Source organism: Larimichthys crocea, chromosome XV, assembly GCF_000972845.2.
Source record: "Larimichthys crocea isolate SSNF chromosome XV, L_crocea_2.0, whole genome shotgun sequence".
Classification (NCBI taxonomy): Eukaryota; Metazoa; Chordata; class Actinopteri; family Sciaenidae; genus Larimichthys; species Larimichthys crocea.
This window is the reverse complement of record NC_040025.1, coordinates 1-70,632: the sequence shown is the minus strand read 5'-3', so window position 1 is coordinate 70,632 and position 70,632 is coordinate 1. Positions and strand designations below refer to the sequence as shown.

General features: G+C 41.1%; 4 protein-coding genes, 1 long non-coding RNA gene and 2 other non-coding genes across 12 annotated transcripts in view; 3 read left to right on the top strand and 4 right to left on the bottom strand.

The window, feature by feature from the left end:
* celsr3 (cadherin, EGF LAG seven-pass G-type receptor 3) overlaps positions 1-22,219 on the top strand; it is a 96,644-nt gene extending 74,425 nt beyond the window's left edge. For both annotated transcript variants that reach the window (XM_019266029.2, XM_019266028.2), the window contains 16 exons: positions 1,617-1,805; positions 1,895-2,081; positions 2,642-2,809; positions 3,686-3,812; positions 5,000-5,206; positions 8,098-8,272; positions 9,315-9,427; positions 10,155-10,234; positions 11,160-11,286; positions 11,516-11,632; positions 13,120-13,217; positions 13,779-13,870; positions 14,171-14,344; positions 15,914-16,108; positions 17,502-18,558; positions 19,006-22,219. In XM_019266029.2, coding sequence (XP_019121574.2) covers positions 1,617-1,805; positions 1,895-2,081; positions 2,642-2,809; positions 3,686-3,812; positions 5,000-5,206; positions 8,098-8,272; positions 9,315-9,427; positions 10,155-10,234; positions 11,160-11,286; positions 11,516-11,632; positions 13,120-13,217; positions 13,779-13,870; positions 14,171-14,344; positions 15,914-16,108; positions 17,502-18,558; positions 19,006-19,033 — 3,134 coding nt within the window. In that variant the 3' untranslated portion in view covers positions 19,034-22,219. The remainder of the gene's footprint in view (positions 1-1,616; positions 1,806-1,894; positions 2,082-2,641; positions 2,810-3,685; positions 3,813-4,999; positions 5,207-8,097; positions 8,273-9,314; positions 9,428-10,154; positions 10,235-11,159; positions 11,287-11,515; positions 11,633-13,119; positions 13,218-13,778; positions 13,871-14,170; positions 14,345-15,913; positions 16,109-17,501; positions 18,559-19,005) is intronic.
* Positions 22,220-22,887: 668 nt separating this feature from the next.
* Positions 22,888-29,236, bottom strand: fsbp (fibrinogen silencer binding protein). 4 transcript variants are annotated; one of them, XM_027288349.1, is made up of 4 exons: positions 29,164-29,236; positions 25,375-25,430; positions 25,039-25,210; positions 22,888-24,435 (listed from the first exon to the last, which is right to left on the bottom strand). In XM_027288349.1, the coding sequence occupies exons 2-4, from the start codon at positions 25,417-25,419 to the stop codon at positions 24,077-24,079; spliced, it is 576 nt and encodes a 191-aa protein (XP_027144150.1). In that variant the 5' UTR covers positions 25,420-25,430; positions 29,164-29,236; the 3' UTR covers positions 22,888-24,076. The 4 variants fall into 4 exon arrangements, with proteins under 4 accessions (XP_027144150.1, XP_019112219.1, XP_019121575.1 ...); XM_019256674.2 differs by lacking the exon at positions 29,164-29,236 and adding an exon at positions 28,137-28,241; XM_019266030.2 differs by lacking the exon at positions 29,164-29,236 and adding an exon at positions 27,811-28,176.
* On the top strand, positions 28,565-34,450 carry wdr6 (WD repeat domain 6). Of its 2 annotated transcripts, none has more exons than XM_019266027.2 (7): positions 28,565-28,645; positions 28,878-28,988; positions 29,171-29,332; positions 29,754-32,499; positions 32,665-32,745; positions 32,928-33,044; positions 33,281-34,450. In XM_019266027.2, exons 2-7 carry the CDS (start codon positions 28,919-28,921, stop codon positions 34,266-34,268), a joined length of 4,164 nt encoding a protein of 1,387 aa, XP_019121572.2. In that variant the 5' UTR covers positions 28,565-28,645; positions 28,878-28,918; the 3' UTR covers positions 34,269-34,450. The 2 variants fall into 2 exon arrangements, with proteins under 2 accessions (XP_019121572.2, XP_027144148.1); XM_027288347.1 differs by having other exon boundaries at positions 28,572-28,731.
* Positions 34,451-42,447: 7,997 nt separating this feature from the next.
* LOC113747697 (uncharacterized) lies at positions 42,448-45,011 on the bottom strand. Its single transcript, XR_003463800.1, has 3 exons — positions 44,921-45,011; positions 43,323-43,546; positions 42,448-42,598 (listed from the first exon to the last, which is right to left on the bottom strand). It is a non-coding gene; the product is annotated as an uncharacterized LOC113747697 (long non-coding RNA).
* On the top strand, positions 44,636-55,953 carry slc26a6.1 (solute carrier family 26 member 6, tandem duplicate 1). Its single transcript, XM_027288348.1, has 15 exons — positions 44,636-44,699; positions 44,909-45,073; positions 46,243-46,395; positions 47,099-47,181; positions 47,549-47,696; positions 48,463-48,576; positions 48,747-48,824; positions 49,156-49,251; positions 49,378-49,484; positions 50,508-50,577; positions 52,409-52,498; positions 53,292-53,453; positions 54,652-54,706; positions 55,108-55,232; positions 55,730-55,953. Exons 1-15 carry the CDS (start codon positions 44,676-44,678, stop codon positions 55,757-55,759), a joined length of 1,500 nt encoding a protein of 499 aa, XP_027144149.1. The 5' UTR covers positions 44,636-44,675; the 3' UTR covers positions 55,760-55,953.
* A 4,693-nt stretch (positions 55,954-60,646) lies between these two features.
* Positions 60,647-60,718, bottom strand: trnam-cau (transfer RNA methionine (anticodon CAU)). The gene has a single exon. It is a non-coding gene; the product is annotated as a tRNA-Met (tRNA).
* A 7,430-nt stretch (positions 60,719-68,148) lies between these two features.
* On the bottom strand, positions 68,149-68,221 carry trnar-ccu (transfer RNA arginine (anticodon CCU)). Its single transcript has one exon. It is a non-coding gene; the product is annotated as a tRNA-Arg (tRNA).
* Between the last annotated feature and the right edge of the window lie 2,411 nt (positions 68,222-70,632).

Below are 70,632 nucleotides of genomic sequence, written 5' to 3'. Positions count from 1 at the left end.
AACTCATAAAAGTTACCAGCTACTCACCAACTTATTCCAGCGTAGATTTGTAACACAGTTAATCCCAGATTGTCTGTCCAACATGAATTGGCTGCTTTAATTACTTTTCCATATAAGTCTCATCTCTCTCCTACTGTACATCACTATACTGTATGCTTCCCAGTGGAAACCCAAAATGCTATTATATAACCTTAAACTGAGCCTAATGCAGATTTCCCGATGAAGAGCACAGAAGTAGAAGAAGGAATGAGGAATACAGAATACTAAGTTTCACAGTCCTAAACACATGCACGCACAGTTAATGTTCTCAGCCAAATGGGATGTGAATAACCAGGGAAAGGCTATGTTTAGACCTGACACACATCTGTTAGTGTACATTATATAGTTCATTTTAGGCTTTGTTGTTATTGTTTTATTGTCTGTTATTTGAACGGCAAATCTTAATTTTCACATTACTAATAAACCCCTTGTTTCTTCATCAAAATGGACTTTTAAAATCAGAAAAACAGACTCTTTCTCCCCACACCAACAGGTGTGCCTCCACACACACGCACACACACTATACTGCTCTGTCTGTATTGAGTGCTGTTCCACTTCTGTGATCACTCGTGAAGTGTTCACTCGTTATTGAACACTTCACATTGACTATGCACTTCCTGTTTGCCACCTAATTTCCTATAATATGACAAAGCCTGTGCTCTTGTGTTTGTGAGTGTGTGTGTGTGTTTATGGATTTTGTATCGGCTCTTCACACACCCAAATCCACAGAGAATAAATTGGTTTATTGGCACAGGTGGTTCAGGTTTCCTCTTAAATTGGATTTCTGAAACTACCCTACACCTAATAACCAGAATCTGAGTAACATTGGCAAATCAAGTGTTACAATGTTGTCGTGATTTTCAGCTATCAGAAAGCCAAAAGGCCGCTCTCTAGCTTGTGTAGCTTTGGACTTATTAAAAAAAGCAGTGGATATTATATAGTGATCTAATTTTTCATCAGCCATTGATTTAGGAGGTTTTCAAATGTGCTGATGGAGCAAGAGGTTTAATAACAATAAATAATTACCACTTTAATTTTTTAGATATTTATGTTATTAGAATAAACAAAGGGGACAATTGATTAATGTTAGTTACTTGTGTGCCCTGAGGTCATGAAACAGGATGAGGGTGTTGTTCCTCCATGGAAATGGAGTGAAATGTTTCACAGTGTGTCACATTCAGTCAGATCAGTAGCGAAAGGCTCATCCTGTATTCAGCAAAGAAACCAACTGTGAATAATAACTCTGACTCTAAGACTGATGTAGTGAATTTTCTGGACTTTATTCAAAACATTCTCCAGCAGGCATTCAGGTGTGTTTTAAATGATTTTCCAGTTAGTCTGTTAGCACTTCCGAGTGATTTCCCACATTTGGTTCTTGTTACTTAAGAGACAGGATGTGTAGTAATGCTATTCTAGAGCCATTGCTATGCAATGCAATGAATGTGTTGAGAAATACTGCTAGCACTGTCTGTGGTGTGAAATCTAATCTTATTTCAATCAGTCACTTTATGGTAATTATATCAAGGTTATAAGAATTTGGTCAGTAACATGTTCCTGTTTATGCCTGTCATCATCAGTCATGAACCTTGATCGTGTGGAGAACCAAACCCATGTGCGGCGACGTTTCCCGCGTTACCACACAACCCTGTTTCGTGGGCAGGTTTTGTGGGATCCCCATACCCACGTGATACTGCCCCCTGCTGCCCTGGTGCCACAACGACAGCAGCAACACAACTGGAAAGAGAAGGAGCGGACAGAGAAAGAACGTAAGAACAGACATACATATACAGTTAAAGGCTTCAGAGTGAATGGCTGAAACTAAAACAATATACTAACACAGACTCATCCATTTCAGCCACGACCCCTCAGAATGCTGCCACCGCCCCCGTCAGTATCTCAGCCAACCAGACAGGAGAATACACTGCAGCCAGGCGCACAGTTTCGATGCCTGAGCAGCCCATCACCATTGTCATCTTGTTGATCCATCGCAGTCTGGGCGCTGCCCTCCCTCCCAAGTATCACACAGACAGACGAGGAGTGAGGTGAGAATCAATCACACTCAGAACAATAAAAATCTGATCACAGCAGCTCTGAACCCTCTAAGGAAGGAATTGTGCTGGATATATACGTATCTAGATTAACAATCTCTTTTATTCAGTTATAAAACCAAAATGGCAGACGTTATATCACATCATTAGAAACAGAATATCTCAGAATATCATTTTAATCAGTAACTTGACAGTTTTATAAAAAATTCAAAAATTATAATAAATCCCATTAATCATTTTGTCTTTAAAATGTGTAAAATGCTATAGTGACATCTTTCTCTCACTGTATTTTCTCTATCCTCTATGCTATCTTTTTTTATCCCATTCTACTCTCTGCTCTTCTTCACCTCACCTCTGGGCTTAATGTCAAAGTAACAGACTGTCCAGTTTTCAATAGGTACCAATCTTGGTCCTCTGGGACGGTGAGAAAAGGATATGGCAAGATAAGCACCATCTTGCCATATCCTTTTCCCACCGTCCTAAGCAGGACATCAAACTCTGCTTTCTGTCTGCGGCAGTAGACGTAAAGTAACGCTGCACTTTCTCTCCCCCAGGCTTCCTCGACACCCGGTAATGAACTCCCCAGTGGTCAGTATCTCTGTCTACAACAACCAGACATTTGTGGGTGGACACTTGGACCAGCCCATCCTGCTTGAGTTCAAACTGCTGGAGACAGCCAATCGCAGCAAGCCACTGTGTGTGCAGTGGAACCACAGCAGTCCGTGAGTACAGACGCTTGTGATAATTCATGATGCTTCACACTGTATTGATACTATTAATACAACTGAAATTCATTTACATTATTTATTTATTTTGATATATGCCTGTAAGTGACATTTAAATGCATTATTAATCTAGTGTTCTGTGTATTCTGTGTAATGAATCTACATACATGTATTGTAGGTCTGTAATTTGGAGAATTTAACACAAAAATACTCACACTACAATTCATGTTTATTGTGGTGTTGGGATGAATATAATATATATTCAGCATCTGCCTTTAGACTTCATGGCATCATCATACACTTTTTTATGCAGATCTGTCATAGCAGAAGAACCAGACGTCCAACTAATAATATTAATGATGACTTAGCTCCATTAAGTGTTCAAAAAAATCGCCAGTTTCAGGGTTGATATAAAAACATGGAGTGCAGACCTTAATGTAATCAATCACACATGTTATTACTCGTAAAATGTCTTGTGTGAAAAAAGGTTTATTTACTGAAGCAGTGCTGTGACGTGAACGTTAAGCTTTAAGTGAAATGATAGTTAAGGGACACCTGCTGTCTTTACCACAGTAACAAATAAATCTGATTAACAGAGCAGGGACCATTGTTCATAATGAAGATCTGCAGGTGTCCCACAAAATATTACAATGTATTAATGTGTTCATTTTCTGCTCATCAGTGCTAGTGCTATGCACACTGAGAAAACATGAATTTCTAGATGGATGAACTCACATACACACAACAGTAGGCTGTTTTTACTAGCCCTGTTAATGTTGATGGATCATAAACACACATAATATAAAAACATGTTTTTGCACATAGGATACAGTTAGTCTTTTCATCATTAACTCGCTCTCTCCCTCTCTGCAGGTATGAGATTGGAGGTTGTTGGACAGTCAGGGATTGTATGGTGGTGTACAGGAACGCCTCTCATGTTCGCTGTCAGTGCCAGAGACTTGGCACCTTCGGCGTGCTGATGGACAGTTCGCAGAGAGAGGTTGGTGGAGAACTACTCACATATACACGAACCACATATTTAATTTAATTCTTATGCCTCTTTATCAAAATGAGGGATGTAGCTTAAATTATAGTGGTCCTGTTGTGTAGACCTACATGCCTTTTTTTTTTCATTTTAGCGTTTTAGCTGGTAATTGCTGGATTTAGTCGGTGTGAACGTTTGAAATCCAGGAGAATTAAACCCTGACTAACATCCTGAATGCGAAAGGAATCCTTGTTACTGCTGTAGAAGATTTTCAAGGTTTAATACAAAACCCCTGCCCATCACAGCCCAGCATACTAAGTGATACTGTAGTAGATCTTGATGTACAGAGGTAGAGAGACAGAAAACTAGGAATCCAAAACCTCATTTTTTGTGATGTACATTTCTCCAAACGTATGTGATTTACATTAAATTAAGCCCTTAATCAAGATGTTTATTCATCACTATTAGTCCAGTGCAATGAGAAGAGCAGTATTCCATTCATATGACATTTTATAGATGTGCCCAATTTTCCCAAATAAAATTCTGGCAGTGTCTGGTGTGTTTACTGGCAGAAAAAACTTTGTTTTCTCCTGACAGATTGAAGGGGTCTGCTAGTTTGCTTGGTCTGTTTGTCATCTAGAAAGCTTGAATAGTTTTTTTGTATATCTTCTTTTCTTGTCCTTCTGGCTTAAATTGCAGTTTAAATAGTGTAAATACAGATTTTTTTTGGCTCTCTCAGTCTTTGGAAGCCTTTAATATTTAGAAATATATTTCATGATTTGTGGGTATTGATATATTTTTTTCATGTGGTTGTTTCTTCAATTAATTTCCTTGCTTTCCAAATAATTTAACATCTCTGATAATTGCCAGTCAGAGGAGGGCAGACAGTGACCTGGACTAAAGCAGCAGGATTTATTATGTTAAAATTATTGGGGTTTTTTTGTCTCTTTGCTTTATTTCACCATGTGATTCTTCAGCTTTTGTGCAAAATATTACTCTAATATTACATCTAAGACTTTCACCTGTGTCTGCCTTGCTGTACCTTCCCATTCTTCATTTCATTCATTTTTCTTTCTCTTCTACTACTCCCCTCATTTCTTCTGACCTCCCTTTTCACCATCTTCCATCCACAAATGTTATAAATCCAATAATACCCTCTCTCTATCATCTCTCCACCCTTCCTCCCTTCTCTCTATGAGCAGCAGTTGGAAGGAGATCTGGAGACGCTGGCCCTGGTCACATACTCCTCTCTGTGTGTCTCCATGCTGGCCCTCCTCCTCACAGTCCTGGTGCTCTCCTGTCTCCGAGGATTGAAGTCCAACACCAGGAGCATCCATTCAAACACAGCAGCAGCCATGTTTTTGTCGGAGCTGGTATTTTTGCTTGGCGTCAATCAGACTGAACAGCAGGTAGACACTGGTGGGGGGTTGAGTGTTTCTGTCACCTTCTTTGTTTGTGATTCCTTTAGCTTATTTGTCTTCCTCTTTGCAGCTTTGTGAATGAGAAAAACATTTGCTTTTGTTCTCAGCATGTCGTTCTTAGCCACATTTTGCACATTTGGATGTGTACCTGCCAAGAGTAGTGAAAAAATACCTTGCCTTCCCCTATAGTGTAGTTCATTACATTCTCTGGTGCAGCACTAAAGGTCATACCAAGATATTTCCCAAAGCAATATCATAAATTGTTCTCATTTACAGTTTTATCTTTATATTTCTCCTACTTCTCACCCTCTATATCACTCCTTCCTGCTAATTTTGTGCATCTGCACATCACATTGGTGTGTGTTTTTTTTGCCTATTTCTTTTACTGTAAATGATTTTCCTATTCCACTCAGTGTTTTCCACTTTCCCCCTCCTCTCCCTTTTTTCTTGGTTTGGTTACATCACATATGCGTATGTGTGTGTATTTAAAGAGCAGCAAGTCTTGTAGAGAGGGTACTGAAAATATGTGCTCACTCAGCATGAAATCCAATTAATTAAGCTGTATCCCCCACACAGTCTACTGTACGGCTCTTACAGTGCGACTGGTTGCTTCTAGCTGAACAATATGTTCTCTAATTCATGTACATCATGCTTGGGAGAGCATGTTAGTGCTCACAGCTATCGTGTGTGCACACCAGTTTTTACATGCATAGTTTTTCTATCTTATCGAGTGTAACTTGAAGTGTTTGTATTTTTGTGTGGGAGTGTAAAATTCATCGTCTGGCTGTATTCCTGCCAAGCCTCCTGCTATTTCCGTGTCGACTCTGGCCGTGTCATTAGGAATTTGTACTGAGCTTCTTTTAACCTTCAAATCTGGGACTTCCAAATCTGCGTGCCTTAACTTAACGCAGAGCATTCAGTATATCTAGAGTGATGTATTTCTCTGTCTTAAGAGTTATGAAGATTGATAGAGTGGCATGTTTACATTTTAGGTGTTCACCTGCACCTCTGTAAATTATGAGCGTAGTTTGTTTTCTCTTGAATAAACTGAAGTGGAAATGTTTAATTTGATTCATCTCTATAGGACACACATACATGACCTTTTTGGTGACAGTTATGAATATCTAGGTGTTTAAACAGAGTATTTATTCAACTGCTAACCTTTTGACAGAGAGTTAAATCTGATTTCAGTTCAGTGTAGTTGCAACCGCTTCACCTCACTCTTTCCTGCCTAGCGTGAAGGAGAAACCACAGTGGCTAGTGCAAACAGCCCTGTCTGGAGCCAGTGTTTAGTTTCTCCATTCTGGGCTACTGTAGACATGGCAGTCTGGGTAAATGATGGCCCTAAATTTTCAAAACTCTTGATTTGTATGCATTGTTTAAGCCTCGTAATATCCTTATATTCTCAGTTTGAATCATACAAATTTGTTGTTTTAAAAGGCAACAAATTGCTAAGTTTGTCAAAGACTTTAGGAAGTCAGGTGACGTATTATAAATAGATCAGAATTCCCATCCTATGTGAAATCAAAATTAAACTGAGTTGTTGAGACTTTGTTTATACTTTAGATTTGGTATTCATGGTATGTCTTTGAAAGCTGTCAGTTGCCAACAAACATATATTTTCGCTCAAAAACCTTTTTTGAATTGTTTTCTATGTTTGCTTTAGATTTTGCTTTTACTTTTGACACACAGCAGATCTCTTAGAAGACAATGACATGTGCAGGTCCTGTAATTCACTTCCACTTGAGTTTGAATGGCTTCATTCCCATCTGTCCCAACAAACAAAGCAGACTAAAGGCTCCAGAGTTCAAATATACCACTCCAGACATGATTGAATGCAGCCTGCAGGGTAATTTCTCAGAAAGCTTAAATGCAAATATTCTGCATTATTCATGCGGATGTTCAGCATCACAGCCAAACCAAACTGCAGCACTTAACTGACTGAAGTGATTTGGAAGTTTATCTCTGCCCTGACAAAAAGTATTCATCATCATTCCTGATAACTTGCAGTCTAAACCATGGTTTTTAGTAGACCCTTAGACGTCGATGTTAGAACAGATTACACTGATTTCACATACTCTCAGCATTTATGCTGGATCCCATCGATAAAGATAAAGTTCTCTGCCTACATTGATACTCTTTCATGGATATTTCAAAAGATAAAGATAAATAATCAACCATGGTCTTAGCTGACATTTTATAAATTTGGTGGTGGTGGTATGGTGTAAATCCAAATACGTATTATCAATGCTGTTTGTAGCTGTTCCCCTTAAACCAGGAATTAAGTTAGTCTCTTTAAAATAAATGTATATATATTGTTACATGAATGCTTACTTTTACACACATAACCTACATTACCTGCAGGGGCATTCTTTACAATGTGTACTTTGCTTACTTATGGTGCTTACTATAACTTTGATTGCAGTTAAGAACACACTCCTGGGTGTTATTACTATAATTCAGCAAATTAGCAGCACTCATTTACATACATATCAGTATGGTGCGCTTCCTGGAGATATTCTGTAACACGTCGCCATAAACCCTGTTCATTAGTTGCGTTTATAATTAAATCATGAATGCCACTTACTTCATCGCTGCACCTGCTGTGTGGTAATAAAGACTTTTTCATCGCGTGCCAAGATGTCTGCTCTGCAACTGTCACAAAATCAATACAAAGGATTAGATTTTTTCTCTCAGCTCCTTTTCTCCACGTTATTGTTGTGCTCTTCCTCCCCGTCCCTTCTTTTATCTCTGCCTCTCCTCTCCCTTTTCCGTCTGTACTTTCCTTTTTCCTTCTCTTTTACATCTCTCCATCTTTCTCATGCTTCTCCTACTTCCTACGTCCTTCCTTTAATTATTCTTTTTCTCCTTCTCTTCAGTTCCTGTGTACAGTCGTGGCCATCCTCCTGCATTACTTCTTCATGTCCACCTTTGCCTGGATGTTTGTGGAGGGCCTTCATATCTACCGCATGCAGACAGAGCAACGCAACATCAACTATGGTGCCATGAGATTCTACTACGCCATCGGCTGGGGCGTGCCCGCCATTATCACAGGTAACACACACACACATGCAGACACCTTAGATCTCTGTGATGTGTGTCGGAAACGTGTCCATCCATCCACGTATACACACAGTCAACCATGTCGTTGCCACATTTATACACACTCACACGTGCACAGACGTACATCACACACATTCAGAATTAGTCTGGCTGTGTAGATAAGGTGTCCTATTGGCACGTGTATTAAACAGGTTTCAGAGACTTTTTAATATAGAGATAGTAAAGCACAGATACACACACACAAGCAATTACTTCCTCGACACATACAGTAATAATATCATCTGCTTTCTTCTCTCTCTCTCCTTCTTTTACACACACACATTTGCAGTTTCCATGCTGTCAACACCCCTCTATCTGTAGCTGTTTCCGTCACTGTCTCTCTCTCTCACACACACACGCACACATACACACCGACCGCTGTCTCACCTTGCCTCAAGAATGGATCTGTCTCATACCACATACACACATAAACACCCACACTTGCTGCAAATCTCTTTCCTCAGGGGCAGAGGTGTGTTTGTCTGTCCATCTTTATTTAGACTTTTCCTTTTCCTTATTGTCTTTATTCCCATGACTGTCAAAACTTTGACAGCGTTGTCCAAACAATGATACACAAGGAATAGAGAACTCACAGCTCTCAGCTGAGTCACAAATCTTCTTGTGTCCCCGTCTAGCACGATCAGGGAGGTATGGTCATGAAGTGGCTGTGCACAAAGTATGGATGAATAATAAATGACCTGCCATGATAAAACAGATGCCTGAATACTGTCTGTAGTCAGTTCAGTAATGTGTCCTGTAAAATGTATTTAAAAACAAAACCCACAAATGATGAATTTCACGGTTTTTACTCTTAATCTAATCATTAAAAAGACCTAACATTAATTGGGACATGTTCTGTTATGTCTTCGACCTTTCCTGCCACTGTCATTCAGATAATTACATGCTGTCACATCCTGCACTGCCTGTCTCTGTCGCCTAGAGATTGTAACGTAGATGTTGCTGTCTTATCTGACTGCCTGTCTCTTTGCTTCAGGCCTTGCAGTGGGCTTGGACCCAGAGGGTTACGGGAACCCAGACTTCTGTTGGATCTCCATCTATGACAAACTCATCTGGAGCTTTGCTGGTCCTATAGGCATCGTCATACTGGTAACTGTCTCCTTGTCTGATATACTGTAGTCAATGCTATATGCACACAAACCTGAATGGAAATAAAGTGTAAACAGTGATAGAGGGAGGAAGGAAGAGTAGACTGTTGATAAGTGTAAACTGTTTTTTTAGAGAAACATTGACATTGGTTTTGTTACCCCTTAAAATTGTATAATCATAAAATCTTGCACAGGTAAGCTTAACTCTGCATACTTGGCTTGATATGAGCCTGAGGTAATCTCTCCTTAGATCCGTCTGACTGTAAATCCCCAGCTGGGAGCTCTCCTAAAATGAGCAGAATCATATTGTTAGTCATAAGTGGCAGCACTCCCAGCGAGACGACCCATTTGAACTCTGCTAGACCACAATTTTAGGCGCCTTCCACATCAAATTAGCACCTTTCACTTTACAATTTCACTTTAACATCTTAGACATGAAACTGTGCCAAATATATAATGGTTATGAATAATGGAATGATTACATTGCAGTCAGTAATCAGTGCTATATTTTTCCTTCACCTCTATATTTATTCATTTATTCAGTGATTTTCAGTGATTTTCTTTCTTTCATTCAATAATTGCCCATTTTCTCTCATAGATGATGACGTGATATTTTATAAGCATTGATTTTGTTTGCTCTGTTTATCCCAGAGGTTGCTAACGGCAGTATTTGATTGAATGAAATGTTTTAAAAATGTTGGCTGACGTATTGATCTCCCTCTATCCAGATGAATGGAGGGATTTTCATGATTGTAGCCAAGATGTCCTGCAATCCCTCTCAGAAGGAGACCAAGAAGCTCCCTGTCATGTGAGTACCTACCCACCATGGTTAAATGACTTTTCTTACTTTCAAAAAGTGTGCCCATGTAAGCCTGCAGACTTTGGTGACAGACTGGCTTGTGGACATTTGTGCACAATGGTTGCATCACCTTAAGAGATGATAAACTTTATTAATGACAACTGAATTGTCATAGCCTCAAAAAAAATGCTGTCTATACCATAGATGATTAACTTAAAACCAGTGCTATTGTAAAACACAGTACTGTTGATATTATGAGCATCTGTTATATACAGTGTTTATCTGTACTATGTTTAGCAAGTAGATGCTACAACTGCATGTCATTGTGCAATCCTGTATTGTGTCACGTCATATTGAAAAACGCTTTGTGACTAGTGAACTAACAGGGAACAGAGGGGAATATGTTTGTCTCAATCGATCAATGTTGATTTGATAGACAATGATCATATCAGCGCTTGTTATTGATCAAATCATATGTGCACAAGTGACATGGAAATCACTTACGCCTCTCTCAGTATTCATCATGTGGTTTCTCTACTGTTACTTCTTGTCACTCTTGTGTTGTCTGTCTCTACATTTGTTCATTACTCTAATCATCACATTGTTATGACATCATAAGTAAAAGCATATATTGTTATGTGGCACAAGTGAATTTGTTTTCCAGTGTTACATTCACTTAAGAGCAGGTTAACTAGCCAGCAGGGTAATTAAAGTAATCAGTGTTATTGCTGTTTCCAATCAAAGCTTAACCACAGTATTATCATCAGACATCCAAGTCGAACATGTAGAGATGCAGCATGTGGATGTTGTCTGTTTCCAAAGAACTGCAGATGTCCACTACAGCTGCCTGGGTGTGTGTTATGTCACAGAATCATCTTGGTAAATCGAAATCTGACCTTTTCTCCCACACTGCTCTCTGTGTTTGTCTCTGCAGTGCAACTATTCGTAATGCCTTCCTGTTGTTGCTGGTGGCCACCTCCACCTGGCTGTGTGGTCTGATGGCTGTGAACAACAGCATCCTGGCTTTCTACTACATATTCGATGTCCTCTGCCTAGTGCAGGTATGAACATAGTGTATGTTTTTTGTAGCTGTGGACTTGTTTTTAAGGAATTCGCTTAGTTATTTTTCTTATTACTGGAATGAACAGAGGAAGAACCAAGTATTGTGTGCCTTAAGGAGAAGCCACCATAAAACAAATGCAAGGATTTTAAAGATTGGTACAGAATATGTAGGTGCTTACTTGCTATTTATGGTCTCTGTCTTTCTTTCTTCACCCCTCTCTGTCACAGGGTCTGTCGGTGATGCTGGTCTTTACTGTGTTCAACTCGGAAGTTAAGGAGGCCTGGAGAGTTTGTTTGGGTAAGAAGAGCCCTGGAGAAGACCCACCAAGACCACCACAGAACACTGTGAGTTACACACATACAGTCTCCGACTGGGCAATTACACTCCTGTAGCTTGTCTAAACCTAAAATGGTTTTATGTTGTTTGATATTTTGATCTGACATTACGATGAAATCATTTATAAAAATAAAATTGAAACTATTTTATTAATCCACTTAATCTATATCACATGTGTGTGATGGACAGGAACAACTTGTAGGGTGAATCCAAAACCCCCCGTAGCTGTAAATCGCCTCGCTGCATCATCTTAATGCGTTTTCTTCTGTTCTCCAGTATTTTCTTTTCTATGTACACATTCTTACTGTGTCCATTATTAGAAAAGCACAAAAGCCCTCCTGCCCTCCATTCCTCCTTCCCTCTATCCATCCATCCATCTCTCCTGTCCTCCATCTCTGCTCTCCCCTCCCTCTGCCTTCAGGGTTTGTCGCTGACCCAGATAAAACAGTATACTGACCGGTAGAGCTCTGCCAGCTCTTTAACTCGCTTCTCTAAAAGCACTGTGGAGTGCTTATTTAGAGAGAGAGTGTGTGTTTGTCTGTGTAACTCTATTCTGCCTTCACATCTTTTCTTCACTCTCTCTTCTATCTTGTATGTGTGTTTATCAGTTCACTGCTCACTGCACTGCAACCCCTGTTTTCTTCAGCCTGTCTTTATCTTTCCCCTGTGCCAGTGCCTGCATGCATGTGCGAATGTGTGTCTGTATGTCCAATATCTCCTTTTAATCCCCTCTTCTATCAAGTGAACTTCATATGTAGCCTCGATGTATGGGTGAATGATACATTGTGTTGCAGTATGTATGCAGGTGTATGCATTATTATTTCATGCATAGTTCATTTCACCCTTTTAACCCCCATTTCCTCTCAAGGTCTTCCTATCCATCACTGAGTCATCTGGGACAAAATGACTTCCTGACCAAAACTATTAATAGATATACACACTCTGCTGTTTTTACCTCTGATGGACTGTGTTTACAAATGGCCGCATCCTTTCGCCTATCTGACTCATACAGTGTGATGCGTTATTTATGACTACAGTGGCCTAATACAGTATAGAAAGCTGAAGTTGTGCCCCATTTCCAGGTTAGCTTCTGCTCTACGAGCCTAGCCCCCATTCTGTTCTTTTTTCCAGGTCACCTTTCAGCAGCTGTTATAGCCCCACAAGTCTTGGGAAGCTAGAGTAAAATATGGTGGGGGTTGTAGTTTTTGAACCCTACAAATAAAATTATGTAAATGTTAAAATGAAAAAAAATGCCCATTTTTTAAAAATAATTTTTTATTTCAACTCCTGATACAGTGCAATTCATGGCTTAAGTACAGCCACGTTCCAAAAGCATCAACAGAGGAAATTAGTTTTATTTTTAATTAAAAAATATAAAGGGTTATGTTTTGTACTATTTATTTGTTCGTGAATGTTTTCTGAATAATGTTGCTTCCTCTCAGTTTTCTGAATTTAACCTTACTCTCTAACCCTTCTCATGTGTGTGTGTGTTCAGGCTCAGAATCCCTATCACAACGCATCACTGTTGGAGCAGAGCGGGCTTCACCGCATCACACTGGGAACCTCCACCATCTCCTCTGTCAGCTCCGCCAGGTATCAATTTGGATGTAGAACCTCTATAAAAGACTATCAGCATTTCTCCTGTAGTTCAAGAGCAAATGGTTTCATGCCAGCAATCTATAAATGATAGATTAGCATGCAAACAGGAATCTGTCAGGTTTTAAATGATAGATTAGCATGCAAACAGGAATCTGTCAGGTTTGATTCATTTTCTGAGCCTCTGGTTCGGGACAAAGTTTCTTCAGGGAGGACATTTCCTGGCTAATAAAAACCATGTTGTGTATTTTGTGGGTCAATGGGACAAAGATGAAGAAGATTGGATGGAACAATGTACTGTAGTGTATGTGGAGCAACACTAATGTACTGAGACTGGCTGTTGGTGTCTTTATGGCTCAGTGATTGTCTTGTCTGTCCTTGTGTGTGTTTGTACTGTATGCACAGTAACACTGTATGTGTGCATGGATGCTCTCTATTGTAAATCTGTTTTGGTTTTGGTATGTGTGTGTGTGTGTGTGTGTGTGTGTGTGTGTGTGCGTGTGCGTGTGTGTGTGTGTGTGTGTGTGTAATCACTTCTCTGCTCTCTCTCTTTGTCAGAGAAAATCTTTTGGCTCGTCAGACTCTGGAACAAAACATCGTCCACACTGGAGCGACAGACCTGGATGTAGCCATGTTCCACAGAGACGGAGGTAAACACACAGACACAAACTTACTAAGAGCAAATGACCATGGGCACAAACAAATTTAACGAGCAGCAGTGTGACATAACACATTTTATCACCTGTGCTTCACTTCCTTTCCCTTCTCATCACTATTATTGAATGAATTTTGTTAAAGATTAAACTTTGCCAACAAAGAAGAATAACAACCTGTCAACCATTTTTTTCTTTCCCCCTTATTCTTTTTCTCCTTTCCTCCTCTCACGTGTTTTCACTCTTCCTCATTTCTCTCTTTCCCTCTCTGTCTTTCTTCTCCCTCTCTTCTCTCAGGTGAGGACTCAGACTCTGACTCAGACCTCTCCATGGAGGAGGAGCGCAGTCTCTCCATCCCTTCTTCTGAGAGTGAGGACAACGTCCGACTCCGTGGGCGCATTCAGCGGAGATTTAAACGCTCTAATCACAGCGAGCGCCTGCTCACCGAGCCCACCCACAACGGCACCAAAGGTAGTGACTATCAAAGGATTTCTTCTCATAGTTAAAAAGCCAGTAATGATTAAGTGTCTTAGTCACTTTAACACGAATGATGATTGAACTTATAACTTTTAAGTTAATGGGATGGTTTCATCAAAAACACACGTTAGCAGAAGAAGTCCAACAAAGTCAAACAACCAAGGTTCCCACTGTAGAAAAGTCCACTCCTTTATCTCAGCTATGTAAAAAATTACAACACGAAAATGCTCACACGTACAACAAGAGAAAATGTCAGTGGCAGTAGCCACTAATCAATACCTTCCCTCCCCTGATACCCATGAAAAGATATGATGCATAATATATGAGTTTATGCACTTCACTAAGTATGTGATATAAATGTCATGCATGTACAGTGTTCTGTGAAAGGTTTCACTGTGAGAAAAGGCCAGACGTACAAATCCATAAACCCGTATGAGTAATCAATTCTTAACTCAATAAGCCATCTGGATCACATGAACTCTATTCAGGATACAACATGGACCAGAGCTGTCAGTTGAACAGAGGAGGACAGGATCCAGATGGCCAGTACGGTCCAATCAGTTCATCAGTGCAGTCATAGTGAAGGGCCAGAGCAGCACTGACGGATGCAGGCTTTTTACTCAGAGGTCACAGTTTGAAGCTGACCGTCTATTTGTTGCATTAAACACCATCGATTCAGGAGAACCGCTGACTGGACTGTGTTGTTGCATTAGTTAAGTAGTAGGTATGTTACAGAAGAAAGAAAGGCTTAATGAACTGAACAAAACAGCCATAACAGCCAATATGAAGACGTCACATTGGACTTACTTAACTATGGAAGGAATCTTTAAATTTGATGATTTTGTGACTGAATGGTGACCATGATCATTTTATCCGGAACAAGATTACAGTGCCTGATAAAATACATGAGAATAGAACAAATACAAAAGATAAGTAACTATACCCAAAATAGTTACATAACATTTTGTGGTGGGATTTTCCAAGTAACACAAACTAACATGTTGAATGGACACAAAGAGGAAGACATGTATTCTTTGATAAAAAAAAAATGTGGTTCTGCTTGTTTGTAAATAATTTGCACTAGACTAGTCTGATACATCCTCTACCAATATGACACATTTAATTCATCCTAGCTGTTATTTCATAATGAACATGTGCTATTTGTTTGCTGAGACCTGATATTTGATACAGACATCTGTTTTGTGTTTGTTAGGATACACATGTAGCAACAAAGTGTAGCACAATGCCTGATGTCAAATTAAAAAGATGGATGTGAGGCTGAAGAACACATCAGCAGCTTTTCATAACTGCTGTTTACTGGCTTTTATCATAAATTATGTTCAGTGATGACAGCAGTAATAGTGATCTTGTCCACTTTTCTAAAATGTCTCCTTTCGGATTTCTTAATCACTACTTAATTAGATTTTTTTTTTTGCCTTGTCATAAGTGATTGCTTGATAAAGATAAAGTGACTGGTGATGACATGCATGTTGGTAAGGGTTTTTATGAATGTCACTGAAACTGATGAGTGACCAGAAAGTGTGTTCTTCCTGTGTGTGACAGATCTGGACGGCAATGACCTTCTGTCCTACTGGCCAGCTTTGGAGGAGTGTGAAACACACACCCTGCAGAAATGGGGCTCAGAGCGCCCCCTGGGGGGAGATTACAGCAAGGACGCTGCCAACAACAACCAGACCGATGCAGCCCTGACCAGTGGGGATGAGAACGGCCTCACGCAGCCGCACAGGCACCGCAAGGGTGAGAGAAACACACACACACACATACACAAATACACACACACTGACATTTAGGATTTGCATTTTATATTATTCCTGTCTTTGTTTTGTTCTTCCCATATGTATAGTGGGGCAGCAGGTCATAGATGTTTTTAATGGTGGTGTTGTTGCCATGGCATTGCTCTTGAATTAAATTTGAATTAAGACAATGTCACAGGTAAACTGAATATGAAACAACCCTTTTAGAAAATTAGATAACAAATGTACAAAATAATGATTATAAAGTCTGAACAATGTAGTGAATAGACTGATATTAACAGACTTGTACCTATAGAGAATACATTTTTGTTCTTCTTTCTTGTTGCTATGTTACATTTGCAACTGCAAGGTCAAAAATCAAGTGTATTCTGGTTTTGCCCCATCAGTCTGGCCTGAATACTATCAATATATGATTTGTGTTTAACGAAAACCTCCAGACTTCCTGTCTGACAGGTCATCAGAACATCACATGGGGCATTTTGCCAAGAGGAAGATGGAGGAGATGTCAGCTGTGTGAGCTGAATCAGCAAAGCGTAATCTAAAACACGGCTCAATAAGACTTATCTGCTGTATGTGCAGTCTGTCTGTCATACATTTTAATTATTTCAATGCACTCTTCATGTGACCTCACAATGCCCTCTCTTGTAAGGATGTCCACAAATATCACTTCATCTTTTCTAGTTTTCTTCTTGAATATTTTGTGTACCCCAACATGAAACTCCAGCCGGGTGGCCCCTGTGCATAAAGTAAGACTTAAACAACATAGTGTGGTGCTTCAGTCAAGGTCTAAATCTGCCCCTAAAAGCATGGGTGACAGTTTAATACATACATTATGTATACTCAGAATACATGCATATAAAATTGGCCTTTGCACGCATACACACCGAGGCACACTGAGAGTGAGTGAATAAAAATTGCTGGCAAAGTTGCTCATGTTGCCTCAAAACATGAGTGACATTTTAGGGAATGTATAAATACACAAAACACATTTACATGCAGTAAATGCATGTGTATTTTAGTTTCGAGACTCATTTTGAAGTCTCCCTCAGGATTTCCAGGTTACTCAGATGGTGTTTTGATTCATGAAATGTTAACAGTGAGCGTATAAAAGACCTGAAAATGTCATTATTAAGTCCAAAACACGTCTCTCTCCTGCTTTTATCCAGTTTTCTTCATCCTTTGATTTATTTTCGTCTTATCTCCTTCCCTCATTAAACTTCTTCTGCTTACTGACTCCACCCTCACATTCAAACCCTGTTCTTCTCATTGTTCTCCTGTGACTTCCTCTCATGTATTCCTATGTCTTCTATAACTTTTTTCCTTTTCTGATGCTCGTGCCTTACTCTCCTTCTCATGGTCTTATTTTCTCCTCCCAGGTATCCTGAAGAATCGTCTCGGCTGTCCCCCAGCACTGCAGGGTCTTTCCAGCATGGGCCGTGTCCCCAGTGAGCTCAACTGGTACCGAACCTCTACTTTAGGCCACCGGGGTGTTCCTGCTGCCTCCTATGGTCGCATGTATTCTGCCACGGCTGGTGCTGGTGGAGGTTCTGGCTCACTCTCCCAACCAGCTTCCCGCTACTCTTCCAGGGAGCACCTGGACTCGTTGACCCGGAGGCAGTTGTCCAGGGATCCACTAGGGAGGCAGACGATAGGGGGGTCGAGGGACCGGCTGGACTCCCGTGGTTCTAGGGATAACCTGGATCTTTTACCCAGGAGGAGAGAGCTGGGGCTGGGGCAGGGAGCAGGGCTTGGTGGGCTGGGGCTGGATCACCAGCGGGTCTCATCATCCAGGGAGAACTTGACAGGATCCAGGGACAGACTGGACAACCACCACACAGGCACCATCCACGCCTCGAGGGAGGACTTGAGTGGAAATGGAGGAGCAGGAATGGAGGGATACCTCAGTGGCTCGAGGTCACAGCTGAACACGCTAACTCGGCGGCAGGCCTCATCCCGAGAACACCTCGGGGGGGCAATTGTGAGCAGCAGGTCGAGAGACCAGCTGGAGACCAACGGAGTCGGTGCCCAGGCTCAACCGTGTCGGGAGTGGCTCCGCACTCTGCCTCCCCGCCAGCCCTCGCATCCCGATCAACCTCCGTCCTCCTCCCCTCCTCCCCCGATCTCTGAGGAGCCCCAGCAAGAGCAGCTCCCTGCGTCGGCTCATGTCAGAGGACGACTGGACTCTGCACCTCCATGTAGGTACCCCGTTCAGACTGTCCCCCAGGTCGCAGGTTCAAATCCAAATCCTCTGGGTCGACAACCGTCCAGCGAACACCTGGATATTCTGTCCTCCATCCTGGCATCCTTCAGTTCCACTGTCCTCACTCCTCCACCTGCTGCCTCTAACCCTGGGCCTAATGGCTCCGCCCATGGACCCTCTCCCTCCCCGTCTGCCACCTCCCATAGCATATCTGAAGTCTCTCCAGACTCCGAGTAAGTCCCTCTGTGTGAATTAATCTGCCTCGACTAACCCTCTCCTCCCGTGCCTCTGTTTTACATCTCCTTCTATCTTCTCGTCATCATCTGTAAACACGCTTTTTGCCTTTTTTTTGTCCTCCACTCTCAGACTGATTTCCTCTTCCTCAGCAGCTCCATGTCCACACTTTAACTTGTTTCTTTTCTAATTGTTCTTTTTCCATCTTTTTATCTCGGCCTTACACGGCTCCTTCAGTTCCACTTCCTACTTTTCAACTTCTTTATCTTGCCATCATCATCTCATCTCAGTCTGTTGTGTTCTGTTTTACAGCTTCCTCTCTCTTTGTCCTTGTGCCTCTAACCGTTCATTTCCATTTTGCTCCTGTATTTATATTGTCCTCATTATGTTTCAGTGAATTTACAATCAGTGCAGAGCTGACTCAATTTTCCTTCTCTTTACCTCAGAGCCAACAGAAGTGAAGGACAGTCTTGATGACAGCCTGCATATCCTCCTTTATGCATTACAACAGTGGAAAACAAGGGACAAGTTCTGAACCACTGGGACACCCTGAGGAACACCTGAGGACTAGAAACAAACTTAGGACAGAGGACACACAGAGTTGAAAAGAAAGTGGGAGAGGGAGTGTCCACTGAGGAGAAAAGCTGTTGTTTGTGGGCAGTTTGTACTGTAAAATTAAGTTTTTCTAGTCCCACCGCCTACAACAATGATCAGTGACGTTTCTTTGGATGATGAGTCAACCACCTCTACTACCTAAAAACTGACAAACACAAACTCCTCAGATTTCAAACACAAAAGTCATCTTGATCCAGACGAGATCCGCCTATGGAAAAAAAGAAGACTGTAAATAACATTTTTTATACATTTTGTATCTTTTTCATTGGAGATGAAGAAGAAATCTCTTGTGATGTTCCTTTTTTCTTTTTTTCTTTTTTATGATAGTGTCCGTGTGAGGTTGTGAGTGAGGTCGGTGCGAGTGCAGTCTTGTTCGTTGCTAAGGGAGAGATTTCCCCGTACAGAGAAAAAAAAAAAGATCCCCAAAATGTCTCCCAGAAAACAGTTTTCCTCAGAAACTTTTCCTCACACCCATCAACTTTGTGTATAGCGACAGGGGTCCGGCAATAGTATCTGATGAGATTATTGAAACCGCAAGATGTGGTTGAAGGAACGTAGCGAGAAAAAAAGTGATTGTAAATAGAGGAAGGGATTATTATAAGAGAATAGATTTGATGGATCAAGATGATTGTGCAGAGAAAGATGGCCAACGTTAAGCTAAAACACCACACAAAGGTTCAGAGTCCAACTATTAAAGCTCAGTCACGAGTGTCAAAGTATCGGCTCTTTGGGGAGATTGTGCTGTTTTGTGATCCGCTGTATATGAATGTGACCTTGTCATCTGTCTGTGTATCTCTGTGCCTGATGCTGTCTGAACCAGACCATATCAGTCGACTGCTATTGCAAGACCATATCTTTAGTGTTCCCCGAGACCTGCTGGGTGAGGTTAGATATCAGTCTGCCTCTCTGTATGAAGTTGTATCACGTAACAACCATTTAAAGCCCCTCAAGGTATCTTGCACTTTGATGCATCACGACTCAACCCGCCTCAAGAGACGCCGCAGGAGCAGCCGCATCTTTCCGGCAGCATCCTCGAAACTCATTTTTTAAAAGCTTCTCATGCAAATCCAAGCCAAAGGGACAACTGCTTCAAATCAGTACGATACATCAATGTTTCTGTGATAAAAAATGATGCTATAGATGTGATTCACAGTTTTGTTTTAATTGTGATTTCTTCTTCAAATAATTGTGACATGAAAACAGTTCTTTTTTTTAGTAATACAACCTGAGATCTGTGCTATAACAGGACATAAAACTGTGGCTGATATTTTATTTGGCTCCATACTGTATAAGCAAGTTTTGATTCAGCATGTAGGAGGAGAGCGGATCAGAAGGAAGGCATTTATGAGTCACATCTTTGTGCACTCAGATATTTGTTTGAAGACCTGAAAGCAGACATGCAGCACATATCCAGCATGATATCCGCCTTAATATAGTAGCTCATATCTGTAACACATAACTCCCATGCCAGAAGTTTTTACTTGGTTGGCTGAACACAGAAATAACTTCAGAATATCCATCATATTTTATAGAAAAGAGACATTAACTCTAAATCTGTCAAGTCCTGACTTAGCTTGCGAGCTGTCACTAATGAAGAGTTCACACCAGAACATATTAATACAGATTCGTCCTCATTGCTAAGGCTGCTGTACAAAGATGAGGTCTCCTGAAAGATAGACTGTAATCTTTTGCTGCACTGTACCATTGCTCAGGAGAAGAGATGTCAGTTGTGTCAGAGGTAAAAGCCTCTAAGTGGTTTTGAGATGCAGGTCTTTCCATCAGCAGCTGCTCCTTTCTCACAGCTGTTAGAGCGAGCACCGAGTACAGGCCTTGAGGTAAGCCTGGGAGACAGACGGGCATTCTCCAGCAGCCTTCACAGGGATTAAGGGATTGTAGGTAACAGTTTTGTTTTGTGATGAAGAAAGTGCAGTGGGTCAGAAAAACTGAAGACAGCCCAAAATATTAACCAGCAAGAGAGGGAGCGCATAAAAAAACAAAAAAACAAAAACAAACAAGAAGACTGCTAAAGTAGAGCAGAATGAGCATAAGAATAAATCATGAGTTACAAAACCTGGGAGGAGGCTGGGAGGAGAACGAATTGGGTCAGAAACTATGACTGTGTACAAAATGTAACTGCAGGGAGGAGGATGTGGTGTTACTCATCGCAGAGAGAAAGAAAAAACAACACAGAGGAACAGACGGAAACACCGACAGTGGAAATACACACACTCGTTTCATAAATGCTTATCTCCCTGCTCTGACCACTGCTCTGTCATTCCAACATCCCCGGGATGTGACAAGTGAACGTATTCGTGACAGTAGTATTGCCAAAAAATGTTACTGCGGGGGAACGCTACCCACCTATAAAACCTGACTGATTCCTTGTCATTCTTTTTGTCAATTTATTATTTTTTTCTGTATGTTATCATCAACGGACAGTACCTTTAACTTGTACAGACATGAGATTTATTTTATTTATTGATAATTTATTCACATTGTATTGATTATTTATGTTGATATTTTGTATGAGAGGCTGTTGTTTCTTTGTCCAATGTTTACTGTTTTTCACATGTAATGTTCCTTATGATCTGAGTGTCTCATTAAAACAAATTCACAGATGGAGGGCAAGGAAAAGAGAGCAATGGAAAGATAGAAAAGTCTATTTACACCTAGGATTACAACTGATGCAGGACACTTTTCAGCATTTAAATTGGTTTGAATCTGGGAAAACAAACTTAGAACTCATTCCTGTATAGTTACAATTTATCCACTTCAGACAGAAGGCAAACACATATCCAAATTAAAATGTGAATACTGGGTGTAAATAGGGCAGATATGTCCCAAATTAAACCTTTTCTCCTCCATGTTCACTGTTATAGATCCAACACTTCACAAGCACAAAGTCTAATCATTAACTGGTTATACAACTGATGTACACATAACAGTCAGCTGTCCAGCTTCAGGTTCATCTGGTTGGGAGCATTAGCAGCTACAAAAGTGAGGGGAGACAAAAAGATGAGTTGAAATTAGAGGCTCTGAAAAAAAGAAAAAAAGGAAGGACATGATAGGAGGAAAGGAACTGAATGAGAGATAGTTGGGAGGAGGAAGAGAAAGAGGAGGAGGGATGGGAGATTCGTTAGATTTGTGTGTTCATTATGGGATGCCTTGTATCCCGCCGTTGGCAAGGGGACGGTGGCATGGAAACAGCTGTTCCCCTGTTACCGCGGAAACAAGAGAAATGTTGGACATTAAAAAAAATGACTTATTCCTACATGGCTGTGATTATATTTATTCTGTATGTGTGTGTGTGTGACAGAGCGAGGTTTGCTGTTTCATATTCATGAGAACAGACATTTCCAGGTGTGAGCAGAGATAACATCCTGACACTCTCTCTCTCTCTCTCTAACTTGTTTTGACTGTCAAAGTATTCTGTCACATGCAGAGAAGTCAGAGACTGCCATCTTGCCATTCTCAGCAGCTCAGACAGAAGCACCCCGCTGAGACGGTATAATCAGTTCTTAAATAAATCGTACATTAAAACCTGCAGAGGCTGAAACAAAAACTGATCAATGTTCCTGTTCGATTATTATTGACTGTGTCCAAAGTTCAGATATATGCCTACCAGTACAAACTAGCAATAATAACGGTTTAAAATTAATAACTAGCAAAAAAATAATGAGTGTTGTTCTTCTAAATAAAGAAAATCACTTTCAAACCATAATTCATGTGCACACATAAAACAAGATATACAGTGTTAATAAGTTTTAGAGGTGCTGGTAATGTATATTCCTTTAACCACTGAGATAACCAGGCTCTTACTACATTATGCAACAGCTTTCTGACTTTATACTTGACGCACAGACATGAGAGTGGTATAAATCTTCTTAATTCTCAGCAGGAAAATAAAGAATTATTTCCCAAAATGTCAAACTGTTGAAAAGAAAAAAAGTTTCTTGATTTGGTAATAACGAATCATACTTCCTAAACATATTAGGCATTAAACTGGGTTTCAAAATGCCATGATGCCTGTATAAAGGACATGGACACTGACACACATTGATTGTGTACTTTTAGTCTGGGTCTGTTTTCCATGTTGAACTAGGACCCTCCTAGTAATGTTAATGTTATGACAAACAATGATAACTTAGTGTGCTTCCAACTTTGTGGTCCAGTTTTGTGTGGAAAAACTTGCAGAGAGCCCTGACCTCAACCCCATCTAACACCTTTGGCCTTTAATGTTCAACATCGGTGGTTGACCTCACTTTAAAGCTCTCGTGTGTCATCCTTTGATTTCTCTGATTTCTAAAGTCACCACCGACTTTGTATCAAATGCTAATTTATTTACAAAGCCAACAAAAGCGTACATACTCATGTTACCATGCACTGCAAAAGAATCTTTGTATTTACAATCATATTAAAAGATTGTCAGTTTAGGAATGTCATACATCTGTAGTGTTTAGATGTAATCTCATTACATTCTTTAAAGTAACATTCTTCATAGAACTGACAATGACCTTTACAGACCTTAAACATCAATGAACATCTTATTTTCAATACTGAAGTCACACTGTGATGGAAAATGGCAGATAAAACAAGATCATTGTCGTTTTGATCTCAACCCTTTCACACAGTTCATAGATTGGTTGGTTGTCCTTGTCACCATACGGAGTCTTCAAAGGAATGTGAAGACAAGTGATCTAACTTCTGCTTTCAAGTAACAGTCGTCATGCTTTTTACAACTTCAGTCTTTCTCAAAAAAACAAGAAGAACCAAAGAAGAACAGCTGATTAAAGTACAAATCAGTGAATAAAAATAGTAACCATAGTTCCATAGCATAAAAACAAACAAAAAAAAAATACAAGAATGAAACAGCACTAATAAAAATACAACTATTAAAACAGTTCATCCTGTCAGATCAGGCGTCTTCTCTTCATCGCAGCTGCTGGGAGAAGAGGGCGGCATGTCCTCACCCATCCTCTTTAGCTTGGCTTTGTAGTAAGCCGTCTTCATCCTGAAGGCCTTCTCCTTCTGCCGCGCTGCTTTCCTCTTCTCCCTCACCAGCTCCATCTCCCACGCGAGCACCTTCATCCTGTTCTCCCACTCCAGGATCTTCATCTGCTGCTGCTGCTCCAGAGCTTCTGTCCTCTGCTGATACTCCAGTCTCGACAGGTCGCTGGAGTCGTGCTGAGTCGAGGGGTGACCCACTTCCTCCGTCTCGATGTCTGGCGGGTGGAGGCGCTGGCTGATGAGCCTGGAGGTGCCTGTGAGATTAAAAAAAGAAAAGTCAGAGAACTCAAACTATTTCTCTACCTGCAAAGGTGTTAAACATTTTCCTCATGCAACCCGAAGCTAAACTGAGCAAAACATACAATTTCATCCATTTTAATCTGCTCATAGATTTGGTCTGAAATCCAGAAACTATGACAGTCATAGCAGATGATTCACATCCATCACACTAACTCCTGGTGACCCATATGAACGTTTCACCACTTATTTATTTAAGTGTTTGTCACCTATCTGCATCATTCATGATACAGGTTTAAAAGATACTACAGAGATTAGTAGGATTCTTTAGAGTTGACCCAGACATCTATTTATAATTCATTCAGCTCCTCTTTGTCCACACCAGAGGCCCTCTGACATTATCACCAGAGATGGTGTCACATCCCCTGCACCTACTATATGCAGATGTTTCAAACTATATACCACTGGGATGATATTGGGCGGCCACAGGAGAAATCTAGACCTGTGTTTAGACCAGATGAACCTGGGACTGGTATTATATGTAGTATTTCCAATGGTTCAGGAACTTTAGAGATGGAGTGCAGAGCTTCTATTTGTATCTGCTTCCTATCTGTAGGTACCTGGTGCTGTGAAGAAGGCAGCAGGAAACATATCCTGTAGCTCTGCATTGTGGGATGTGGAGTTCGTAGTGGGGCTGTGGTGCAGATCTGACACTTCACTGCCTGTTATTCTGTCCAAGGAGTCACGCTGGAGGCAGATGGCCACTTGATCCTTGTTGTCTACAGTCTGAGACTGAGAGTGTTTGAAGTTATTATTTTACACTGATGGAACATTTCTCGCATGAATGTTAGTCAATAAATCTGAATGAAGCCGTCCATTAATACGAGCCGCTGCAGATTTATCTTTTTTGCCTCTAAAACAAACGTCAAGCAAAACAAACACTTCAGAATATTTACCTGATTCCTGCTGCCGTTCATCTCCCCACTGGAATTTGTCATCATCAATTTTCCTGCTAATAAGAAAAGAGAAAAGGAGACAGTCAGGAGACAGCAGGTTAGGGTGTTTCAGGCAAATGAGCAGAGAGCGCCTCCCTCTGGTGGAAGCAGGTACGACACGCCCTTCACACTAAGACACTCCAGTTCTAGTATAGATGGTGCAGTGTTTGCAACTCACACAACAAAACACCAAGAAACAGTTCAGACTTTGTGAATAATGAAGCACGGCTGTGAATTGATGTACAAGAAACAATTCTGAAATGTAAAACTTAATAAAACAACGAACAAGTCAATTAAATGGTCAGTAAAGTGATTTCAGGTTAAGTTCTGTTATGACAATTTCAAGAAGTTCGAAATCCAAAACTTAAATACGTAAACACTGAAACCAGAAACCATAAGTTAAACTGACAAACTGAACATGCTTTGGTGCAGCAGGGTGATAAAGCAAGAATGGAGACAGTCTGTAAAATGGAGGTTTTCTGTTCTAGCTCTCCTGGCAGCGTAGAGTGAAGTGTACGCCCCGCTGAAGTGTCCTTGTGCAGAATTACTTCCGTATAAAAACATTCCTAGCACTGCAATTTTGTAATTTATTCTGATCTCACTGCTGTAAAGGCACCAAGAGAAAAAAAGGAACTCTAATATAGCTCCAAACATTGGACTATAAATAAAATGAATCAATTCCAGATAATGACTGTCAGTCTTAAGACTCTGGAAACACTTGAGCAGCTGTTAAAGGCTCAGTTCACCTTATTTCAATGTTGCAAGGAGCACAAACAAAATCCCTTTTGGCTTCAATTACTGCTACTAATACTGCTGAAGTGGCTATCTCAAAACCATAAGGAATAAAAACAAACCCATCTGTTTGCATAGAGGTGAGTGAGAATTACTTTTTGTAATTTCCAATAAACTGACTCTTTATTATGACGAAACCAAGCTTGGTACTTTCTCAGCATCATGCTCTCAGATCATAAAGAAAAGATTTGAATTAACCAAATACTGTGAAAGGCACACCTTAAAAAAATTAAGATACTTATTCACTGATGCTTTATGTGTTTATTAATTATGGATTCTGATACATTAAGGAGTTATTACTGGGGTTTGCACATGAACTCACAGGTTTGTGGTTAAATATTTATATATATATATATTATTACCACAGTAAAAAATTAAGCTACAGCCTTTTGAGGTACAAGTTAATGGATGGCTCTCAAGGCTGCTCTGAACTGTGCAGAAAATCCATTAATATACCTGAATATTTTACAATCCATTTATTATTCTCCTGAAATACTGTCACACACACACCGTAATTATGTCATTATTACACGGTAGATAAATTACATTTTAAGTTTAATAATGGATGTTGAATTACAGCTGCAGGGAAGTGTTGGCTGATTTTTAAAACTCTTATATTATGGCATATAAAAAAGATTGTGAATGAATACCATTAAACCGTGGTGGATAAAATATTCAGATTATTTTAAGTGAAAGTACTAATTCTGGGATTATTAGGCAGGAAAATGAACTCATATGAGTAGCAGTTTATTATTAGTATTAAAAGTAAAGGCATTCATACTGCACCAGTTTATTATTAGTATTAAAAGTAAAGGCATTCATACTGCACCAATATCGCGTGCCCCTGGCTGTGCTGCACTTTATTTTTTTCCTCCCATTTCTGTTATCTCTATTTAGTCATGGGTTTGTGCTTCCATGTGTGTACCACTGACTTTGCCTTTGTGTTTTGGCCTCTCTTTACATTTGATCATTTCATGTAATAGACTTTTGTATCTTGTTCATCATGACCTATGTTTGTTTTTTTTTGTCACTGTGACTGTTATACCATTATATATTATATCATTAGATTTTTAATACTCTTTAATGTAATGTAAAAGCAGTTTTGCTGTTGTAGCTGGTTGAGGTGGAGTTCAACTGATTGGACTGTAACTGATTATTATATCTGCTGATTATGAATCCATTAATAAATTGATCGGTTTATACGTTTGTAATAAAAAGGACAACACTTCTCTCTGAGATGTAGCAGACCATGTGTATAAATAAAGTAGCATTAAAAGATAAGGCTTACTTAAAGTACCAGTACAAGGACAATACTTGAGTAAATGTACTCAACTACATTCCAGCACTGAGCATCTCACTATCTCACTCCAACATTAGACACACAGCAGTAGCTACGAGGTGTATTAGTTGATATGAAACGTGCACATAAAGAATAACACGGAGGCGAACAGCTGTGGTGGGACAGATGTTTACACACACACACACACATCTGGACTGTTGCCAAACACACACACACACACACACCCACACCACTAACTGCTACAACACAACACACATTCATATCAGCTAAACAAACAGCGAGGCTGGCGGCATGCACGGACAGACCCTTGTTGACATGCTTTTATCTTTTCAGGCTGTTTTCTCGGAGGCTGAAGCTAAGCTACCTTCCACTAGCTTGCGGACCGCTGCTTTGTGGCCAGCTCCCCCTGCGTGGCTGGTGAGTGCTGCCTCGCCCATGGTCATAAGTTTGATTGATTTACAACAGGCTCTACATCGGGCGAAGTGAATGTCCTGGACGTCCTTTACCAGCCAGTCCTTGTAAATTCCCTTTGAGAGCCAGGAGTCTTTGAATTTACATTTCCCGGGCATAGTTAGCCGTGAAGTATTGCTACTTTCCATTTAGCTGGACGGCTACCGGCCAAGCAACCTACCGTCTACTGCCATGACGCGTTCACGGTCTTCTTGGAAGATGCGGTTTTAAATGGGACTATTCTGCATATTGATGATGTTACTCCAATTTAGGACAATATCTACATAGAGGCAACACTGACTTTCATTTGCCGAATATTATTTTAATGATATTTCAAAAAAATTAAAATAAAAACTCATCTCAAACTCAGCATTAGAAAATAAATTGTATCCGCCGCTGTAGTAAAGGAACAAAAACATACATTTACATGTCCAAGTAAGTTGTAAAGTTAGGAAAAAAAGGAACCAAGAAACAGAAGAACCAGCGTACTTCTCGTTTTAAAAATCTAAGCTGATGCTAAACAAACTCTTTTTTTTTCCAGAAAACACTTAAAGGCAGCACAACAGTCACGTGTGTCGCTCCCTTCAATACAAATACGACTAACCTATTTTCTAACCAATCAGCGGTCACGAGGCCTGCAGTGTATCCTGATTGGTTAGAACATGCGGAAGACAGAAGAGAAACACATGGGTACAGTCCTGCAGATCGTGGATAGAAATAAAAAGACATTTTAAAGCAGATTTTAAACATAAATCATGTGGCGTTTGAGACATCTTGTGAGTTAAGAATGTAGCCGCCTTGTTATGGGTCTAGAAAAACTACTTCTCTTTGTTTGTACCCACCAAATAACACGAGAAGTGCTCTTGCTCTTAGCTTTCTTTTGCTATTTTTCTGCCTTTACAATCTTTGACAAGTGTTTCAGGCACCAATGATTCTTCAGTGAAAGCAATTTAATCTGAAGAGATGGAGACAGCCGCCCTGGTAGCTCCAGTCACAGCTCTGGAGTTCCTTCAGGATGCATTTCTGCTGACAGGTAGGCAACAATGTTGGAAATCAATAAAGAACAACAAACAAATACAGTTTGAGCCTTAAATGTGGTTTGTAATATGTCTTTGTAAAGGGGAGTGTGTCTGCTCTTTCTTATTTTGAAAGAAAACTGGATGCTGTAAATCACTCAACACACCTAACTAAATGTTTGTCACAATTACCTGGCAGGTGAGGGTCCAGTCTTGACGGTGTACAGTCTCAGACCTCGCCCTAAAGCCTGTGCCTCACTGAGCGTGCTCCACCACTACAGGATCCATGGGATAAGACCTAGAAGTCTGACGGCTGTCCGACCGCAGAGTTCTGCCACAGGAACGTATGGGAAAGAGAAAGGTTTGTTTTCACTCTTCTTGTTTCTAATGTCAATAAGATTCATTGATTAATACATTTTTTTTCTGTTATATTAATTAGAGCCTGATTTTCAATGACTCGTGGCAACAGATGTAGTGACTTTTAGAGCTGGAATGAAATGTGGATTGTGCACTGATATGACTATGCAGGTACTCAGAAGGCCGCTGTCTTAAAACAAATAAGTTTATCAAAAAATATTTAAGTTGGTAAGAGATCTGCTGAAATTTCACCATTAATTATTAAATAATTCAATGTAGAATCTTGATTCTAAATATTTTCTCTGGCCTGTAGGATAACTGTGTAGTGTTGGTGAAGAGTTTGCACTCACCAGCCATCTTATTCAAATTTTTTGTTTACATATATTGTTTTGCGTTTATTCCACTTTTATCTTCTCAATTCTCAGAACTGAGGTCCACCTCAGAGCCCAACTTCTATGACCTAGCAGTGTTTGGAGGCAAGGCTGTGAGGCTGGTGAGGCTCCATGTGGATCTCCGTGATGGGGAGCATCTGTACTTGGAGATTCTGGGTCCCCTCATGGAGCTCCAGGACTGGGCCCTGGATGTCCGCTGGCTCTCAGGAGACAAACACTCACTGCTTTGTGTGGCGGTAGCCCATAACAGTGCTCTCCTCCTAGATGTCATTACAGGAAATGCCCTGATTCAGCGCTCCTGTCTGGAGGGGTGTCTGCTGTACTCTGCCCTCCTTCTGGTGCATGAATCCTGGGCAGATACTGTCGTAGTAGGAGGGACTGTTTTCAACCAGCTGGTTCTCTGGAAGCCTGGAGGAGGAGACAAAAGTAACAACTCTGAGTGCAAAGCTCCAGTTGAGAGACGCCTGCTTGGCCACAGCGGTGTCATTTTCAACATCTCTTACCTTCAGGAGAAAGGATGGCTGGCTTCAGCCTCTGATGACCGCAGCATAAGGGTGTGGGGTGTTGGTCCTTTAGGGGGTCCTGGAGGTAAATGTGGGCACTTGGATCCTGTTTGTTTAAGGGTTCTATATGGACACCAGGCCAGGGTGTTCTCAGTGCGTCTCTCTCCGGGGAATGTTTTCAGTGCTGGGGAGGATGGGGCCTGTTTAGTCTGGGACTGGGCTGGAGGTGGTAAGGTGGTGCGTACATTGAAGGGACACAAAGCAGGGGGCGTTCGTGCACTTGCAGTCAGTGAGGGGACAGAAGATGAAGAGAGATGGGTGGCTACAGGAGGGGCAGATGGAGGAGTCAGGTTGTGGAGGGTGGAAGGTAGAGAGGAGAAGACAGACAAATCAGAGGAAGCAGTGACAGAGAAGCTAAATGACCTGAAATTTCCTGGTCAAGGCTTACCTAAAGTGGTTTGTATAGCAGGGGAAGAGAATGACAATGCAAGCTGCAGTCAGAGTAAGCTTGTGGTTTGCACTGACCAAGGAATAGTTTACCAATATAGTGATGGGCAGTGGGAGATTGTCTGGCATGGATCTCCTGAGTTTCAGTCTTATTGTGTGATGGAAACAATAACTGTCAGTGTGAAGGACGCAACAGCAAAAGTTCATCTGTGTGCTGTGGGAAACCTCAGTGGGTCCATACAGGTCTTTCCCATCTCTCATCCTCAGTGTGGGATTCTTCTCACAGGTGGACCTAGGAAGATTCATAGTCTTATTTGGCAAGTGGCAAAAGAGAGGTTATTTTTACTAGCATCAGGTGCTGAAGGACTTGTCTATCGCTGGTGTATAGATGTAAAATTAGATGAAAAGCGTTCCTTAGCTCTCAATATAAATCCTCTTCCTTCTTTCCTCCTTCCTTCCTGTGCCAAACGCTGGCTGACAGCTGCAGTGTGCCTCCACTCCGCATCTGAAAAGTTGTTGTGGGTGTGTGGGGACAGGAGAGGCTCCCTGCTTTTGTTTCAGGAAGGAGGAAAACTGGAGCAAAAGATGGGAGATGACAAAAGCGTAGTTGAAAGCTTGCTGACAGGCAAGGAACAAACTGACCTAACGCTGCATCCACTGAGCTGCTTGTTTGGAGTGCATGGAAAACAGGGTGTAACTTCAGTGTGTGAGTACCAGGGACTGCTGTACAGCGCTGGCAGGGACGGCTGTGTGAGAGTCTTCAGAGTGCATCCAGCTCCACCAAAAAAACTTGAAGAAAAGAGTGTAGAGAACAAAGGAGGGCTTCAGCTGGAGGTTCTCAGAGTCCAGCGGGCCTGTAAAGGTATGGAGTGGCTGGAGAGGGTTTTGATCCTTGAACCTGAAATTCCAGGGGAAGAGGACAAGGAGGAATGTGAGAACCACGACAACACAAAGAAACACAACATGACAGAAAAACTGGAGGTTACAGAGGAGGGAAAAGATGAGGGGAGCTTTGGTAAAGAAGAAAAGACAAAAGAGAACAAAGGAAGAGAAGCCAGATTTGTCATCGTTGGCTTTCATGCCATCCACTTTGTGGTTTGGGACCCAGTGAAGCAGGAGAGGCTGCTTGCAGTACCTTGTGGTGGGGGGCATCGCTCCTGGGGTCTCTGGCCATCCCACAAAGGGATTTGGCCTGGATATGGAACTCTGGTCTTCATCAAGCAGGGGGCTGTCATGGCTTCACAACCCCCTGGAGAGACAATGAGTTGGGCTGGGAAAGCAGGAAGGGCTGGAGGATGGGGCCTGAGAGAGGGCGTCCATGGGAGGGGGATTGGGTGTGTTTGCAGGCTGGGGAGGATCAGGGGACTCGGGAATGGGACTGAAACAACAAGTACAGGACATGTGACTGAAACTGAGGGAAGGAGTAGACTCAAAGATGAAGTAAAGGAGGTGCAAAGAGAGGAAGGGCACTGGGAGATAGTGGTGACTGGAGGAGAGGACACTAGCTTAACCATCCTCGCAGTACATCCTAACTCGGGCAGAATCAAAGTCCTCTCTGTTATCACTGATCACATCTCAAGTGTTCGGACGGTGACGGCAGTCACGCATCCGGAGGGAGGGAGTGAAAACCAGACTCAGTCTCTGTCTGCTCTGCTCGTGTCAGCTGGCGGGCGAGCTCAGATACAGTGTTACCGGCTGTTGATCAGTTGGGACAGGCAGAGACTAATTCCCTCCTGCCAGGTGATCCAGGTGGCCCATCACCGATTGGACGAGCAGTGGGAGAGGAGGCGGAACCGACACAAGATGGTGAAAATGGATCCAGAAACAAGGCAAGTTAATAGTTGTAATGGAGGAGGCACGAACAGGAATTGATATAAGAGGCTATGTCATCCAGTCACCCATAAAGAGATGGACTTTTTCCAACTCTTTGTCTTCCTTACTTTGTTCCTTCATTCTAGCATCTAGTCTTACCTCTTGTGTCTGCGTGTTCTCAGGTACATGTCTGTGGTGGTGGTGGTGGATGAAAAGACAGACTGTCGTCTTCTGGCTCTGGCCTGCAGTGATGGAGCTCTCAGGTTGGTGTCCGTCACGCATCCGAAAACCAACACAAAAATGCTTTCCCTTTAAATGCTGGCTCCTCAATCAAGTTGTGTACTTGATTACTTGTACTTGATTTGAATTTATAATATACTGTCTTGTAGTTGTTCTGGCTCCCTTCCTCGTTTTGTCTTCTCACCTGCATAACTGTCTTTTTCAGACTTTTCTCAGTCAGTGAAGTTAAACGTCAGATTGATTTGTTGTGGGAGACGTTTCACCATCAGCGCTGTGTGCTCAGTGTTGCCACCTGCAGCCTGGAGGATGGAAAAGGCAACAGGTGATCCCATGATTAATTACACTTCATTACAACGTTATAGTTATCCATCAGAACCAGACCACTAATTGTTTTCTGATATATATTTCTTTTGAAGGAAAGGGTAGTGATTAGCAGATGAGAGAAATACAATATTAAGAGCTTAGTGGAATTAGGCTAACCTTCAATTTCCAACATTTTGTTTTGTGAAAATATGAAAGTCTCACATCTGTGTGTTTGTATTAATGTCTCTTTCTCAGGTATAAGCTGCTGTTTAGTGCTGCGACAGATGGCAAAATTGCAGTGTGGGACCTGACTGAAGTGTCTTTCTTATCGCCTGGTACTACTCCGCCAATCCCCTGCCTCGACATTCCTGCCCACCAGAGCGGCGTCAACGCATTGGCTGTTTGGGCAAATAAACTGGGACAACAAGGGGGCGGTTGCCTGGTAACTGTTGCTAGCGGAGGGGATGATGGGCAGCTAACAGTGTCCATGATAATGGTGCAATACCCAGAAGATGGAAAGGTCCAACCCTCAAACAGGCTTCATCTTCATCTTCACTCTCAGTCTCACATCCCACTGGCTCACGCTGCCCCTCTGACTGCCTTGAAGTTCCTGAGCCCAGGCCTTGTGGTCTCCACTTCTTCAGATCAAAGGGTTTGCATGTGGAGGGTTGGCAGTACCGGCATCAGCCACATCAAGGCGCTGTGCTCCCACGTCGCAGATGCTGCAGGACTCGCAGTTTGGGAGGGGGAATCAACAGAGGAGGAGGAAAAGAGGAAAACAAGGCTCGAGTCTGAGCAGGGAATTGCAATTTGGAGAGGGAAGGGGAGTCCAACTGGATTAAAACCAACTCCGGGTGAGACAGGTGGGAGAGTGAGTAAGGATAAAGAAACAGCTGATGAGGTCAAGGGTGAAGAAACTGTTGAAGCTGACTGCAAGACAGGTGGCCCAGTTTGTACAAGCAGTGATAAGACGGGAGGTGAGACAGCTAGTGAACATAGAAATCAAACAGAGATAGACGGTACAACTGAGAGTGAGGTGAACAGCGAGACAGATTTAAAGGCTTCCTTTGAGAGCAAGAAGAGAGAAAAGAGCGGATGGTTGCTGGTCTGCGGTCAGGGCTTCCAGCTACTACAAGTCAGAAATCCAGAGATGGATGCAGAGAAGTGGACTACAAAAAGAGAAAGAGAAAAGGAGGAGGTGGACCACAGAGTTAAAGTGACTCTACAAGAAAAGTCAACATAAGCGGAATCAAAAGATGGCAGCGTTCCAAACAGTCACTTTCTCAATGGACACGTTTTAAATATTATTTATTGATTATCTGTGCAATTTCTTGATTGCAGCTGTATGATTTGATATCAGGTTAATTTCACTTTTAATCACTCAATTTTAAAAATTCATTTTTAATAAAGTTTATTTATTCTCCATTTCTTGTCATTCTTACTGTAGTTATCAAGCTAAATATTGTTTATGCAGTTCAGTTAAGTTTTAATGAAAAGCAAATTACAAAATATTAACTATATTCCTCAAAGAGAGACAACAGCTTTTTCTCTTAAGGAGTTGACTGATTAAAGTTTGTTGTGACTTCTCTGAAGCTAAAGCATATCCTTCTTTTCTGCTTGCCTGAGCAGCATTTGGTGTTCATGAAGGAAACATTAAAATCTTCATGGCTATTTCAAGCGAACATTAAAACCAGCTCTGATGTGTTTGGGCCATCTGTGGTCTCCTTCAGGGAATAGCACCACACTGCACAGAGATGGCTGAAATGACGAGTTATTTTTAATACAGCATGTTACAGCCAGGAAATAAAGCTGTGTACTTGAAAGACAGCCCTGGGACTCCCATTTTCTTAAAGACCAAGGCAAGCTAGACAATGTGATGAAATACATTTAAAATGCCACAATCATTGCAGGGGTTGTTTAGAGATTGATTAAGCAGTGCAGAGTGCAGAGGATCCCTGAGTAGACCAGACAAGTCCCATGGAGCTGTAGTTCGTGAGAAACCCCTGAGGTGTTGCCTGATAAGTCGGGAATTTCTTATTTATGGCATCCTCAGACCTCTAAAGTTTATTTCATATGACAATCTAGGAAAAATCACTCTGGTTGAACTACTCACAACCCCTATATCCTGTGAGGATGGGCCATTAGTTTGTTTCAAGTGATCACAACCTAAAAAGGTTTGGGTCTACACTGTAAAAAATATCTGTAGATTTTACAGTGTTAAACTGCCAAATAATGACAGTAAAAGGTTGTAAAATATGCCATGAAGTATGACTGTGTTTTCTTGCATTGTCATATTTCAAAACCTTTATTTTTACATAATTTTCAGGGATTTTATGCAAAATAAATCAGTATTTTATATCTGAGACTGTTTGTTGTACAGTAAAACGCTGTAATATTTAATGACATGTTTTACAGCCTTTTACTGTCATTTGTCATCCTAAAATCTACAGACATTTTAAAATATGGAATAAAAGGCCAACCTTAAATGTGAAATCAACAATACTAATATCCTTTTATCGTAATATTAGAAAAGGTTGTACTGTATTTATTACGGTAAAATTCTGGCAACCAAACTCAGTTTCTTTTTACCGTAAAAACTGTTTCCTGGTCCTAACTTCTTCATTTGGTCTGGGGGTTTAAACTTTGTACTAGGCTCAGGGTTACAATTCATTTAGATAAAGGACAAGCTAAGGGCTGGTTGGACGTGCCATTGTGACGGTTAGGGTTACACTTAGCCAGTGAGGATCCTCACATGTATTGAAGTGTGTATGTCAGTGCCTAAAACAGAGCTGTTTATTATTACACACAGTAGAAAAAGACAGTGTGTGTATTTGTGCATGCACAGTTTTGTCTATCCAGTTACAGAGAAGTAGTTTCTAAATTGTTTTGGGATTATTTAAGTTTCTATTTTCATACACACTAAGTGAAGAGTGTGGACTTGGAGTGTGTGTTTGGTCAAAGGTGGGTGTTTGTATAAGCCTGCCCACTCGTACTGTGATTATATTGTGCATGTGTTCTGAAATTCTAATTTTGCACTGTTGAAGCAGAATGTGTTGTGATATGAAATGCTAATACTGCTTAAGTGGCAGGTTGATATGGGACTGTGTGCATAATTATTAGCATATTTGCTGTGTATGTGTGTGTTGTGTGTGTCTGCCTGGTATGCAAATGTAGCTGTGTCAGATGAAGTGTGGGGCTGCTAACAGCGTGTTTACCTGCACCATGTTGTATGTCATACATTGCAGACAGGATATGTGTCTGTCTGTGTGTTTGTGTGTGTGTGTGTGTGTGTGTGTGTGTTGTGACTCACAGTTACCTGCTTGGAAAATGTAGATATTAGATGAAGTGTGCACCTCTCTCTCTGTCTCTCTCTCTCTCTCTCTCTCTGATGGTTTGAAATGCTGATGTTCCCATTGGATAAATGAAATCTGTGTATACCTGCCTGCCCGATGCACTTTTGTCAATATCTGTGTGTGTGTGTGTGTGTGTGTGTGTGTGGAGGGCTAGACGGGGGTAAGAGCCCATGAAGGGGCAGACTGCAGGTATCCATGAATATTTTAATATTTTAGCCTCGTCTCACATTGCCTTTTGTCAAGCACCGATCTCACCACCTGCCACTCACAACAGTAGGAAAGAAGGATGAGGATAGAGGAAAAAGGACTAATGTCACCCTGAAAATGAAGAGAGAGACAGAGAGGGGAGAGGGGAAAGGATGAAAAAGGGAAGGATATGGCCTGAATAAAGCTTTCATGTTCATTACCTCTGACACTTACAAAAAGAGAAGAATATGCATCTCTTGTTGTTGTGCAAGAGCCAAAAGTACCTCTGTAACCACCACTATCACTTACAAGTGGAAGAAAGGGTGAGAAAAAAGAGAGGTGGAAGAGTGAAAGCACCAGTACTGATAAAGTAAAGGTGAGGCTGGCAAGGAGGGAGTAAAGGGGGGAGACAGAAATGGAGAAGGCACCTGCTGCACTGGGCGTCACAGCTGGTGTTTGTTGGGTTGCAGAAGAGCAAGACAGACCAACAGAGAGGAGTGAGGAAATTACAGGAAGGACGAGTCAGGAAAATGAAGGAAAGGACTGATTGATGTGTGAAGATGAGACACAGAGAGGAAAACGCTTTCCAAGACCGGGATGTGCGATTTATACTTTAACGGAAGAGTCTTTTTTTAAATTTAATATTTGATCTGAGTTAGTGATCTTCAGTCCTCAAACAACATGCGGAGAGACAGGAAGTGACTTCTGTTCTGCTGCCAACGTACAGAAGGAGTGACAATTTACACCCATCACTGAGGTATATACACATTCTCTCACACACACACAGAGCTTTTCATCAGTACTTCTGATGATGTGCCATTTATCTCCTGCCTTTAAACCTAATCTACAACTCTGAAATGCTTTTTTTATATAGAAACTTAAGAAGATGTCCTTCATTTTAGAGGATTTTTCTTATCTTTCTTTCTTTATCAGAAAGGACAGAGCACTGACTTTTTTCACATCCCTTTTCAAATTGTCACTCATACATTTGATCCTGAACTTAAAAAAAGCTCTACATCAAGTGCACCAGCTTTTTAACACACCATGAGTTTAACCTCCCTTTGAATGTGTATATCTACAATACAATGTGTTCTGTGTGTTAATGTGTTAAAAATGTCATTCTCACATTTTTTAAAGTTCATCAGTATTTAGTGGACTGATAGGTCATGGGTCAAGGAACAAGTGATTAGAGTTCTGAAAGAGGATATTATTTAATATTAAAGTAGAGGATAAAGTAACAAGATTAAAGGTCTACAGTAATGCTCCTCGGGCTGTACTTACAGGCACAGTGGTGCATATATCTAAATGCTAATGTCTTTACATGTTTGTGTCAATCTGTTTAGTAAATGAATGAGTAGAAACTATTTAGTAGAGAATATTTAACTTTATAAAACTCTGAGCTGCTTGTATCGCTAGAGTCAAAGAGTCAGTTGTGAAACAGAATAAATATTGATTTTTTTACTTGTCAGGCTCCTGGATTGGTGATGTCACGTCAGCGGCTGCCTCTGATTGGTACAGCTGGAAGCAAAACAACAGGTGATCATCTCATGACCCACTCACCTCTTCGTTGACAGAGGCTATTATGCAGCAAGAGGATGGAGGAGTACTCACGAGCATGTTTTGGACAAACTTGATCATCAGTTAATGTGTGTCATTTGAAGTTTCATTGTTAGGGTCAAATCCTACAGTGGTGTAACTTTAACTTTGACGTTAAATAATTTATACATTAATTAAGCAAATGAAAATAAGAAGTTTTGATTACACTTATACTACACAGCAGCATCTTTGTGATGATATCCAGTTTGTTCACTTAAGCTGTTTTCTTAATAGTGCCTGTGTAATACTTCAAATAAGTGACATGTTTTGATTACTAAGATTACAGTATTGTACAGCTTCTTACATTCATTCAAAAACAGTAACAAACACCAACAAGATCAAAATTAGTCTGTGTGAACAAAATATTGTATTGACAACATTGTGCAAAACTGTTTAATTCACCTGTTCTACACTTTTATACAGTTTTAAAATATTTCATTAATGAATGTCGATTTATTTTTTTTATAATTTAGTTTGAATTAAGGTTCCGTCTCTGATCAACCAGATGGCCGAAGTCACACTAATTAATTCTCAGTAATTGCCTTGCAGGAAAGAAGATCTTAACAGCTTTATGCTCATCTCATCTGCTGTTGGCATTTAATATCAACACGTACAAAGAACAAAACATTTATATACACATGCAGCAGTCTTTTCTCTTTCATAACAAATAACTTTGCAGGCCTTCATATAAATTTCAACAGTTATTATTATGATTATCATGGTTAAAGGATCAGGTATAAATGTTATTATTTCATCATATTTTCCCAAGCTGATGCTGCTATATCTGCTGTAATCTGCAATAAAGAACATTAAGTCCTTCTAGCTGCAATATATCGGCCAAATACATTCCTTATCCCAATAATACAGATGCATTGAACATATCTATTTTTAGTTTTACTATTAAGCATGTTGCAATTTCACTCAGACAGTGCTGAAGTTTTGGGTATGACAGTGATATCCCACAATTTAATCTAATACAAATACCACAATTAAGTTTAAAATGGGCAAGAGCATTCTAAAACTGGAGTTTGATGTCGATGTTTGTACCATTTTCCTGTTAAAAAAATTGTGCACTGTGAACCACATATTGTATTTAGCATTATATAATATGGAATTAGGATACAGCATTGATATTATGTCACATTACTATTTTATATCCCTGCTACTTGAGTAACTTTCTTTGTGCTGCTTTAAAACTGCCATCAGACATGTAAATGGGATTCAGTGTATCTTGCTCAAAGACACTTCATCGGGACAGATGTTTGCTTCCATGGGATTTTAAGTCAGACCACCACAGTTTAACTATGCTTCATTGTGTGTTCTTATTTGTTTCCTCTGATCTCGCCTGTCTTACTACAGCCAAGCCACCTCTCTCCTCCCCGGCTCTCCATCAGGCTAAGCACCGAAAACGCAACCGGCGTCAAACATCATCATCCTCCTCCTCCTCTCATCCTCATCCAGGGCCTCCCTCCATCCTCCTCTCAGACACAACCATGACGCCTTGGGGAGGTCTGGCTCTCTCCGAACCCTCCTTTACCTCAATCCCTCCACGGCCTCCTGCCCCTCCACCCCCTCCTGCTCCTCAACCCACACCATCCACCCCTTATCGTGGGAGGCAGAATGCCGAAGTCGAGGAAGTTTCAAGTTCCAGTTTTAACTCTGAGGTCCCATCTCCACCTGCTGCAGTCCATCAGGACAGTGCAGGTATGGCTGGAACAAGAGCCAGGGTGATGACAAAATAATGTCAGCCTAGCTCATGTTTTCATTTCTGATGTAACGTTTACAATTTTCCTCACAGGAAAGGGAAAGTTCTATGCAGCTTATAACCAATATTACTAAATATTCTTCTTTCTCAACATTTCTCTAGTTTAGAAGAAAATGTGTTCAGGTACACATGAAGACAAAAAGATATGCACACTTACAATATAAGCTATATGATTTATTTAACACTATGTCAAAAAGGATAACACGAGCTGCACTCACGTTACCGAGCTAACAATCATAACTAGGTAACTGTTAGCATATCTATTTAATATTAAATAGATAATGATAAAATATTTTGTTTTCATAATGGGTGTTTGAATGTTAGCTGACAAACACAGTAGGCTATTACTAAAACTAGCTATGATTACACTAGGACTAGCTAATGGACTGGTTTCACAGGTGCATTCCACTTGGGGGAGGTCTACTGTGTGCATTTGTTCACTGTCACTAGGTCACTTAGTGTTTTCTCTGCTGTGACAAGTCAAAATGTCGACCAATCCATTTAACTGGATTTGTCTCACAGTAGGAAAAGCACAGGTGCAAATAATTAAATTATGTTGGCTCAATTCCATTTAGACACACCTGTGCTATTCCAACCTGGCCTCTTCAATCTAAGTACAAATAAGATGACACTTTTAAATTGTGGTGCAGTGCTGAAGCCAAAGTCCAATTTTGCATGCAGGTGATTCACCAAACCTCTGTGGAGCCTTTCACGTGTCATTTTATGAGTTTTGGAAGTGCAGAAATGGAAGAAGTCAGGTAAACTTCATCACTGTGGTAACAATATTACCAAGTGGTTGTGAAAATGTTGCAGTTTGGTACTACTTTGTTAGAAAAAGATCAGATAACATAGTTAATACTTAGTCAACACTGACTTGCATGAGCCATCAATCCTCCATATGCAGACTTTGTAACTCTTTATACAACACCACCTCACAGAGGTTAATGGGAAGGATTGGCATATTACCTGCATGCAATTTGAAAAGTGCAAAGTCATGTTATTCATTTGGTTTGGAGAGGCTAGGCTGGCTATTCCTTCTGCTATGACAGATCAAAATGTTGGCCATGGTTGAATTCTTTGTGAGGTTTGTGTGCAGTTAAAAGTAGTTTTATCTTTCACTTAAGTGCAACCTTCCACTTTCAGGTTTTTGATGTCCTTTTAGTTTTGTAATAATGTCTGCATGTGGCATTCGTGGCAGTGTTTTCTGTTCAGAAGTCCACTTAGTAACTTTCCGGAGCATTTTATGGTTATATTTTTATTCCTAACATTTTCCTTCACTTCCCCCATGCTTATCTCTATCTGTCTCTGCAGATGGAGGGGTTAGAGAGTTGCGGATGAAGGGAGGGCGGGTGAAGGTGTTGCCCCAGCATCGGGTGCCCCATCCTCCCCGCCTCCCACCACTGCGACCTGTCACTAACCTCAGTTTCTCTCGGAGCTTCACCTTTTCATTCTTCGAGCTGCCCCTGCACCAGACGCCTCGCTGCCGTGCTGAACGCATCAAAAACCTCATGCTGCTTTTGAGACAGCTACACTACTGAAGAATCAGTGCTGCGTGGACAGTTGACAGTTGACAGGAAGCTTTCCTCAAATGTATTATTTTATTTTATTAGGGCTGTATTTTAACCACCACTGTCAAATCCAGAGTGATGAGGATAGATAGATCAGTGTGTCTTATGTTCTGAAATACTATATTTTAGATTTTTTTTGCCCAGTAAAGATGAATACCTCCTCTATAAAATAAAGTTGCTGACAAAACTTTGAGAGGTTGACATCTTATTCTTTAATGTTGTGTTGAAGTTTCTGTAAGGATAATTTAATGACCTGAGGATCATTCAAATTTTTTCTTGTGGTGAGTTAAAAGGACAATAAAAACATGTAAAAAGCATGTGTTTTTCTTTTTTCTTTTTATTCTCTTTGGCTTCCTCCCACTACATGTGCCTCTCATTCTTCATTCCTTCATGTCAGTCATTAAATCAATTTCACATGACTTTCAAAAATTGGAAATACTTTAAAATAGATAAAAGCGAGAAAATAATTATCTTTCTGATTTACTCTTTTTCTTTGTGTGTGTGTGTGTGAAAGAGGGAGACTTTGTCTCTGTCTCCCTCTTTCACACACACACACTCATTCACACTGTGTCTCTGAAAGCTGGGCTGTGATAATAGAGCTATTCAGACGTACTGAAAGGGGGGGTGAAGGGGAGGAGAAAAAGGGCTGTAAACTCACTGTAATGTGCAGAGTTCAAGGCTGTTCTCTACCTTCCCCTGACTCACGTGTGAGAGCTGTGTGTGTGTTTGTGTGTTATCCTCATACATGCATGCTGTTGCACATGTGAACTCTTTGTTCTCGTGTGGTTTCATGCTGATACAGATTCGGTCAGTCACTGCTTTGGTTTGTCTTGGTTATCTATACAGTAACTACTACTCGTCCTTTTTCTTTGTCCTCTAACTTCGTACAAACATTTTACATACATAAAGAAAAATGCAGGAGACACATTAAACACGCCCTGTATTGAAACATGAGAAAAGCTGTACTATCAATAATCTTTGACATTGATTCCAGATGGACAGCGTTGATCGAAGTGGCCTTCCTCACGACAGGCAGCCTCATCTCGCTGTTGCCCTGGACAAATCACAGCTGGATGTCCTTGGGGAGCGAGTAGAAAAGAAGTCCCTGCCATTTTTGGAGAGGGTGAAAGCACGATGTCGGTGAGTCAAAGGATAGGTTTTAGTTTTTGGCCTTGCTACATGCCAGTTTGGGCCTTATCCGGTTTTGAAGGCTAACAGATCTATCTGAAGATAAATGGCCTATAACCCTGTGTGTGCATATGTGTGTGTGTTTCTCCAGGTGTTCTGGTCCCAGGTTGAAGAGCTTCCTGCTGGGCTTTTTTCCTATCCTGTCATGGCTACCTCACTACTCCATCAGAGAAAATGCCATTGGAGACCTTTTGTCTGGAGTCAGTGTTGGGATCATACAGCTGCCACAGGGTGAGAAAGCAGCACCAGATGATAATCACATATCGTCTAGAGTCTTAATGAGGTTTGAACACCCACAAGCTGCCATAATATGATCCAACAATAGGTCATCTGCAGTGTATTTTACAGCTTAAAGACATAAACATGAACATTAAATTACATCTACAACATTAAATATTTTCCGCTATGACTACAGATAAGAAAGGTGCAAGCTGAAGCGTACCACTGGATGAATACATGTGCATAATGTAGCAACTCCAACTACAATATATAAGTATACAATATAAAGGTGATGGTTGGTTGGTAGGAAGAGAATGTTTCATGAGTACAGAGACTTTAAAATTCTTTTTTTACACAGAGCCACCACTCAAATAATGATGGTTTAATACACAGTAGCTGTTCATTTAAAGCACACTTCTCACCTTCACCTCTCCTCCTCTATCCCAGGTATGGCCAATGCCATGTTGGTGGGAATTCCTCCAGTGTTTGGTCTCTACACCTCATTCTATCCTCTGATCATCTACTTCATCTTTGGCACTTCCAGACACCTCTCCATCGGTGACTATCAGTCCTTATTTTTCTGGAAGGACATCCATATCTAGAAACTGCTTGGTGCAGTCCTCCACATGTTAAAGTGCCTTGCAAACTTAAGAAAAACGCAACCTGGTGAAATTACAGTAGTTCTACAATAATCTGAGCTTCTTATTTCTGTTGTGGTTTAATCAAGGCTACAACACAATGCGACACAATATAAATCCATTAGATTACCCTTGAACCTAATCACTTAATCAGTGAGTTAAAAACTTCTGTGTTTATTTATGTGTGATAGGTTCGTTTGCCTTCCTGGCCATTATGATTGGGTCTGTGACAGCTAACGTGGAGTTGCTTAGCAACGGCGTTGAAGAGAGTCAGATTGATATGGAAGCAGCCAAAGTGAACGTGGCGATACAGCTCACCTTTCTCTGTGGCCTCATACAGGTACACACACACACAATAGACAATACATGGACAAACAGTATGTACACACTCACTGACACTCCCCTCTGACCTCTGGCCCCATTTTGAAGGGGGAGGTGGAGGGGAGACATTTTCCCAACAAACATCCACTAAAGGTCCGTGTATATAACCTTTAGGAGGGTCACTGAGTAATAACAGTCCTAGAGTTTGACCTTTCCAGTCTAGCACTTCAGGTTAGAGGACAGGCGTTCACTAAAGCCAAGCTAGTAATGTTGTCTGACCTATTGAACAGAATCAGTGTTAATTTAGAAGGATCCTTTAAATCAGACCTGGTCAGCTCATCAATCAGACAAACTGAGATTCTCAAACATCTTTTGGACTACCTGATTCATTTGCCACCAATTTTGGTTAAAGTTGCATAGAGCCATCATCTGAGTTATTGTGTGCTAATTTATTGATTGCACTAGAGACTGGTCTGTATACACCCATAACATTACTCAAATTATTTATATTTATGTTAAAACTATAAGTTCAAAAGGCTGTGGTATAGTGACAGCATTTAAAACAGAATCAGTTACTTCCCACTCTGTCTATGCTTTATAAGTTACAGTTATGTAAGGAAATCTCAGAATCATGTATTTACTGTTTAAGCCAGGTTTCTGAAGATATTGGGGTCAGTCTGTGACACCAGAATCCTCAGGTGATGTCATTTAAATTGATTACACAGACTTCTGTATTAACTCTAGGCATTTTCTGGATTTCAAAGTATTTGGATTAAATAAAACATGCCCAGAGTCACATGAGGGCTTATTCGCAAGATGACAGCCTGGAGCTTGTTTGGGGTTTGGGTTTTATGATTATTAAAGTTTTGGGTTTATAAGAACTTGTACAAGAAATAGGCTGGTGGTGTTTAGAAGAGCCAGTAGTGATTAATACAAAAATGTCAAACACAGGAGCAGAGTGAATGAAGGGCAGAGGCCATTTGGATGTAAAATTGTGTCAGACCTAGCATTAATCACAGATACCAAAATGTGTGTGTGCAATGCTTCAGCTCCTGCTATACCTGCTGGGTGGAGATGGTGTGTGTCGCTGGCTGTCTGATCCTGTAATCAGAGGCTACACCACAGCAGCAGGTCTGCATGTGGGCATCCTGCAGCTGCCACTGATGACTGGGATACCTGCACAGAGATACACTGGACTACTGCCTTCAGCTTGGGTCTGTTAAACCACACACATGTACACAAGCACATGCAGTCATGTCCGCAAGCTTCAACACTCCTGTAGTATCCTTGGGCAAGACTTTGAATCCATACCATCCATCCTGTTATGTGGCTGGTCTCTCACCTCTGTGGTGGCTCTCAAAGCTAGTCTCTCTCCCTCTGGTGATGAGATTCATCAGGTTTTGTCATGTGGGTTTAATCAGTTTACCTGTAAATCTAAAATGTGGTTATTATATCAGCTAAATGGATATCTTGTAAAGAATTTTAGCATCAGTTTCTTGATTTGATTCTTGAGCTGATTTGCCCCTGAACAGCCAATATCATAACTGTACAGACATTCAAATTAAATTTAAATCAGATTGTAATTAGTCTATTCGTGACTGGAAGAATATGTGTTTTATCCTCTTTCAGAAAGCAATGAATAGAAAATGAAATATGATCTGACTGCAGTTTTGAGGTCAAAAGGCAGTGTGTAACATTTCTGCAGGGAAGGACCCTGGACTGGAGTTTAAGGGTTACAACTTGGAGGGTCAAATTCAAACTTCAAAAACACTGCAGGCCAGTGTAATTTGTCGTTTTTTCATCAAGCTGAAGGTCATATCTGATGTCCTGGTTCAATACTGGACTATCTAGTGGACTCACATTACCCTCTTAGAATCTGAACAATTGAAATATCTCGGCAATGTGTTGCCTTGGCAATTAAAATCCCCTTCAGACTTTTGCAAAGACTGCTCCTGCTAGTTTTTTATTCTTGGCACTCCATAGGGCAAATTCAAAGGTAGCGCCAAACTCCTTCAAAGATGAACTTTGTCACCTTGACGTGGAAAGGATTTCAAGATCTTGCTTGGGTTTGGAAGGTTTTTTATCAGCTATTTGCAGGTAGTGGTTTTCCCCCTCCACTGGACCATGACTTCTGATATGCAATGGAGGGGTTCACACATGAAATTACACCTCCAGGTCTAAGGATTTAGGTATTGACCTGAAAAATAAAGCTTTCCCTGAAGATGTTCCAGACATAACTGACATGGAGGTGTATGAGGACACTATACAGATGTTTGTTCACAGTATTAGTAGCTTTTAGTTAAATATGGTAGTTGAAAGTTACCTGTCGTTGTATTTTTTGCTTTTAAAGAGCAAACAAATTGTTTGAAACTGCGTGTTCCAGGTTTTAAAGGATGTTCTGCATGGAGTGACCAATGTTGTACCAGGAACTCTGTCAGTCTCCGTGGTTTCCATGGTGATACTGTTTGGAGGCAAGATGCTGAATGAGCGCTTTAAGAACAAGCTGCCTGTGGTTATACCGTGGGAACTTATATTGGTGAGGGATGCACACACACACACACACACACACACACACACACACACACACACACACACACACACACACACACACACACACACACACACTTACTCTGTAGACTCATGCCCATAAGATGAAACCCAGATGTACAGATGCCACAGTGATGAAGTGGTGAATGACTCATTGACTCATAATTATATAAAAATCTGTTTTTAGCTCCAAAACCTCAATTTATTATATTTATTAAAGGAATGATCACTTATTTTAGTTACTGTAATGTAAATATAAAAACATTTTATATATTTATATTATCTTGAATATACAAAAGTGTGTTTTCGGTATATAATCAATCTGATAAAAAAGACGGAATAATATAATCTTGAACGTATGAAACCATAGCAAGATTTTTAATGTGGAGGTATGGTGAACAGAAATGCCAACAAACTGGAGACATCTGAAAGGTCATCTTTAAACCTTTTCCATAATCCTGTGGGATCACGTCATGATAGGAAAATGGCTTCGACCCATCGCTATTGGCTGTGGATCTGTGAACAGACAGTAGCTGATTCTGATAATATATGTGCTTGTGTGCTTCCATGTGCATGTGTATGAACAGACTGATTGATCTGACATTTAGATATAAAATACTGTATATTGTTGTTTTTTCCAAACTGGACCATTTGTGCGAGAAAAAGTCACGGCCATTGTTTTGCTCCCACAGATTGTCTTGGGCACCATCCTGTCAGTGCAGATGGATCTGACTGGACAGCACAGAGTCCAGGTGGTGGGACACATACCCAGTGGGTCAGTAGAACTGTATCTGTTTTTCCTTGTCATTCAATTTGATATATATATATATATCGGTTATATATGTTAACCAATATTAAAGCTCTATGACTCTTCTCTCTTTATCTTTCTGACCTCCTTCTAACCTCTCGTTCTTCATACTTCTGATCTCATCATAGAAAATAAGCCAGTTATCTTTATTGTGTTTTCCTTGATAGCTTTAAGAGAGTGTTGTGTGTGTGTGATGTATTATTTATGAGGTATCAATTACATTACTTAATTATCCTATATATTTTTATTTCTTTTTGTAATTATCAATTAGTCATTCAGTTGATCAACCTGTCATTTCTCCTTTTTTTTTCTTTGTCCTCCTTCTCGTCTCTAGACTGTCTCCCCCTGCCCTTCCCTCTCTTTCTCAGGTCAGAGAGTTGTTTGTTCCAGCTTTATCTCTGGCTCTGGTTGGCTTCAGTTTCCACTCAGCCTTGGGCTCAGTGTTCGCCCACAAACACGGCTACTGCGTGGATCTCAGTCAGGTACATTTGTGGCAGTTTTAACCACATTTCAACTAAGATTGAGCCTTTGTTGTATGTTCTGCTTTTTTAAAGAGCAAAAAAAAAAAGTAGTGCATAATAATGCAATTGAAGAAAACAAACAAAATTAATCACATGACCCTGGAGTCAGAAAACAAGAAAATATAAATGATATAGATTCAGTGATGTGACAGCGCTCCCATTCCATTTTCACCACTGATTTTGAAAGTCACAGCTGACACTTTATATAAAAGCTGCTGCAGGGGTAACTCTGTCAGTCAGAATTTGCTCTATGTCAGTTTATCTAAGTGAAAGACAAACAAGAAGGACAAGGTCTGGTTAGATGAACATACTCCAATCAAAGATCCTTCGTTAACAAAGAGCACAGCAATAGGGATATAGATTATAGAGCAGTTTATAGCATATTATGGATGAAGGTAAACCAAGATGTTGTAGGAGGGATGATGGAAAGGAGGTGAGGGTTGAGGTTAACTAGAGACTATAGGCTAGAGATTAACAAACCCCTGATTCAGTGTCTTTATCTTAAATCATAAAAGTATTATACTGTCATTATTATATCATGCACCTTTACAGACCATGGCTGTTTAACCCTTTAAAACCCTGAAATAATGTTCTTTTTTCTTTCTTTTTTCTTTCTTTCTTTTTTATTATTACCCTTATCCCAAGATATTATTTTAGGTGCTGAAAAGATAAAAACTTGATAACCAACAAACTTTTCAAAATTCTGTTTTCTTTGTCTTTGCTGCAGGAGCTGTTGGCTCTGGGTTTGTGTAACGCCATTGGAGGAATGTTCCAATGTTTTGCCGTCAGCTGCTCTTTCTCTCGCAGTATGGTCCAGGATAGTATTGGTGTCAAATCACAGGTACTGTATTATAAACATATATGCAATATACATAAAAACCCAGACCCACATTTGTTCTGCGGACTGTGTAAAGAAGCAGTGTCAACCAATATTTATTTATTTTTAAACTTGTAATCGTCTGTTTTCATTTTCTTAATGTCCTCCTGTTGTATTTTAATCTCTTATTTTAGATGGCAGGTTTGGTATCATCTCTGATGATTCTAACTATCTTGTTGAAGATCGGTCATCTCTTTGAGCAACTGCCAAAGGTGAAGTGCATATGAGATAACAAGTGTTATTTATGTGCATCCTATAAATTGTGAAGCAAGGGTTGAAATCACCAGAATCTCACCTATTCCATCACTGGACTACTAAAGACTCACACGATGCACAAAAGAGAGAACAAAACAATCTGCAGACAAATGGCCAAATGTTGTTGGTAATCCTCCAGTCAGTATGGCTTTCCATAAGGAATTAAAGAGCCTCTCAGTGAAGATGTTTTAAAAAATGTCAAGTCATGCTCCATCTGGAACAGACTCACAGTCAGGATGACTCATGTGTCTTAGCCAGTATTCAGATAGGCATTGCTGTGTGTTCCAGGCAGTGCTGGCAGTGATCATCGTGGTCAACTTGCAGGGGATAATGGCTCAGTTCAAAGATGTGTGTGTCCTCTGGAAGTCTGACAGATTAGACCTGGTGAGCACACACACACACACACACACACACACACACACACACACACCTTTAGTCAAGCATAGCATAGAAACAGTTAAGAGTACCAGCCTCTGATCCTGGTCCTCTCTCCTCCCTCCTCTCCTTCAGCTGGTATGGGTAGCCTCGCTGATTTCCACGCTGATCTTTAACCTGGACCTCGGTCTGGCTGTGGCTGTCGGCTTCTCTCTGCTAACACTCATCTACAGGACACAACAGTCAGTAAATATAATTGAATGTGACACATGCAGACAGATGAAGCTTTGGTGGTACACAAATCCACATGTACTCTTCAGTATCCCGTCAACCACACTAATTTGATTTGGAAGTCTACACCTGTAGTTACATCATGTCATTATTTCTACTAGTTATTATTGTTTGCTTAGTTTTATTGTATTACACTGTCACCTAGCTGGGACCTTTCTGTGTGGAGTTTACATGTACATCCCCGTGTCTGCGTGGGTTCTCTCCTACAATTTGAAAACATGTTGATTAATCGATGACTCTAAATTGCCCGTAGGGGGGAATGTGAGCGCAAATGTTTATTTGTCTTTATGTATCATGTGATGAACTGCTCAGTGTCAGTGAAAGGTATGACTCTGATATAATAAGCAGTTATGGAGGATGGATTCAAAACATTGGCAGTTTTTTACACGGCATACTCGACAGGCAGCCATACTGCAGGGCACACAGATTACAGGAAAAGCTTTACATTACTACTGTTCAACATAAAGAGGGGTTACTTTATGGTACACATCACGAGGAAGGCATTGTATAGATAGATAGATGATTATATAAACAAGATGTCTTTAAAATAAAACAACAACAACAACAACAAAAGAAGCAATGATGACTTTAGACACAATAGAGCAAAGTTGCATGGCCATATTTTCTAAAAGAAACATCAGTGTGTCACAATTAATGTAACAATGGCTCAACAGCATGTATTGGAACTTCAATAATCATTAATTTTATCACAATCATACTGTATATTTACTTGTATATACTGTCTGTCTGTCTGTATTGGGACAAAGACTCTGAATTGTGTTATATATGCATTGAGTGTTAAAGGGATGTTTGTCTTGTCTTGACTCATCAATTCATTGACTAATTTCTTCAGATTTTTGTGATACTTCTTCAAAGTTTTGCTTTTACTTCCCTCTTCTCACTCGTCTCCTTGCACTCTCATTAATATTCCACTCTGTCTCTCTGCTGTCTTTCATCTCGTCCTCGTCTTCCAGCTCCTCCACTGTTGTTTTGGGTCATATTCCTGGTACAGACTGTTACAGAGATGTGGGACTCTACACTGAGGTAAACTCAATCTGTCTCATGAGTCTCATTACAACACGTTTTTGAAAACTGAAACTGTTTGATTAAAAGTTTGATGTTGCTCAAAGTAAGATGTGTAAAGTTAAAGCCTGAGGAAATGGCGTGAAACACAATCCAAACAAACAACGCTTTGAACACATGCACTGAATTGTCATCATGTTTCTAGCTGTCCGTCTTCAGACTTCATTAAGTTTACATTCATTTTATCTTGTTTGGCTGATATACATCCTGTTAGAGCTAAAAGAAGCCATAAAGAAAATGGATGACATCACCTACAGACCTAAATTCCTGGAAGTTACTGCTTACTGTGATCTCTTTGTTATCCAAGCCTGGAAATCCACATTTGGGTATTTTTTTTATTGGGAGCAAAACATACATGAGAAATGAAATGTGCTTATTTTGGGAAAAAAATATTGACTTTATACCTCATTGACATTTGTACTGACCAAAATAAAATAATTTTCTTGGAGCCAGCATCTTGTGGCCATTTAAGAAATTTCAAGTTAAAGTACTTCACACATTGCATATATTGTAATGTATAGCATTTTAGTAGTTTTTAGTACTTTGTACTTTGCAATTTATGAAATAGGCTTATTTGCTTTCTTACCAAAGTTAGATGAGATGATTATAAGATACAGATTAAACAAATCAGATACAACATTCATTAAGGAGCTTTAGAGGTGCTGGTAGCTGGATTTTTTAAACTTTGGACAGTGCAGCTTGCTCCACCTGCTCCTAGCTGTTGCTCACTTTGCTCAAAAATACCTTGGCTGAAACCAGAACACATTACTGTACTAATTTATTAAAGTATAACTACTTCCACAATAACATATTGGTATGGAAAGTAATAATATAATAATAATCGGATCATCTGGGGCAAACACAGAGAATGAATGCACGGAAAAGTCCAAAGACTAATGTCTGTCAGTCTGACTAATTTACCAATAATATGAAGTTTCATGTGTGAATTTAAGAACGTAATGATTCATAATTGGACAGCAAGCCATTATACAACTGCAGTATGCCAAGACCTGACTCTGTTGATGCTTTACTGATTGGTGGGGATGAATCACTCTGACCTTACATGACTCCTGATAATCTTTGCTAAATCCAGGCTGTGATCTAGCATATTTATGATGCCATTAATGCAAAACACGGTTAATAACAAAATTTCCACAGCTTGTCTTGTATCGGTGCATAAAACACATATTCAACTAAATCTCAGCATCTGTGATTTAAATGTGATTAAATGCGTTACCAATGTATTAGATCAATGCAGTAGATCAATGTCAATCTGAATAAATGCCAGCTTTTTTGCATGATGATACGATGATAAAAGTTGTTCCTACAGTTTATATTAAAACGGGTTTGATTCTGAATAATGATATGCCAGCTTAAAAAAAACTTTAAGGACTCTAAATTGCAGCGTCTTCAACATATAAATGAACACAATGAGTTCACCAATGAACTTCAGTCTTTTAGAAACTTAATGAAGTAGTCTGAACGGTACAACTGTCATGCAGCCAAAACACACTAAAAATAATTCCCTGGCTGAAAACCACCATCTGCCACACATCAAAACACTAAACTGTCACCAAAGGCAATCTGTCTAGTCTCTGAGCATCAGTGAATTCTTGTCAACTTCTCGCTCTCTGTCCCCTTTTCTTGATTCTCTCCTCAATCTGTTACACTGGTGGCGGCTGCAACTCCAACTCCAACTCCCCTCTGTGTACTTTGTCATGTATAGATATATATATATACAATATTAAAGACATGTACTGTGTGTATCTCTGTTGTTTTGTTTTTGTAACAGGCAAAGCAAGTTCCTGGCATGACTATACTGTCCTATTCCAGTCCTATTTACTTTGCCAACTCTGAACTGGTCTTCACAGAGACAAGAGAGGTGCCAACACACACACACACACACACACACACACACACACACACACAGAGGGTGGACTGTGATTGACAAGAAGAAGAGAAAAAATAGAGCAGTGAGAGATTAGCATCAGTAAAAAAATTATGAAAATGAACATGATTTGAAATTGTGTTTAAATGAATGCAGATTAACAGCAGGTCATCAGTTCATCTTCTCTTCCTCTGGTTAGTGTTGTGGAGAAACTGCTGAAGTCAAAGGTCAATGGTGAGGTCAGGAAGGAAGAAAGTGTTCAGGAGCCTCTGATGTCTTATGCTGTATTATTTATTGAAGCTTGATTAGAGACACTCTTAAAGTACATCAGAAGTGCTTGAGTCGGTCTCGCATTCTGCTGAACTCATGCTGGTGGATAAACTTTAAACCCAAAAACCACACCCCAAATACTACACACCCCAGAATTAGTCAAAGAGAATGTCTTTACCCATGGAGGTGTTATTGTCAGCATATTCTAGTCTGGGGACACAGATGTCTGTTTACGCAGATTGGAACGTCAACGGCAAGCTATCTATTATGACTAGGAAGGCAGCAACAGGCCTCTTCGACCCTGGCCACCACAGTGTTGAGATATGGTGACACCTAGTCAAAGACAAACAATTAATACTGCCAAGGACCTCAAGGCCCACACATGACCATGTGTAACCTAAGGATAGAAAAACAGTCAGAATAGAAAAAATGCACAAGGATGTTTGAAGAAGTTCTGCAATAAACCATTTATTACACAGCAACTGATGAGGTTATACTTTTTTTTTCACTTGTCTAGACGGTGAGCCGTGGTCAGAAGGAGAACCTAGCCGCAGTCCACACTGGTACCTCTTTCTCCTCATCTTCTTCAGCCCAGACATCGGCACACACTCATTGCTTGGTTCTGGATCTCAGCTCAGTTAACTTCATGGACTCTGTGGCAATGACAGCACTTTGCAAGGTGAGGAGAGAGAACTGCCTGAAATGCACTGTGTTATCATTTATCGCTCAGACCATCTGTCAATCTCTGTAACGACAGATAGTAGACAGTTGTAGAACAAAGTATTTTCAGTTAATAATGAAATTGTGGCAGGACAAACTTGACATTATTATGTGAACCATATTACACTGGTGATATCCCCACAGTTGTGGTCTTGACCAGACTTGAAATGAAATCCTGAGTCTTCTTTGTCCAAGACCGAGTCAAGACATAGTAAAAATGCAGTCAATTCCAAGACCAATCTCGAGTACTACAACACTGGTTTGTGCAGGTGTTGCCCTTCTCTTTGTCTCTCCAACAACATCAACACATAATCTCTCCTAGTTAGACAAAAAAACTATAGAAACATTTTATACTAGGAAAATAATAGATGAAAAGTTATGCATGATAAAATAAAATAAAATACTGTGGAAAGTCAAAACTAGACATACTACAAGTCACTTACTATTTTCTTAGTTGATGGGGCATGTTTAGAGCTACAAATGCCACAAACTGTCAAAAAAAAAAATGCTGAAAACCTCTGATGATGTTTCATGTTTCATTAGAAAGCAGCAAAGCCGATGTACATTTATTTCATGTGGTGGTTTATTGCTTTGCATGCTGGCTGTACTACATGAGCAGATGCTCAAGATTTACATTTCTGAAAGATTGATCTTTGATAATGTGAAATACAACCTCCCTTTATGTAAAACAAAACAGTGAAACATACTAGTGTAGCACAGAGATTTTAGGACACTGTTTTAAATCACTTGTACAAACATGAAATTTTTTTTAGCCTCAACTAAATTTTGCAGTATAATTTGATCTGTTATATTACTCCTCCTCCTCCTCTGCCAGTTGGCTATCCTTACTCCTTTCTGCTAATCAATGACAAGAAATTCTTACTTAAGACTAGACGAGACTAGACGTTCATTAATTGCATGTTAGATAATGAAAATATGATACACACCCTCTCATGGTTGCACACACACACCTCTCACAGTATTAAATAATGGATGAGTTAACAGTCATGCTGATATGACTTTATCTCTTACTCCATGTTGACCTCAAAGATAACAGAAGAAAAAAATTCATTCATCAGCCCTACAGAGTCAACACGTGCTTGAATATGACTATGCGTGTGAAGAAAAGACATTCATGATGTTTGCGTCATTCACAGGTTGTAGAAAGTTTGGAAGTCCAGGGTGTCGCCGTGTTTCTGGCAGCGTGCCCAGGTCAGCTTCATGTTTCATACTCACTTATCTCCTACAGTGTAATTCTCCTTCTATGTCTCTTTCACACACTCATTCAATCACTCATACACTTACACCCACAGTTTCTCTATAGTGTTGGGCTGTTATTGTTTCCACAGGTCAGTTTCCCACCACCTTTCCCATACTGCAGCTCTGCATGAACCCTTTTTTCCTTCCTGAACTTCATGCAGATACAGTAACTGTTTTTCCAACCTGGGTCTTTTTGTACTTAAAACCAACACATGCAATTAAACACCTTGAATGTTCTCAAACTTTCTTTTCTAAAACTTTTCTAAACATTTACTGTGCATCAAATAAATACTTGAAACTTTAAAAATGAAAACATAATGTGTGTGATACTGATGCTCTTTGTGTGTCAACAGAAAGAGTTTTATCGCAGCTCCAGACTCAGGGTTGTATAGCAGACAGCCTGCCCAGCTCCTGTCTCTTCCCCTCAGTCCACCATGCTGTCCAGCGCTGCCTCAGGACCCTGCCTAAACCTCTAGAGGTATGCAATATCTAATTTTTAAGTTTATCTGTAGATATGCTGAGGAAGTATATCTACAGATATTCCTTTATTATTTTCTATTGGATGGTCTGTGAGCCCTGAGATGATGAATCATATTCTAAAATCAGGAAAGGCTTTTTATTTATTTGTTTTGCTCAACTGGTTCAAGTGAAGGCACATTTAAGGGGAACTCCACCAAGTTTACACATCAAATTCTGTTTACTTGTTTTGCTTTGTAGCTCCAGACGAAGCAGTGTAGAGTTAGAAAAAAAAAAAGTCTTCTTACCAGACCTCTATATCCCACTTTTACATCTCTGCTTGAGGTTCGAGTCTGCGTTAGCTGCTCCTATCCTAACACAACTGAATCTCAGTGGAATAAATTTTAACCTTTCAGTACTTCTTTGGCACCTTTACATGACAGCTCATTGAATATGAAGTGTAATATAGCATTTCAAGTTATTTTAATGTTTGTATAATTTGTTTCTATTTCTTCTCAGGAAATCAGCACAGATGCGAGTGAATGTTGAACCTACAATGCGACTGCTACTTTTGAATGTAAATTACAGGACAGATAAGACATCTCACAAGAAGAAGACAGAAAGGCTTTAAGATGTCAGACAGAACAACCAAAGCTTCCTTTAATTTTGAAAGAAAGCCATCAACACCTTTCATAGTATGTCTACACTTCTCACACATCTCCGGACAATAAATATAATTGTTCCCAACCAATACTGACCTCCCTGTCATGAAGTATTTTAGATTTTAATTACGACTGCCCAGGTGCCAGTAAAAACCACAGCGTGGTTTCAGTTCATTGATTGATCCTTCTGTTGCACCACTCTGCTGTATAAACAAACTAATTTGAGCTTGCTCCTGACAATAAAACAGCAAGAGAAGAATATGATTTCACCACAGATGGGACTCAAAAACCCACAATCCCTTTCTGCAGAAGCCAGCACCTTATCCATTAGGCTACCAAGGATTCAGTGACATTGATGGTGGACAATTGAAAGAGAAACATAAACAGCAGCGAGCACCCATGACTCTGTAAGTCTGAAAGCACAGGAACACAAAACAAATAATTCCAAATGCATTCGTCATCTACAAGAGATATAATGACTGTCTGTCCTGTTCTGTGCTGCACTGTGTATGTTTTGGATTAATATGTTGATTTAACGTAGATGACAGAGACAGAAAATATGTGTCTGCCACTCCTTGTCTATATGCTGTTAAAAGTTTCTCTCCTTCACTTGTAGAGGAGTGTACATTGTGCCATTTATTCTTCTGATATATGGTTTAAATAATTAGATTATGTTTTTATGAGCACATTTCATGAGCACAAGGCAGCAGTTTGCAGACAACTATAATATTAACTATTTGCTAATACGTAACCATGATTGGTTGAATACATATTTTATTATGTCTAAAGTGTACAGTTATTTTGCTGCACTTGGTTTTATTGAGAACTTTTCAACAGTATGTATAAGTAACATGCAAGCAATGTGTGTTTCTCTTGCATATCATTAATGTTAAAACAAGCAGCAGCCACTGTGTCAGCTATTACCATCTTATGTTGCACAGCCAAATTTTGTTTAAACTCACAGAACTTTATTTTAAATTATAGAGAAGAGATTAAAATTTTCTAAAGTTCCCAAATCTGTCAGGCTGAAAGTGAATGCATCTAAATTATTTAGCAGCATTTGGGTTTTCACCTTCATCCTATTTCCTGAGTTGTAAGTAAAAGATCTAAGACTTCTTTTATGCATACAAATCTTTATTTTTCTCAAATGTCGTTCACAAAATATGTGTCAGTGAGCAATTCTCCTTTTCCAATCCATCCACCTGATAGATGCGGCACAATAAAAGTTCTAAAATGTGCAGTTTTATCTTGAGTAAGACAGTCATCTTGTTATACAAATATATATTCACAACAGAAGTGAAAAGTTTGGACACACCTTATGGGCTGAAATATGTGCCACCAGAAACAGAATTTGAATCATTTGTGAACAACATAGTTCATATAAGAGATTTTGTGTGCATAAAAGGAGTCTTAGATCTTTTATATGGGATGAAACATGTGACACCAGAAACTGAATTTGAATCATTTGTATTTGATTTTGAATTGCTTAACTTGAAAAATTGCATTAAAAAACTGAATTTGAATCACATAATTTAAATTTGTATTGTTCAATTTGAATCATTGCATTGAAAAACTGAATTTGAATTGTAATTTGAAATTGAATTGGAATTAGTTTAGAACTGAACAATCAGTTCTCACAATTCAAATTCAGTTCTCAAAATTCAATTAAAATTTTCTGTGACAAACATCCGAGTAGCTGAGGCAGAGCAATGGAGCGCAGATACACAGGACGCCTCTTCGGCCAATGTGTGTGTGTGTGTGTGTGTGTGCGTGCGTGCGTGCATGCGTGCGTGCCATGGCAACTGCTGCTGTTATGGGCATTTGTTTTTATTTTTTATTTTATAAAACAGTCGTCAGAGTTGTATTTGACTAGCTGGCAGTAGCATTTCCATTACGTGATTTCTGCATTAATTTTGTGGGGTTTTCTTAATTAATCTCTCAACTGCTGCCGCTGTGAGGCACAGCTGTCACTGACCTGCCACAGCAACTACTGCTGCTTTGATCATCTGTTTTTAGTTTTTATTTTATAAAAAAAATAATTACTGCGACTGTTTTCCTATATACTATATCATGATTGCATGATTGAACAACATATTTTTTCACATATGAATGGTAGAGAGCCCTTAGTGCAGGATTCTAAATTAGAATCCTGTGATGCACTAAGAAATGTAGACTAGCAGGCTTTATATACACATTTGGGATTTGGGGTCTATAGGTGTGATTGGCAGTGGCAGCTGCCCCAGATGCCGGTAGCAGTTGAGACAGATATTGAGAGCTTAATTAAATCAGTGCAAATTAATGCAGAAATCACATGATGGACTTACTTACTAATGTTATTCTGCCTCAACTACCTGGATGTTTGTCACAGAAAGTTGAAATTGAATTGTGAGAACTGAATATTCAGTTCCAAAATAATAAATTAAATTTCAAATTACAATTCAGATTCAGTTTTTCAATGCAATAATTCAAATTGAACAATACAAATTCAAATTATGTGATTCAAATTTAGTTTTTTAATGCAATTATTCAAGTTAAGCAATTCAGATTCAAATACAAATGATTCAAATTCAGTTTCTGGTGGCACATGTTTCATCCCATATGAAAGATCTAAGACTTATTTTATGCGCACAAAATCTTTATTTCTCTCATATGTTGTTCACAAAAGGGTAAGTGAGCACTCCTTTTTCAAGGTAATCCATCCATCTGATAGGTGCGTCATATCAAGATGCTGATTAAACAGCATGGGACTGGTCACAATAAAAGTTTTAAAATGGGCAGTTTTATCTTGAGTAAGACAATCACCTTGATGTACATATATATAGAGAATATAGACTAGATCTTTATAGATATATAATATATTATATATAATATATATTTAGGGCTGTCGATCGATTAAAAAAATTAACTAATTAATCGCAAAAAATTCTGTAATTAATCGATTAATCGCGATTAATCTATGAATAAACGTATCAATAAATTAAAGGCATTTTTCTGAGACTAGAAACATAATGAATATTTTTTATGTAAAATGATCAATATAATGTAGAATAAACACAGAGAAAGATATTTAATTATTCATTTATTGGATTAGGGTCCACATATGCACAGTGCAAATAGAAAAAGCAGCAGAATGAGGAAATATACTGCGAGTGCACACTCCTGTAGTGTAGACTGGCGAGGTCCCGTGGAGTAATTTCAGCAGGTTGTTTGCTTTGAGGTGATATGTTAAAGTCATGTGTACTTCTGTGGAATTTAAATTCGGCTTTGCAAACTGTGCAAATTGCCTTGTTTTTGACGAGCCGTCGGGCACCTTTTAACATGAAATGTTCCCCCTAAAAGTCCGTCCTTATCCAGCTTTCCGCCATAGATCTCCTTTAGTTAGGATAGATCATAGACATATATAATAGACTCTCTTTAGTTGGATAGATAATCATAGACATATATACATTGACGCCTCACTGAGCAGGTTGGTCCGTTGCTGCGATACGTTAACGTGTCCGCCATATTGGATGTGGCAGATCTGCCCGTAAACTAAAACAAGCAGGGCCGGTTTTAGCTAGGGCAATGTGGGCGACCGCCAAGGGCGCAGTCTCCGTGAGGGCTTTAAGTTAATGCCTCTTATACACCATCACACACACACACTAATATATCTGGGAAACAAAGCTCGACTTGGCCAATCCAAGGCGGCCGCCAACGGAAGTAAACAAAACCGCGTTAATGCGTAATTTTTTTACGCGTTAATTCTTTAAAATTAATCGACAAAATGTAACGCGTTGAATTTTGACAAGCACAATATATAATACACAGGGATATAGATATATACAACAATCAAGTGAAAAGTTTGGACAAACCTTTGATGGTTTTTGTGCCTGCGCTGAAGACACATTCAAAGTTCTTGAATTGTCCCGATAATGATGGACTGATGTCTCTCTTTACTCAGTAAGTGGTTATTGCCTGTTAATATCCCCGCTGATAGATGTATATACAGTAAAAAATGATCATAACAGTAGAATAAATGAGTTACAAAAAAAATAACAACAATACAAAACTACGGAGCAAAAAACAAAAGGAGAAAACTGTATGTGATGTGTGAGGCTTCTAAGGCTTCATGTGGCCTTGGTGTAATGAAGCAAGGAAGAAGTTCACATTGTAAAGACCAATGGACCGAGGTGAGTTATGAGTTTTGGTATAAAAAATAAGGACAAAATGTTTACTCAATTGGGGTCTAAACTTGGGCTGAACAGCATCTATTTTTTTTGTGTTTCAGTGCCGTACATAATTTTCTTTCATTTATACCAACCATAGTGTATAATCAAAAACCCATCTTGTGTTCAGTAATATTAAATAAAAATCTAATTATTTCATACACAATACAGATTTAAAATTAATTGGCAGAGCTTCTGTATGTCCTATAAATCATATTACATATTCGAGAGTCATATTGATCCCTCCCTACTATGTGGCTCGTAAATATTAATTAGTTATCTGATACCAGTGTGTGTCATACGAGAAATAAACAATAGGGGCAGAGATGAAAGGTCACTGCTTACACACTGCCAATTTAAATAGGCATGTTTTCATGGAGGATTTGTTGAGGCTCAGTTGACCCTTCAGAGAGACTACAAATGTGGGTTTAAAAGCAGTTAGAAGACAGGGGAAGAACAGTAAAACAGCATAGCAGAGAAGGTTGACAAGTTACTCATTCATTGCAAGTATAATGGGGGAGGCATATTAAGCACTGGAAGAAAGCCTCCAGAGCGTAGACAAAGTCTTATAGCAGAGGATGGTTTCGATCCATCGACCTCTGGGTTATGGGCCCAGCACGCTTCCGCTGCGCCACTCTGCTGTCCGTCTAAGTCCATATGGAGGCTCGGTTGACCCATTCAGAGAGACTACAAACGTTGGTTTAAAAAGCAGTCAGAAGACAGTAGATTTTCTGTCCACTGGCTTTGACCAGTACGCTAGGTCCAGCTGATTCTGTTGTCAATCACCCCAGATGGGGACTCGAACCATAATCCCTGGCTTAGGAGGCAGTGCCTTATCCATTAGGCCACTGGGGTTCAAAAGCCACAACTGACCCGTTCCGTAGACATTCAGTCAGCCACCTAGAAAGCACGACGTGCACAATGTGTGAGTTTGAATAACATGACAATGGCCCCGGTGCTACTGTGTACAGTGAAAGAGGAGGGCAGGACAGGTGGGGAAGCAGTACAGCTCTGACAGAATAGAGAACTACACACAAAAAGTGTGACATAGTGCCAAAATGTTTCAGTAAAAAGAGATGACGAGCAGCTGCTTGATGGCGGATATTGAGTATTACCAACATTGGGCTCATTCCAAGGCAAGTCACTCAAAACGAGCAAGAAAACTAGTTGCACAAGTCTCAGACTGAGGACAGTTACCTCTGGCTGTTGACCTATTCATTGTACAAGTTAATTGGTTCATTGCAAGTATAATGGGGGGAGGGCATATTAAGCACTGGAAGAAAGCCTCCAGAGCGTAGACAAAGTCTTATAGCAGAGGATGGTTTCGATCCATCGACCTCTGGGTTATGGGCCAGCACGCTTCCGCTGCGCCACTCTTCTGTCCGTTCTAAGTCCATATGGAGGCTCGGTTGACCCATTCAGAGAGACTACAAACGTTGGTTTAAAAAGCAGTCAGAAGACAGTAGATTTTCTGTCCACTGGCTTTGGAGCCAGTACGCTAGGTCCAGCGGATTCTGTTGTCAATCACCCCAGATGGACTCGACCCATAATCCCTGGCTTAGGAGGCCAGTGCCTTATCCATTAGGCCACTGGGGCTTCAAAAGCCACAAACTGACCCGTTCCGTAGACATTCAGTCAGCTCCACTAGAAAGCAACGACGTGCACAATGTGTGAGTTTGAATAACATGACAATGGCCCCCGGTGCTAACTGTGATAGTGAAAGAGGAGGGCAAGACAGGTGGGAAGCAGTACAGCTGACAGAATAGAGAACTACACACAAAAAAGTGTGACATAGTGCAAAATGTTTCAGTAAAAAGAGATGACGAGCAGCTGCTTGATGGCGGATATTGAGCATTACCAACATTGGGCTCATTCAAGGCAAGTCACTCAAATGGAGCAAGAAAATAGTTGCACAAGTCTCAGACTGAGACAGTTACCTCTGGCTGTTGACCTATTCATTTACAAGTAATTGGTTCATTGCAAGTTAAACGTAGACTTCAGAGTCAGCTCCACTAGAAAGCAACGAGTGCACAATGTGTGAGTTTTGAATAACAGACATGGCCCCCGGTGCTACTGTGATACAGTGAAAGAGGAGGGCAGGACAGGTGGGGAAGCAGTACAGCTCTGACAGAATAGAGAACTACACACAAAAAGTGTGACATAGTGCCAAAATGTTTCAGTAAAAAGAGATGACGAGCAGCTGCTTGATGGCGGATATTGAGTATTACCAACATTGGGCTCATTCAAGGCAAGTCACTCAAATGGAGCAAGAAAACTAATTGCACAGTCTCAGAATGACGGACAGTTACCTCTGGCTGTTGTACCTATTCATTGTACAAGTTAACTCATTCATTGCAAGTATAATGGGGGAGGGCATATTAAGCACTTGAAGAAAGCCTCCAGAGCGTAGACAAAGTCTTATAGCAGAGGATGGTTTCGATCCGCGACCTCTGGGTTATGGGCAGCCACGCTTCAAACGTTGGTTTAAAAAGCAGTCAGAAGACAGTAGATTTTTTGTCCACTGGCCTTTGGACCCAGTACGCTAGGGTCCAGCTGATTCATGTTGTCAATCACCCAGAGGGACTCGACCCAAGATCCCTGGCTTAGAGGCCAGTGACCTTATCCATTAGGCCACTGGGGCTTCAAAGCCAAACTGACCCGTTTTCCGTAGGACATTCAGTCAGCTCACTAGAGAAGCAACGACGTTGCACAAGGTGAGTTTGAATAACATGACAATTGGCCCCCGGTGGCTACGTGATACAGTGAAAGAGGCGGGCAAGACCAGGTGGGGATAGCAGTAAGCTCTGACAGAAGAGAGAAACTACCACAAAAAGTGTGACATAGGTGCACATGTGTGCGTTGAATCCATGACAAGAAAACTAATTGCACAAGTCTCAGAGCTGAGGACAGTTACCTCTGGCTGTGACCCCTATGCATGGTACACGTTAACTCATTCATTGCAAGTATAATTGGGGAGGAGTGGCTATTAAGCACTATGAAGAAAGGCCTCCATGATGCGTGAGACAAGTCTTATAGCAGAGGATGGTTTCGATCCATCCGACCTTTTCTGGCGTTATGGGCCCAGCACGCTCCGCTCGCGCCACTCTGCTGTCCGTCTAAGTCCATATGAGCCGCTGTTGACCCATTCAGAGAGACTACAAACGCTTGGTTTAAACAAGCAGTCGGAGACAGTAGATTTTTACGTCACTGCTTGGACCCAGTACGCTAGGTCCAGCTGATTCTGTTGTCATCACCCCAGATGGGAGACTCAACCCATAATCCCCTGGCTAGGAGGCCAGGCCTTATCCATTAGGCCCACTGGGGCTTCCAAACGCCACAATTTGACTGACCCGTTCCGTACGACATTCAGTCAGCTCCACTAGAAAGCAACAACGTGCAACATGTGTGAGTTTGATATAACATGACAATGGCCCCCGGTTCTACTGTGATCAGTGAAAGAGTAGGAAAGGTGCAGACAGGTGGGGAAGCAGTACAGCTCTGGAATAGAATAGAGAACTACACACAAAACAAATTGTGGACATAGTGCCTAAAATGTTTCAATTAAAAACGAGATGACGGCAGCAGTCGCTTGATGGCGGATATGAGTATTACCAACATGGGCTCATTCAAGCAAGTCACTCACATTGGAGCAAAAGAAAACTAATTGCACAAGTCTCAGACTTGCAGGACAGTTACCTCTGGCTGTTGACCTATTCATTGTAACAAGTTACTTATGCAAAATGGGGGCATATTAACTTAAGAGCAAAGTTCAGCTAGCAAGTTATAGCATGAGGATGGTTCCGTCCATCGACCTCTGGGATATGGGCCCCAGGCACGCTTCCGCTGCGCCACCTTCTGATGTCCGTTAAGTCCTATTGGAGGATCGCGTTGACCCATTCAGAGAGACTACAAACGTTGGTTTAAAAAGCAGTGGACAGAGATTTGTTGGACCCAGTAGTATTGATTCTTTGTCACACCATGGGTCGTAACCATACCTGGTCGGGTGCTTCCTGCACCTCAAAGACATGACCGTCGTAGCTTTCAGCAGTTTGAACAACGCGTGCACAATTCTGCTGGCTTTGAAACTACAAGGCCCGGTGGGCTCGTGATCCATGATTGAGGGAGGCAAGACGTGACAGCATGCGAGAGCACACAAGGTGACAGGAAAAGTCAGAATTTAAAAGAGACGGCAGGTGCGGATTATCCTGGCCTCAAGGCCGTCATCAAATGGAGAAACAGTGAAAGCCAGATGAGGGACCTGCGTGCTATCATTGTACAGTATGGTTCATCGCACAATGACGTATACGTAGACATTCAGCAGACTCCATCAGAACGCAACACGTGCACAATGTGTGAGTTTTGAATACAGACAATGGCCCCCGTGCTACTGTGTGATCCAGTGAAAGCGGGCAGGGCAAGACAGGTGGGGGAAGCAGAGTACAGTCTTGACCAGAATAGCGAAAACTACACACAAAAAGTGTGACATAGTTGCCAACAATGTTTCAGTAAATGTAACAAGATAATGACGAGCAGTGCCTTTGATGGCGGATATGAGTATTACCAAACATTGCGGACTCATTTCAAGGACAAGTCACTCAAATGGAGCAAGAAAAGAAAACTACTTGCACAAGTCTCAGACTGAGGACAGTTACTCTGGCTGTTTGTGACCTATCATTGTACAAGTTAACTCATTCATTTGCAAGTTATAATCGGGGGAGGGCATATTAAGCACTTGGAGAAAGCTCCAGACTGTAGACAAAGTCTTATAGCAGAGGCTGTTTCGATCCATCGACCTCTGGGTTATGCCCAGTCACGTGGTTAACGCAGCAAGACAGGTATTGTCACTGGCTTGGCCCTCGCTAGTCGCGTCGGTCATCACCCGATATCGCAACCATACATGCTTGAGCAGTTATCCATAGCACTGTACACTGACGTCGTGCATATCAGCTCCTAAACACAGGCAATGATGAAATGCCATTCCCGGTCTACATACAGTGAGCGGCAGCAGTAAGCGATACAGTCTACTGAAAACTAACACAGTGTGGGCATAGGCAGGAGTGCTATAGAACATAAGCAGTCTGAGAGACAGTTACCTCTGGCTGTTGACTTTCATTTGTACAAGTTAATCACTAAGCTCATTGAGCTTCATATATGAACTGGGCCGTCGAGGGCAATTAAGCACTTGAGAAAAAGGAACAGCCTCCAGGAGGCGTAGGACAAGTCTTATGCAGGGCACGATGGTGTTCGATCCTCGACCTACTGGGTTATGGGCCAGCACGCTTCCGCGCGCCACTCTGCTGTACGTTCTACGCCATATGGAGGCTTCGGTGACCACCATTCAGAGAGAATACAAACTGGTTAAAAAGCAGTCAGAAGACCAGTAGATTTTTTGTCCATGGCTTTGGGACCCCGTACGCTAGGTCAAAGCTTTTCTGTTTGTCAATCACCCCAGATGGACTCGAACCCATTAATCCTGGCTTAGGGAGGCCAGGCCTTCATCCACTTAGGGCCACTGGCTTCAAAAGCACAAACTGAACCGTTCCGTAGACATTCAGTCGCTCCACTAGAAAGCAACACCGTGCACAATGTGTTGAGTTTGAATAACATGACAATTGGGCCCCCGGTGTGCTACTGTGATACAGTGAAAGAGGAGGGCAAGAAAGGTGGGGAAGCAGTACAGCCTTGGACGAAATAGAGAACTACACACAAAAAGTGTGACATAGTGCCAACAATGTTTAGTAAAAGAGATGTACGGAGCAGCTGCTTGATGGCGAGGTATTGAGTTGTAGTATTACCAACATTGGGCCTCATCAGCAACGTCACTCAAATGGAGCAAGAAAACTATGTTCACAAGCTCATGACTGAGGCAGTTACCTCGGCTTTGACCTATTCATGTACAAGTTAAATGGCATTGCAGTATATGGGAGGCAATTAGCACAAATAAGCGTAGCTTTATAGCGAGAGGTGGTTTTCGATCCATCGACCCTCTGGGTTATGCGGCCCAGGCCGCTCCGCTGCGGCCACCTCTGCTGTCCGTCTAAGTCCATATGGAGGCTCGGTTGACCCCGCTTCAGAGAGCTACAAACGTTGGTTTAAAAACAGAGTCAGAGACAGTACGATTTTTTCTGTCCACTGGCTTTGGACCACAGTTACGCTAAGGTCCAGCGATTCTTTCGTCATCACACCCAGATGGGACTCGAACCCATAATCCTGGCTTAGGGGCCAGTGCCTTATCCATTAGGCCACTGGGCTTCAAAGCCCACAAACTGACGTTCCGTAGACCTTCAGTCACTCCACTAGGAAAGCAACGACGTGCACACATCTTGTGGTGAGTTTGAATAACATGACACGATGGCCCCCGTGGCGTGTCTACTGTGATTACCGTGAAAGGTGAGGGCAAACAGGGGGGAACGCAGACAGCTCTGGACAGAAATAGAGATATACACAAAAACGTGTCTACATGTGCAAAATGTTTCGAATAGTAAAAAGAGAGTGATACGACGAGCGCCGTGCTGATGGTCGGTATTGAGATACCAAACACTTGGGGCTCATTCCAAGGCAAGTCACTCAAAATGCAAGACTAATTGCACAAGCAGAATCGAGACAGTTACCTGCGTTGTATCAGTACTAGTTATGTCATTCAAAATGTGGCATAGCTAGCGAAGCCTCAGAGTTGACAAGTTTACTAGCGAGGATGGTTCCTCTGCATCGTGACTCTGTTATTGGGACCGAGTAACTGCCTTTCTTCCGTTCAAGTCCATATGGGGAGGGCTCGGGCTTGACCATACATATGAAGCACTACAAAAGCCAGTGCTTAGACAAACAGTCTAAGCAGGAGGATTTTGTCACCACTGGTTATAGGTACCGACGCCGCGTCCGCTTGATTGGCGATAGTTGGTAATTACCAACATATGGGTCATTCAGGCACAGCCCAATCAGAAAGTTGCACAGTCCGACTTAGGAGGCCAGTCCCTCTGGCATCTTAGCCATCATGTCGTAGGTCATTCGATAATGGAGTCATTACGACGAAGAAAGCCTACCAGTCGCGTAGAACGTCATGCTCACAGGAATAGTTTCACCATCGACGTCGTTGGTTGATTAATGGGCCATGGCCACCTTCCGTGTGCCCACTTGTGATACGTCTGAAAGCCATAGGAGGTCGGAGATTCAGGTATGAGGAAGCATACAAGTCTGGTAAAAAGGAGTCTAAAGCAAAAGAGTTTTTGTACATGCTGTGCCCAGAAATGCTTCGCTAAAGCATGAAAGACTGTCTTTCAATCCCCGATGGATATGGACTCGATACCATACATCCTGGGCTCATTAGGCAGCCCATGGAGCAGACTTTCCATAGGTCTCGACTGGACGTTTCGGCTTTCACATATTATGCTACAAGTTAACTTGCCGTTCATCAGTATACAGACCTTCAGTGCACCACTAGAAAGCAACGACGTGCACAATGGTGAGTTTCGATAACATGACAATGGCCCCCCGTGTGCTACTGTGATACAGTGTGAAAGAGGAGGGCACGACAGGTGGGGGAGCATTACCAGCTCATGCACAGATAGGGACTCCACACCAAAAAGTGTGGACATAGTGCCAAAATGTTTCAGTTAACAATGAGATGTGACGAGCAGGCTGCTTGATGGCGGCATATTGAGTATTACCAACATTGGGCTCATCAAGGCAAGTCACTCAAATGGAGCAAGAAACTAGTTGCCACAAGTCTCAGACTGAGACAGTTTACCTCTGGCTGTTGGACCATTCAGTACAAGTTAAACTCTTCTTGCAAGTATAATGGGGGGAGGGCATATTAAGCACTGGAAGAAAGCCTCCAGAGCGTAGACAAAGTCTTATAGCAGAGGATGGTTTCGATCCATCGACCTCTGGGTTATGGGCCCAGCCGCTTCCGCTGACGCCACTTGCTGTCCGTCTAAGTCCACTATGGAGGCTCGGGTTGACCCATTCAGGAGACTACAAACGTTTGGTTTTAAAAAGCAGTCAGAAGACAGTAGATTTTCTGTCCACTGGCTTTGGACCCAGTACGCTAGGTCCAGCTGATTCTGCTGTCAATCACCCCAGATGGGACTCGAACCCATAATCCCTGGCTTAGGAGGCCAGTGCCTTATCCATTAGGCCACTGGGGCTTCAAAAGCCACAAACTGACCCGTTCCGTAGACATTCAGTCAGCTCCACTAGAAAGCAACGACGTGCACAATGTGTGAGTTTGAATAACATGACAATGGCCCCCGGTGCTACGTGATACAGTGAAAGAGGAGGGCAAGACAGGTGGGGAACGCAGTACAGCTCTGACGAATAGAGAACTACACACAAAAAGTGTGACAAGTCGCCAAAAATGTTTCAGTAAAAAGAGATGACGAGCAGCTGCTTGATGGCGGATATTGAGTATTACCAACATTGGGCTCATTCAAGGCAAGTCACTCAAATGGAGCAAGAAAACTAGTTGCACAAGTCTCAGACTGAGGACAGTTACCTCTGGCTGTTGACCTATTCATTGTACAAGTTAATTGGTTCATTGCAAGTATAATGGGGGGAGGGCATATTAAGCACTTGAAAGAAAGCCTCCAGAGCGTAGACAAAGTTTATAGAGAGGATGGTTTCGATCCATCGACCTCTGGGTTATGGCCCAGCACGCTTCCGTGCAGCCACTCTTCTGTCCGTTAAGTCCATATGGAGGCTCGCTGACCCATTCAGAGAGACTACAAACGTTGGTTTAAAAAGCAGTCAGAAGACAGTAGATTTTCTGTCCACTGGCTTTGGACCCAGTACGCTAGGTCCAGCTGATTTCTGTTGTCAATCCCCCAGTGGGACTCGAACCCATAATCCCTGGCTTAGGAGGCCAGTGCCTTATCCATTAGGCCACTTGGGCTTCAAAAGCCACAAACTGACCCGTTCCGTAGACATTCAGTCAGCTCCACTAGAAAGCAACGACGTGCACAATGTGTGAGTTTGAATAACATGACAATGGCCCCCGGTGCTACTGTGATACAGTGAAAGAGGAGGGCAGGACAGGTGGGGAAGCAGTACAGCTCTGACAGAATAGAGAACTACACACAAAAAGTGTGACATAGTGCCAAAAGTTTCAGTAAAAAAGAGATGACGAGCAGGTCTGCTTGGGCGGATATTGAGTATTACCCACATTGGGCTCATTCAAGGCAAGTCACTCAAATGGCGCAGAAAACTAGTTGCACAAGTCTCAGACTGAGGACAGTTACCTCGGCTGTTGACCTATTCATTGTACAAGTTAATTGGTTCATGCAAGTATAAGTAGACATTCAGTCAGCTCCACTGAAAGCAACGACGTGCACAATGTGTGAGTTTGATAAAATGCACAATGGCCCCGGTGCTACTGTGATACAGTGAAAGAGGAGGGCAGGACAGGTGGGGAAGCAGTACAGCTCTGACAGAATAGAGAACTACACACAAAAAGTGTGACATAGTGCCAAACTGTTTCAGGTAAAAAGAGATGACGAGCAGCTGCTTGATGGGGATTTAGTTTATTACCAACATTGGGCTCATTCAGGCAAGTCATATCAAATGGAGGGGGGTTACGAAAAAACTAATTGCACAAGTCTCATGACTGAGGGCAGACCTCTGGCTGTTGTGACCTATTCATTGTACAAGTTAACTCATTCATTGCAAGTATAATGGGGGGAGGGCATATTAGCACTTGAAGAAAGCCTCCAGAGCGTAGACAAAGTCTTATAGCAGAGGATGGTTTCGATCCATCGGACCCTGGGTTATGGGACCAAGACGCTTCAAAGTTGGTTTAAAAAAGCAGGCAGAAGACAGTAGTTTTTTGTCCATGGATTTTGGACCCCAGTACGCTAGGTCCAGCTGATTCTGTTGTAATCACCCCAGCTGGGACTCGAACCCATAATCCTGGCTTAGGAGGCAGTGCTTATCCATAGGGCCACTGGGCTTCAAAAGCCACAAACTGACCCGTTCCGTGACTTCAGTCAGCTCCACTAGAACGCAACGACGTGCACACTGTGTGAGTTTGAATAACATGACCATGGCCCCCGGTTGTACTGTGATACAGTGAACGGGAGGGCACGACCGGGGGGGAGCAGGCAGCAGTACAGCTTGACAGAATAGAGAATACACACAAAAAGTGTGACATAGCGCACAATGTGTGAGTTTGAAAACATGGACAAGAAACTATTGAAAGTCTCCGATGGGCCAGTTACCTTGCTGTTGCCTATTCATTGTAAAGTTAACTATTATTGCACGTATAATGGGGGGAGGGCCATATTAAGTTAAGAAAGCTCGAGGCTAGACCAGTCTTCTGCAGAGGATGGTTCGATATGACTCTGGGTTATGGGCAGCACGTTGTGGCCATTGTGTCGTTCAGCTCTGGAGCTGGTGACATCCGAGCGATACTTTGGTTTAACCAATCAGTCAGATCCAGTATATTTCTGTCCCTGGATTGGACCCAGTAGTTAGGTCAGTGATTCTGTTCCATCCCGCTGGGCTGCACATCTCTTGCCTTCTGATGCCATTCTTCTCCCTTCTTTTGCCCTCTTTCTTTTTTTTT

Coding starts and splice junctions, on each gene's coding strand:
- fsbp (XM_010730066.3), bottom strand. CDS start 28,104: ATGGAAAGTAGCAATACTTCACGGCTAACTATGCCCGGGAAATGTAAA. Junction 25,431..27,869: donor GGTCCGCAAGCTAGTGGAAG/GTAGCTTAGCTT, acceptor TTTTCTTATTAG/CAGGAAAATTGATGATGACA. Junction 25,211..25,374: donor TGAACGGCAGCAGGAATCAG/GTAAATATTCTG, acceptor AAACACTCTCAG/TCTCAGACTGTAGACAACAA.
- wdr6 (XM_019266027.2), top strand. CDS start 28,919: ATGGAGACAGCCGCCCTGGTAGCTCCAGTCACAGCTCTGGAGTTCCTT. Junction 29,333..29,753: donor AACGTATGGGAAAGAGAAAG/GTTTGTTTTCAC, acceptor CTCAATTCTCAG/AACTGAGGTCCACCTCAGAG. Junction 33,045..33,280: donor GAGGATGGAAAAGGCAACAG/GTGATCCCATGA, acceptor TCTCTTTCTCAG/GTATAAGCTGCTGTTTAGTG.
- slc26a6.1 (XM_027288348.1), top strand. CDS start 44,676: ATGACAGCCTGGAGCTTGTTTGGG. Junction 45,074..46,242: donor GACTACTGCCTTCAGCTTGG/GTCTGTTAAACC, acceptor TGCGTGTTCCAG/GTTTTAAAGGATGTTCTGCA. Junction 53,454..54,651: donor CAATGACAGCACTTTGCAAG/GTGAGGAGAGAG, acceptor CGTCATTCACAG/GTTGTAGAAAGTTTGGAAGT.